Raw genomic sequence first — 66982 nt, 5'->3', positions numbered from 1 at the left:
TCCCGCGGCCGCGCTGGGAGAGGAGGCCGCCCCGCCTCCGTCGGGGGTGCCCTCCAGGCCCCTGACAGTGGGCAGCAGCGGGAGCCAGCGCCTCGCACGTCGGGGAGCCCGAGCAGGGGGCGCCGTGAGGCTGCCTTCGCCGGGCGTCCTTGCGCAGCGCTGGGGCAAGGCGCGGCGCCTCCTTCTCGGGTTCCGGCCGCGTTCCGTTATACCTGAGGGTTGGGGGCCTTCCCTGCAACAGAAAGTTAACATCGCTTTTCCTGCCGGGGAGACCCTAGCTCATTTCTTCCTCAAAACCTGGCGCTCCAGAGCCAGTCTCCCAACGCGCCTTTAAAAACAAGCACATGTTCCGCCCTCCTTCCGACGCCCTTCAAGGCCACCCCACTCCGCTCCAACTCGGGCAGTGAAGCTGGAGAGATGGGGAGCTGGCCTCTTCAGCCAGCTTTTATGATTAGGCATTCGGCGCTGCCCTGGAGAAATCCCTTCGGTGAAGTTCCCCCTGGGCTGAGTGGGACGAGCCCCGCAAGGTGCAGAGGTCCGCAAACATTCACTCAGTCCACCGACCCCTAAACACCTGAGGCGGCCAGGTGTTATGCTTAAACACTGTAGCCCACCACACTGAGACCAACCGGAAGCCCGCCCACTGTAACTGGACAGACAGCAAACGCCAGCCCTGCTGCGGAAATGACAGAGGCAAAGCCGGGGCAAAAGAGCCTAGAGGAAATGAACGTCACATGTGCCAGCGCCGTCCTCGTTTGTATCCAGGATGGGTTCGTCCCTGAGCGTGCTATAGAAGGCCATTTCTCGGAATTCACCCACTCAATCATAATATCCAAACTTACTGAGTATGAAAAAAAACAAAAACAGAAGTAGGAAAAACAATTACCTTGGAGCTTAGTATTCCAGAAAGGTAAAATCTCCAAAGTTAAAACTTTTAGAGATTTTTTTGAAGGGATTTTAGGACAGATTTTCAGTTTTAATTGGTAAAGAGCAAAAGGCAAAACATTTTTTTAAATGAGCAACACACAGGTCTGAAGCTAGAGAAAGGAAGGAGTTCCCAAGGAGGGCATGTCTTCCTAGGCTGAGACAGCCACAGGTCTCAGCAGAAAAACTCAAGGCTGGGCGGGTGGGGCAGAGGAGGGTCAGGCTGGGAGCAAGAAGGGAACCGCTTGCAGGCCCAGGCCCCGGCAGCAGTGGCTGGGGGATCCTCACACAGCATCAGGACTGGGGCAGATCGTCCGCTTTGATGCTCAAGAACTCGGAAGCTCGATTCGGTGGAGGCATTGGGGCAAAACTGGGCCTTGTAGAGGACCACGACGGCATTTCAGGGTTAGAGGAAGCTCTTGCCTCACCAGACGCTCCAAACCCCAGAGAGTTGGGCCATTTAGCCCAATAACCCAAAGACTTCAAGACCAAAATAACCCCAAAACTTTCATTTCTAAGTAGGGAAGAAATGAAGGCCCGGGAAAATTAAGTGGCATATTTAAGGTGTCACCTAGGGTTCCCTCCTACCTCAATGCGTACTAAAAAGACAGAGCTGCTTCTAGTCCTTTAAATAATGAGGTAGTAGAAGAAAATAGAGATTTAAAGTTAATCAGAAGGGAAGTGAAGTGTAGGACTTTAAAAGGGTAGAAAAGTCAAAAGGTGGAAGACAGCCACCATAAACTACTGGTGAGATGCCGAAGCCTCCCGGTGCTAGACGGGCACCCTGGCGAGCGCAGAGAGAACTGGGAGCGGGAAGCCCCATGGGGAAGAAGAGCACGACCCGCGCTCCCGTCACGCGGAGACGGCCCCTGCTAGTGTCTGCTCCGCGGGCCGGCTTCAGGTCGTCGTGTCAGACGTCCGATGTAACTATCGGCAAATCATGTGATCTCGTCGGCTGTTCGCTGTTTGCCTTAAATTCCACAGGTTCTTAAGCTTCTTTTAGTGTACGTCATGGTTTACAGAATGGCTGAATAATGAGAAGGAAGAAGTGATTCTCATTCCCTGCTGAAAATCAAGTTTTCTTGATAAAATGTAGGAGGACGCTTTAAAGCAAGCATCTTTACTTAACAGCGTAGCGACCTCATTGGGACGCAACAACTGAGAAACGTCACATGGCTCGGTCCCGAAGTCCTGGCATCGAGCGACCCCAGCCACCCCGTGACTCTGTCTCTCACGCAGTGCCAGTGCTCCCAGAGCGTCTCCGTTCTAGTCTGCAAGGCCTTCGGAGACTGGCAGCGGCGGGTGTTCCGGGCATCGGAAGCCAGACCTGCCCTGTGGGAATAGGCAACTCAGGAGGCCGAGGCTGTCTCGTCTCTCCCTGTAGATCTGAGTGGCGATTCCTCATCACCTGCTAGCGATGCTGCAGCCCTTCCCTCGGCTTTCACTTTCCTTTCTGTCCCTCTTTATCCAGCATCTTTTTCCCACACAGGGGACCGTTTCAGCTCCACAGTGTGCAGAGCCCTATACTCGCTCACCCTTGGGCCGCCCTTCACACCTTCGCTGAACATGAGCTTAGTCCTTGCTGTCTCAGTGCCTTCCCTGCACAAGCTCGCGCTGCAGGGAGACCCATCGACCAGGACGGAGAAGGACTGTGTCTCCACGCCTCACCAGCTGCGTGGGCGCCCCGCTCCGCCCCAAGGCCTGCTGCGTTTCTGACGCCCGTCCTCTCCCCTCCTTCTGCCCTCGCTGCAAGGGCTGTTCAAACCGTTCCCACTCTCTCAAAACTCCCAGCTACTCCTCTGTGCTCCTCCACTTGATCCGCGCAGGACTCCAACTTTTCAAAGAAAACCCAGCCGGTTTAGTGGGAACCATTTCTACCCAGTCTGCTTTTTCTTCCACTCTCTTCTTTCTGAGGGTGGTCTGTTACAGCGTTCTCCAGCTAATCCCCCGGCCGCGAGCTAGTAAAGAAAGGTGCTACAAACCCTCCCTTCCTTACACAGTATGTTCAGTAACCTCCTCTAAACTGCACCGTACCTCTTGCTAGGCAACTACGCTCCTGCTTCTCTCATGTATAAACAATGAGATGAACCTTCTTTCAGTAATCCGTGTCTTTTGTCCTTCACAGTTACAATCCTTGAAGCTTTTGTGTATATCACCTATTGCCTCCCTCCCTTGCTACCTAGCCTCAATGTACTCCAGTTGGAGTTTGCTCACCAGCACTCTGCAGACATAAATAGAACCTTCTCCAGTCACCAGTGACTGCCAGGTTTTCCCGTCAACAACGTGATACAGTCCGCTCACCCCCGTACAACCACATGGCATGCTTGACTAGTTGATTGTACTGCTTTTCCTTATTCTTTTTCTTTTGTGGTATCCAGTGTGAACTTAGGGCCCTCACACTGAACCACACCCCAGCTCCTGTTAATTTTTCTTTTTCTGAGACAGAACCTCTCTAGATCAGTTAATTGCCTGACCTGGACTTAAACATGTGATCTTCCTGCTTCAGCCTCCCAGAGTTTTGGGATTATAGGCCTGTGCCAGCTCCTTAGCTATTGTTTTCCTCTTCAAATATTGTCCTCTCTTGGCCGTTCAGACATTAGCAAGCAGCCTCCAGGAACACAGCTTGAGGGTGGTGTCCACTTCCCGGCTGACCGCCTGGCCTCATTAACTCGTTCTCAATCCCCTCCCAAATCCAGGTTGGATTTTTGCACATGCATTAGTACATACACACCCATTTTCTTCAGAAAATGTACTCTAACTTGCCACTGTACTTTTATGTTTTACCTAAACAGAATGTGCCCCTCCCCTATCTCACTAGGCTGTAAATTCTGAGAACACTTCACCATCGTGTTCCCAATGCCTACCCCGGTCAAATTCTACTGCATTTGACAAAATTGACATTCGTTGAACTAGTAAGTGGCTGAATTAGTATTTCACACCTTTCAGAGGACCGACCTGGAAATTAGTAAGAGACAGACAGCAAGCTCATGGAGGACAGGTATTACGTACCACTGTCTTTTATCTCAGCACCTATATCAGCGCTAGGAACATAATAGACACAAAAAAGTGAACAGAATCTACTAACAAAGTAGGAGACTATCTAATCATGTAAATCCCAAGCAGACTCCTAATAAAATCATTGGGTCTGCATGTAGTTATTAAGCAGTTAATAAAATATACCAACAACCATTCCTTCTTCTAAAAAACATTATGAAGTTTGAAGTTTGTTATATACCCAATTCTATTTCTCAGTATCATCTCAGTGCTTCCAATAAGAAAAAAATGAGAAATAATGTAAACTATGTGTCCAAAAAGTCCACCAAAATGCAAATTATCCTTTTTACTAGCTACTTAGAAGCACAGGCAGAGAGAAGATCTACATTCTGTCACTCAGAGTTAAGATTTCCCTTAACTCTGAGTTAAGATTTATTCCTAATGAGTAGGTCATGTATATTATAAAATGTTTAGCAAAAAAGGAATTTTCTCATCACCAGCTCAAATCCTGCTTTGTTCCCTTCTTGGTCTTTAACTAGAAATGCCCTCCTTGTCAGCCTTTATTTGCCTCAGTAGACAAGTAAAACACGGAGCAAAGCGGTTCAGTCAAGCAAAATATTCACTTTTGACAAGATGAATGTCCCACACTCTGTTCAAAGAAAATATACTTACCTGAATTATGTAGTTAAAAGACTCCTCCCTTGAGTGAGGCTATTTTAGCAATATACCAGTCCGCAGAGACATGTGGCTTCAACCATTACAAACTGTTAAATTATGTGCATAATAAAAATGATAGGAAATATAAAATAGTAGTTTCTATCTCAGAGAAATGATCCAAAACCATATTTCAAGAAAATAAACCCTGGAAACCAAATGTTTTGCTTACTTTCTACCCAAATTTAATCTCTGCTCTCACTCTGTCTTTTGTACAAACTTACAGATATTTCTTTAGTCTTAGCTACTGCATTTTGGGATTTTTACATTGTAAACATGCAGATTAGCAGATAGATAAAGGTAGTTATATGAATTAACATTCAGATCGAAATATTTACAGTTACCTCTGCTTCTTTCTAAGGGGAAACTGCAGTGTCTCCTGAGGCTTGTGACTTACTGGCAGACTTATCTTTCTATCCGTGACACTGAGCTACTGAGGCGTGTTTGAGCTCACAGTGATTTCCTGGCATCCATCTCATGGCATTGATGGTGCTGTGTTAGTAATGCACATACTTAATCTCCTGAAGTTGGCTTACAGGAGTCTCAAGTATAAAATGTGACAGCATTTGTTTTTCTTACTGCATAGAAAATGACATCACAAACTGTTAAGAAGTTAAACCATATATTATGGCTTCATTTCAGAGTCACTGTTTGCATCATATGACTGCTCAGCAGGGACCAAATCTAACACACTTAACATTCCTGAGTCTAACACCATATATAAACTCCTCTGGGTGAGGCCCATGGGGTGTGGTTTTATCACACAGAAAATCATGTATAATAATGACCTTTTCAAAAATTTGTCATTCTTTCTCCATGTGTTGAGGATTTGTGCAAATGATACAGCAGAGAAAAGCAGAACTGATAAAGGAATAAAAAATTTCATTTAGAACAGACATATTAATTCTGTTCATCTTCTGTGGAGATCTGAGAAACTGTTTACCTGAACTTGCCAACAATTTTTCCATTTAGTCTGTCAGTAACAGTCAGTTTCCATTTTCTGTTAGCCATTATGAAAATATATAAAAGAAGTCAAAGATATTACCCAGTTCTTTCAAAATGCTCCATCAAGTTTCACAACATACATTTATGAAAGAAATTTAGATCTCCAAAATACTTGTTCTCTATCGTTTTACATGCCTGGAACATAAGACATCCTACTGCAATCATTTTTGTTCCCCCCACCACCACCACCGTGTGGAGGACACCCAATAAACATTTGGTGAACCACACTGGTTATTTGCTGTAGCGCAAACAACATTGATGTGCTCTGTGAGAAGGACATGCGGATTCGATACATACACCCAGCTTCCTAAAACCCCTATGGGGACATTTCCATGATCCAAAGCTTTACTCCTCTAAAGTGTAGCGGTGATAGGCTCTAACATGTTGTACAGAAGGTACTAATTGTTTAGTAGGTAGATCTAAGTCAGGTAATTCAACATTTTATGGGCTTGTTCTCATACAAAAGAATTTTGAAATTAAAACAATTGTGTTTTGCTTAATTATATCATACGGTATAGTAGCAGCTTTCACTCTCTGTGTTTCCTGGATCCCTAGGAAGCTAAAGAGCGAGGGGCACTATTTCCTCCTAGTGCAGCACCTGAAGTTCCCTGACTATATTTCAAAGCCTCCAAAGTAACACCTGGCCTTGTGATTGGATTTTCATGTCTTGGAAAATCACTACTACAGCAAAAACAAATTACTGTCTGTCTTCTAAGGAACACCCACTTTTCAGCTGTCACCTGTGAGAGGATGTGAAGAGTTTCTGCATATTACAATCAGCTTTTGTTTTTTTATTTGAAATCAGTGTGCAACCAAAAGAGAAACAGACTTCTTTGAACTAAGGCTCAGCTGCTCTAGAAAATCTATGGAAGGCAGTGGCATACATTATACCACATTTATTCTAAAAGAAATATCAGCTTGTATATGTGGACAATTCTGCTAGAAAAATCAGAACTTTAACACTGAGTCTCAAGACTGCACTGGAAAACATGCCATGAAGATTTGGTTGGCTTGATTTATCCCTCATGAACAACTCGGTGAGACAATTCTTCGTATAATTATGATATGAAATAATTATAATATGAAACAGTTTGAAAGCAGTGATTACTTATGATCCTCAATTAATGGGTGGTATATTTTTTTACCTATTCTACTGCTCTATGTACCCGTATATATTGTCCTTTGTATTCAGAGATGCAACTACTGATGCTCTCAAGTCCAACGAGAAGCATGCAAAATAAAGTTTGAAGCATGGCACCAGATTTCCCTAACTACATATTCCAAAAAATTGAGGAGAGACCGAGAGAGGAAGGCAGGGAACAAGGAGGGAGGGAGGGAGAGAGGGAGGGAGGAAGCAAAGAAAGAGAAGGAAATAAATTCTACCAAATCAACAAAATGTTTGGCAATAATGAAAATAACTATTTTCAGAAGATTCTGTTGATCTTTGCCTTGAATATGAAATGAAAACATGAAAAGTGCATTGTAAATTGTAAAGCTCTATTAAAAACACTTTTATTCATTATTTAGTGATACATGAATTCAAGGCAGCTTATTAAGATATGTTTTAAAAAATACATCAAGATATCTAGTTTTTTGTTTGTTTGTTTGTTTTTCTGGTACCGGGAACCTATCTCACGACCTTGTGCTTGCCAGGTAGGCGCTGTGCCACTGAGCTAAATCCCCAGCCCCAAGATACCTAGTTAAAAGTAGGTGGAACATTAACATTCTCTATGAATAGGGGTCATGTGGCATTATTGCTATATTTCAAATCCTTTGCATTTTAATATTATTTAATAGTATTATGTGGAATGTGAATTGATCTCATAACTGAATAAACCAATAAAATACTTCCATTTTGAAAAAAGTTGGATGAGAAAGAAAACAAGGGTACAACTTTAAAATATAAGTCAGCGGTGAATTTAGTGTGAGTGCATTTATAATAAGGAACTACAGCTATAGCTTTGGCTCTTAATTTTCAAAAAGTGATGAAATCTGATAAATAACACTGCTCATACTGGGAGAAAGCTAAGACTAGTTGCATGCATGGAGTATTACAGGTCTTGACAACATGTAGAAGTTTTATAGCTGTCTTTTTTCTTGCCTCATATACATGTTATCATATAAGCACTTGAAATTTATTAGCATATAATAGTTGTTACCAGAAAATGCTATGATAAAATAATTGATAAAGAAAACCATTATCACCATGTGTAGTTGATAGGTCTTGTAGCAGAATTTCTTGAACAGGTACTTTCCTCTTTAAATAGCACATTTAGCTAGGTGTGTTGGTGCATTCCTGTAATCTCAGCACTCTGGGAGGGTGAGGCAGGAGGATCTCAAAATCCAGCCCAGGCTGGGCAGTTTAACAGCTTGGCAAAACCATCTCAAATATAAAGTGCAGAGGGCTGAGGATGTAGCTCAGTGTGAAATCCCTGTGTTCAACACCCAGTTCCACTAAATAGGCAAACAAACAAACTTTTCAAAGGGAAGACGAGGTGTGCAAGGGAACACTGGAAGGAAGTCAGAACAGAATTTGAGAGAAATGTATGTAAACAGGAGATGCAAATTTTTACCTAAAGAAGGTCAAGGCAACATCAGAATGCTGACGGCTTCTATAAAGAACAAAGTGGATTAAAGGATGGAAATGGTCATAAATTAGCAAGAACCCAAGATAGACTCTCCAGCTAACCTCATTTGATCTCTCCTTCCCCTAGGAAGCTGGGTTGGGCATCTCCCCAGGGCCCCCACTAAAGTACTACCCCCCACCTTCTTAAACTACCCCTAAAACAGCAGACTTCACCCACTTGTACGTCACCCACTGTGACATAATGGTTTACCTCTTTGTATTGCTGACTAGGCTAAAAGCCTCCATGAGAGCAAGAACTGCATCTTCTCACCCTTGTATCCCAAAACTCAAAACGGTGCCTCCTGCAAAATATATTGTTTATACTGGTTGAAGCTGGTTGGGTAGGGAAGGAAGAAAGGAAAAAAAGGACAAAGAAAAGTACAAGAAGTCCATTGTTAAACATTAGCTAATAAATAAATACTGGCTATAGTCTTAGTTGTGTAAGAAAGTACATTAACTAGGAAATAAATAGCAAAAGAAGTGATAAACGTACATTTTAAATGACTTTGTGCAAGGAAGAAAAACAGAAAGGGGAAGGAAAAGACACAGCCTGAAGTTAAGCTTTCATTTTATGGGCTATTATGTGGAAATAAATTTAAAACCTATGGAAACAATACAGAATTAACCTACCAATCTCCATTTATTTAGCTATAATATGTAAGTCTTTTGGATTAAATGTTATTTGCACCTGATTCTATGCTCTTTCAGAAGGATAAAAAAAAGATATTTGTGAGCAAATACAGAGCGCAAACAGAGCCTCCTGAAATCATTGTGCCCAAGGTACTGCTCCTTAGAGCACAGGAATATTGTCAGTGACCTGTGTAAATCCTGGTGCTGCCTGTGCAAACAGGGTGTATTACTTCAGTCGTTGGTGGACCCACGCTTGGAATCTTTTCCAAGTCTGAGGCAGTCTTATCAGAAATTAAATTGAAGCTCCTTACTCACATCATCTTAAGAGCATTCTAGACTTACTTAAGAAAACAAGGTATGAGGCTTATAGAAATACTTTACCAAAATGTAAAAGTTGTGAATTATTTCAGGAATTTGCTCATTTATGCAACATTTGCACTTTCTTAATTTTTCCATATACATTGTATTTTAACAGGAGCCAACTGCCATTTTAATACCAGGCCTTAAAATCTCAAGCAAAATCAATACACAGACAGCAAATTCTCTAAAGAAATCCTTATTCACTATAACCTACAGCATGGTAACATCATCTAGCTTCAACCCTCCCGTCTTAACTGAGCTTGCCCATTTGGTGACTGAGTATTTACACTTTTATAGGTGATTTCACGTAATACCCTTTCCCTCCAGTCTCACTATAGGTAGCATGTTGTGCTGTTGTTCTTGTAATTTTATAACAAATAAGCTCACATTCCCAATTATTTTCTTGTATTCTTTTTCCATGAGGAAGTTCCAAACTAAGTCACATTTTGATAAACTTACTCTTCTCTTGTGAGATTTTGTCCCTTTGAAGCTTTGAGACCCAAAGATCAGTTCTAATTTGATCTCAGCTGTGTACTTCACTGAATCATCCAGCTGATGTTCCGGGTTTTGGTTTTGTTTTTAACAACGGCACTTGCTTCCCTTTGGTGAAGAGTCCCTTCTGCTAGAGCACAGCGACCTGAGAAAATACTGAATTAAGTCTGAAGTGAGAGTTCTTCATTGTTATAAGGCCTTTATTACCAGATTCCCTCACAAAGAAGAATAACTGAAACTTCACGTGAAAAGTCTGCTGATAGATTTTCGGTGTAAATAAAATTTTATCATTTGTCAAACTGGCAACCTTAGGCCAGGAATTATCTAGCCTATTTGTAAAAAGTACATATTCCCAGCTCCTAGCGAAATTATTTTTTTAAAATCCCACTATTTTTTTAACACTGAAGCACTTCTCTGTTTTAAACAAAAGAGATCAACATTCTGACCAATTAGACTATGTGATCGATGTAGATCATAGATTCTTCTTTGTCTCCTAAGGCATTGCAGACTAACAAGAATTCTCTCAAGAGAGGCAGCTGGGTTTTCTGTCTCTGGATTCTGCTGAACGATAGGAAGGTTGAGGTCATTCCTAACGTCATCTGTAATCCCCTTGCTATGAGGAAAGAATCTGGAATGGGCTTCCCAGGAAGAGGGTGTGGAATCTGAAATCTTGTTTCTTTCTGACATCAGGGTGGCTGCTCAGAGGAAATCCCTCACTTTGGGGAATTAAATTCTAATTTCTCAAGGGTTGGAAGACATCAGAGCTGACTGGCAAGATGGAGAGTTAAGGAGCAAAGGGAGAGAATCTGGACCATGCAGGATTCGGCTAGGATTTGGGCCCAGTGCCTGGCTGGGAAGGTGACTATTTTATTACTTGGCAAGATTCCTACTACATGTCACTCAATATAGCTGGCACTTTCTAGAAATTTTACACATGGTTCCTGTAAGGCTTCGTATTCCTTCCTCCCATTCAAGGACTAAAGGCAGAGCTCACAGACACAGGAGAAGTTCTCTCCTTGTATCTGGGAATGAATGGAAGATTCTAGGATCCATTAAGAGTTCCTCTATGAATTTATTATTGGCTCCTACTGGTTTCTAATTCAGAGATATTAAGGCCAGGGATATAGCTCAGTGGCACAAGCGCCTGACTGGCAAGCACAAGGTCCTGAGTTCGATTCCTGGTATCAGAAAAAAGTAATTTGGAGACATTAAAATTTTTTTCCACTTTTGTTCTGCCTATAAATCAGATGGTAAATAGTGATAGCTTCAATGACCATACAGATAAATAGGTAAATAGTTCATACACTAATCAGTAGGAAAGTGGTAGAGACTGTGGCAAAGTGGAGAGTCAATGTCCAACCTGAAGGAATACTGCAAAATTGTATAAGCCAACAAAATAATAGATTTTTAATGCTGCTGAACTGATTCTCTGAAAAAGACTCAATTCCCCAACTTTATTCTAAAGTACCTATAGTGATTTGTAAGGAAAAAGATGAAAACCAACAAGGATGGTGAGTTGATATTACCAATCAAGTTATTGCCAGAATTTGAAAGCAAAACTTGCACTAACTACGAGCTTGTTAGAGCCTCGTGGAAGAGCCCCTTGCCCTGCCTGCCTGGGATCCCGTGAAAGAAGTGCTCTGCTGTTCCTCACTGCACACCGGGAGCGGCCCCTACAGCCTGTTCCAGACACAAACTGAGGACCAGCGGCATTCCGAGCAGCTGCTATTTTCCTAGGAGGGAGAACAGTGATTGTCTGACCCCCTTAACTAGGTCTCCACCAACTAAAGGCTAAAACTGCCAGAAAGTGGCTGAGCAGGAAATAGGAAGCGTCAATGTGAAGAGCTCTACCATGCCAAGCACACTCCGGGACAACTACCTTCAGACGCTCCGTGTGTTGCGTCTGGTGGGAACCAGACAGCGGCAGCGGAAGACAATCCTATCTCACTCCTACAGAGCTGTAAAGTGGCCGGGAACAACAGGAACATAACTACTTAACGTATTTCCTATTCTAGGGTAGTTATTGCCAATACTTTTTCCTTATTATGATAAAGAAGCCCCACCATGAGTAGCCCTAAGCTAAATCTTTTTCCAAGTCCTTTGCTTTTCAATATTGCACATATCTTTCAAAATACTTCTCTACTTCACTTATTGTTCCCCTTTATTATGTGTTAATTATACCCTCCCGGATGTGTTAATTATACCCCATGCATTATTTCCTTTCTTTTACATGTGTCTCCCTTTACTAAAGCCTTGGGGGATGAGAGAGGAGAATTCACAGGACTTTGAGTACAGTAGGCTAACACAGTGCCTGATGTACATAGGGAACCTATGAGTAGCTGTGGAATGAATGAATGAAGGAATAATGAATGGAATGAAAAAGAGGAGAGAGTCCTGATTGGCAGCTTCATCGGTTAAGGTTTGGCATTTTACAACAAAACAACAACTGATGGTCTTAAGCTCAAAAATGCTTTAAAAGAGGTATTAGAGGAGCTGCTAGTGCTCTGTGCGGTAAGCCAGTGAAACTAATCACCAAGGGTGAGGAGAAGGGCCTGATAATCACAGCACTACACAGTGAGCAAGGCGTGGTCTACACGTGCGAAACCCAAGCTCTCTGTGAGGCGGAGGCAGAAGGGTAACACATCTGAGCCTGGCTCCCTCACTTCAGTGGCTTAGTGAGGCCTTGTCTCAAAAAAAACCTCCATAAAGTAAAGGCTGAGGATGGAGCTGTAAAGGCCCTGGGTTCAATCCCCATACCACACACACACAGAAAAATGCACAGTGGGAGTTTGTCAACCAAAGTTGTCCGCCGACTTACCCAGTTGTGCAAATTTTAGTCCTAAAATGGAACACTTTTACATAACTAAAAAATAAATTCCTGTAGGAGACCTTCACCTGCTAAAAAATGGGGAAACTTACTTCTCATAAAAGAGGGCAACATCAGCCCAGGGTGCCTGTTCTGTTCCACTCGGGCAAAGCATTTTCTTCAAAACACCAAGTTCAGTGGATTGTTCCTTCATGAACCCAGCAATACTCAAGGGTTCTACTAACCTGTTGCCATTTTCCTCCCTACACTGTTTGTGCAAAATGTTAAGTCTCCAACTTTTTTCCTTTCATCCATCTTTATGAATAAAGTGAAAATCACAGATTTTCCTCACTGTGATACAGAGACTCTTTTTTAAAATTATGAACCACAGAGATTCTAAAACATTTGAATTCAGTTGTCCCATTTGGGTGTTGACGATTACTATTGCTGTATCTCAGTGCATCTGAACTATTTTATCTTATTGTCAGCTTATAAGGTAATCTGTACCCTAAATAAGAGGAACAGAGTATACCGTGTTACAAAGACTAGCTCTGTATTCATCCATGAAATCTGCGGGAGCAGGAAAGTGATAGGTACTTGCAAGTTCTGGTAATATCTTATTGGTCTGTTTGTGAACACTTCATTGGAACTCATTGGCTCCTGAAAGTCTATATTGCTTTCATCTCTCTAAGAATAGCTCCTGTTGTACAGCATGAGTACAATCTAGAAAGTTATTAGAAAGTTATTAGACACATAGTACTTCAATCACTTCATTAACTACAGCTTTGATTATTTGAGCTGAGTCTATTTTTGGTCAACATAAATTTTTTTTATTTAAAAATTACCTTTTCTCTCTGTCTAAATACAATCTAGGAATGTTTTTAGTTTACAGTCACAACACTGACTTTCACTAAAGATAAGTAATTAACTTAGAATATTCGTTCAACTAAAACTAAACCCACTTTCATGAGAAATAGGTCATGGATTTTACCTACATGTACAGTGGAGGAAACCAGAATTCAGTCAGAGCAGAGACCTGCAATATAATAGTCATATAACGATGGCATTCTAAAAGGAATAAAAATCAGTTACTGAGTAATTCCATCAGGACTAACATTAACAGTAATCTGGGCAGAAGTTTTTAATACCCAAATAGTTGGCTCTCTGAAAGTTGTCAAACAAAAGGGGATTTTGTATTGCAGGCAGATTTACAGCCATGTCCTGGGCATTAGAACCAAAATTCCTGCTAAAATATTTATGTGTCATTTTATCAGATCTGATTTTTTAATTCACAGTATATTTCCATACTTGACTGGAGTTCAAAATAGGCTCTTTTGAGTAATCAGTAAACATTTTCATATCTAAAGGTTTAAAACTTTATTACATTGTGTTTCTTTTCTTCTAAGGATAATTTAGGAATTGAATTTTATTTGCTTGATTAAATCATTCAGATTAGAGTAAATATTTCTTTCAGAAATTAAGTGATATTTATATTTCTAAAGAGTCTCAGGTTGGGAAGGAGATGACCTCTTAAGGAAAAAGAAATAAGTACATTATTTGAGAGAGATGATAGCTTTGAAAATCTGAGATACCAGGTGGAAAAGAGCACACCCAGCGTACCCACTGTTCCATATGACTGCACTGTGATTAGGTTTTAACATACAAATTGGTGGACCCACAAATACTTAGACTGCAGCAGGCCTCTTTCTTGGTTTGCAGAGGGTTGACTTCTAGCTTGTCTTCACTTGGACTCCTGTTCACACAGACAGAGAAACCCACTGGCATGCTTTTGTTTGGTTTTGCTTTGCTTTTGTTGTTTTTTATAAGGATGCCAGTTCTCATCCTGTAGGATGACCTAAAAATGACCCTTAAAGATGAATTCATTTAATCTTTATACCTTCCAAAAGCCTCTGTCTCTAAATATGGTGCACAGAGGGTTAAGATTAACACATGAATTTTCAGGGTGTACGCAACTCAGTCCATGACACTCTTTTACCATGAGAATTTTCCTCACAGGGAGAAAAGGAAAAGAAAGAAAAGTGAGCTCCTATGTAGGAACCTTAGAGAAAAATACCAAGACGGACTTACAATTCTCCTATAGTATCAAAGAACATGGTTCATTAAAATAATTGTGCCATTAAAGTTATAAAAATTTCACTAATTGGCAATAAATGGAGCATTGTGAAATGGCCAAATTATTTAGTTTGATCAAATTATTAATTTTTTATTTTAAATCAAATGAGTTTATCTATATTTGTTTATATATGCTCATGCAGTCATTAAATATATTTATTTTCTATTATATAATCACGATCACTAGCTTTGGGAACATAGGGCTTCCATGCTCATGGCACTTCTAAGTGACGAACTCTCCCCCTCGGCGCTGTAGATGACCGATTGTAAGGCACGTAAGCCTAACACGGCCACAGCTGGGTGACCTAGAGAGCTGTGGACAAGCGATCTAAAAGTATATGTGAGAGCCTGGATTCAATGCCTAACCATCTCCCCCCCCGCCCAAAAGAAAAGCGCAAGCTGGTAAAGCTGGTAAGGGATACAAGAGGAGGTCTGTACAGAACGGGTGAGTTGGACCAACAGGGCTTCCTCTTGCACAAATCCGAAATGAGCCATGGTAACCGGAACTGAAAGAAGCAAAGGAACTGTGACGCACACACGAGGGTGGCAGGGCTTATACCGAGCTGTTGTGAGAGATTATAAATATGTCGAATCTATAGTTTAGAGAAACTACCTAGAAGAGAGAGTGAGTAGGCAAAGGCAGAGGCACAGAAAAAAACAAAGCGGTTCAGTGGGAAACAGACATGCAGGTCACAAAAGGACAGTTACTTTGCCAGGCGTATTGGTACGACCCACGTGTAGTGCCACTTTACTAGAGTATGAAGGGCAAAAAAAAATAAAATAAAATGGATGGAGGGAAGAGCGCACTTTAATGCCTCTCTTTACATACCTGACTCAGGGAAGTTAGGCCTCCAACCTGACTAGCGGGAGGAATGCATTACCGTCCATTGTGTTTGCCCTTCCCTATCCTTCTAAATGCAGAGAAGGAAAAGGCCAGATAGACACATACAAAATCCGCAATACATACTAGTGATTACTCGCGGTAGCATCAAAAAATAAAACTGAACCCATAGGAAGTTGGGAAGGTGGAGAGAAGTGAGTCCTATACTCTTAGTCTTCTTACAACATGGATGAGCCTAGTTGCAGGATTTGGGGGTATCCAATGGCCACTTTCTAAAATGCAGAGATTTTTCTTGGACCCTTTCCACAGCCTTAACCACTTATCTGTCCCGCAGAGCACACACTTGTGAGCTCTAGTTTCTGTTCACCTTTGTGTTCCACTTCCAATGCTAAATGGAAATAGTTGTATTCCTAGAATGGAGAGAAGATGAAAGCCACTCCATTCTCTGGATAAGATACCTAAAGAAAACTAGAACATTAGGTAGAATGGGGGAATCTTCCTCTAAGGTTTTTACATCTTATTGTTCCAAAATGCCTTCTTTCCCTCTTAAACTTGAACTAAGTAACAGAAAGCTTTCTTAAGCATGTGGACACCAGATTTAGATTCTGATAGCTTTCCAATTCATTCTGCATCCTTCTTCTGTTGAGGTTAATGATGAATATCTGTGTTCTCTGAAACTCAAAGAGCCCTAATAAACCAAAGTGTTTGACAACTTTTTAAAAATAAATGAATAAAAATATTATACTGTTAGATGGTGACTCAATATGGTTAACAAATTTACAGAATTTCTATACAGACTAACATTTTTCTGTGAAATGTTAGCTATTAATAATTTTCTTGGTGAAATCTTTATAACTAATAAGAAGTAAATATTCAAATTATCATTATTATTGGGTATAGTAGAGTCTGAATGATTGAAGTTTTATTGTATTCGCAAATGTCATTCAACTTCTACTGATTTACCCACTCCATATTAAAAGATAATTGGTCACTTAGATATCCACATGCAAGAATGAAGTTGGGCTACCAAAAACTTGTTCTTACACTAACTAGAAGAAATAACTCAAATGGAGGTGAAAGACAAAAATTTAAAAGCTAAAACTGCAACTCTTAGGAGAAAATATAGCTAAAAATATTTGTGCTCTTGGATCAGGTAATTATTTTTCAAATATGACAACTAAGCCAAAACAACTAAAGGAAAAACTACATAAACTGACTTTGATTGACATTAGAAACTTGTATGTATCAAAAGACACAAGAAAGTGAAAATGTAACCCACAAATTGGGAAAACATGTTTAAAAACCATATATCTGATAAGAAACTTATTTCTAAAATATAGAAAGAATTCTGAAAACCAAACCATAAAACACAGATAAGCCAATTTAAAATGAACAAGAGTATAATAAGAATTTTTCCAAAAAGGATTTACAAGTAGTCAATGAGTTCATGAAAAGGGTTCGGCACCGTTAGTAATAATGCAAGTCAAAAACACAATGAGATAGATACTACTTCATACACACATTAGAACTTCTATAATGAAAAAAAAACACAAGTCTTGAGGCTGTGTAAAAATGTAAACTCTCATTGAAAGAACTTAAAATGGCACAGCTAGTAGCTTTGGGAAACATCTGTCAGTTCCCCAAAAAAGTTAGAATTATCATTTGACCCAGTGGTTTATTATTTCAAAAGGAAATCTCACACCCATTGGCATTCACACTCCATACGGACCTCTTCCCATGTTCTAGCAAACACTAGCGCTCTTTGTTTCTATGGATTTGCCTAACCTGGACATTTCACATTATTCAGCTCATACAGTGTATGGTCTTTTATGTCAGTATAAAGTCATAGGTTTATACCCAAGGGAATTGAAAACATATCCAAGAAAAACTTGTATATGATGTATATAGCAGCATTATTCACAATAATCACAAAGTGGAAACATCCAAAATGTCTATAAATTGATGAATGGATATACATTGTATGGTATATCCATGCAATGATATATTATCATAAAAAGAAATTGATTCATAGTACAATGTGGATAAACGTTGAAAACAGTCTACATCAAAGGAACCAGGCTGAGTGTGGTGGCTCACACCTGTAGTCCCAGCTCTCGGGAGGCAGAGGCAAGAGGACTGCCCAGAGTTTGAGGACAGCCTGGGCTACATAGTAAGACCCTGTCTCAAACAAAACAAAACAAAACATAAAATGAAGAAGAAGAAGAAGGAGGAGGAGGAGGAGGAGGAGGTGAATGAGGAGGAGGAGGAGAATGAGGAGGAGGAGGAGGAGAAGGAGGAGAAGGACAAGAAGGATGAGAAGGAGGAGGAGAATGAGGAGGAGGAGGAGAAGGAAGAGGAAGAGGAGAAGGAGAAGGACAAGAAGGACGAGAAGGAGGAGGAGAAGGAGGAGGAGAAGGAGGAGGAGAATGAGGAGGAGGAGGAGAAGGAGGAGAAGGAGAAGGAGAAGGAGAAGGAGAAGGAGAAGGAGAAGGAGAAGGAGAAGAAAGGAACCAGGGGACAAAAGACCACCTATGTAATTCAAATAGTTTGAAATGCCCAGAATAGGCAAATCCATGGAGACAAAGTAGCTCAGCATTTGCTAGGGCCTAGGAGGAGGTGAGTATGGAGAATAACTACTAATGAGTGTGGAGTTTCCTTTTGAAATGATAAAAATATTCTAACGTTCTCCCAACCTAGGGAGTGGTGATAATTATATAACATTACTAATAGCTAAAAACAATGTATGGTATAAATTGAAATACTGACAGTTATGATATATAAGTTCTATCTCAATAAAGCTGTTCTTTAGGGGAGAAAAGAACATATTTTGACTTAGTAATTTTACCAAGCTGTATTTTAACCTTATACTTACCTTTTATTATTTATTTAGCTGTTTAATAAACATTACTTAAGAGGCTAGTACTTATTGGCAATATGTTAATTATTGATTATGGTTCTCAAGAGGAATACAATCAATTATATGTAATATGTATATATAATATATAATTGTATATATATGTGTGTATGAATATATACAATTGCAAAAGGGATACATTAGATTGACTTAAAACTCAGAGATGGCTGATAGTCCACAGTGGCCGTCTACATGGCAGAATTCCATAACTGCTCAGCCCAAGAAGCTTGAGGCCTCAGAACAAGAACAACCATAGGAGATGGAAGACCCAGAATCTCCCTGGAGTGGCTGGCATGAGTCCACATTGAGAGGCTGAAGAAGCTGGAGCCTCGTGTCCACAGGCAAGGAAACAGCAAAAGATAAACTCACTTAAGCAGAACTGAGCTCTGAAGTGCAGGTCAGCTTCCTCGCTTATTGCCTGGGCTCAAGCCTAGTAGAAGGAGCCACTCAACATCAGCACAGGTATTTACCCGCTCAGTTTGATGGTCTACGTGCCAATCACCTTTGGAAACACCCCCGCAAACACACCCAGCAGTGTTGCTTTACTAATCTCCTAGGCATCTCTTAACCCAGGCAAGCTGAACTAAGATCACCTATCATGGGCACATACCAAAATAGTTCAACATGAACGAGTGATGCTATGGAATTAATAGACTAGTGGGACTCATAGGAATGTTAATATGGTTATAATAAGATATGATAATATGTGATGATACAGTTATATGATTGTCCCAGTTTATTCTAGTTTATTCCATAGCCTAGAATAATGACATGTTCAACAGTACCAGCTAAGAATCTGACCTATAACGAAAGAGTACCTTGAGTACAAACTTCCATTTTTAGGCTAAATAGGCCTGTTGGTTACTTCTGCCTCAGAGGACGGTGCTGCTTTTCAAGTAATTTTAACCAGTGAGTTTTTCTTTCTGTGTCAATCTGAATTTAGATTTTGTCGTTAAAATTAACACCCCATGATATCCTGGTAGTCATCATATCTGAACAGTTGGCAAAACAGACATAAAATTTCCTCCAAAGTAGCTTAGACATACATGTTTGTTGGGCCTATTGAAGGCAATGGTAGAATTTTGCAACCCCCCTGAAATCTCACTTGTTTGTCCTCACCTAACGATTCACCCCACTTCCACCTTCAGAGCAGTCAGATATGTTGAACTCAGGGACTACTATTCTCAGAAAGCTGCCTAAGACCAAGCTGAGTCTGAAAACATTCACCCACCTTTGTCAAAAGCAAGCTCTGTACCCAGAGCACAGGCTCCTTGGCCGTGTGAGGTTTTAAAGGCACACTGACAGTGAAAAAAATCTGCCAGTAGAAAGTGGTTGGCAACGTTATAGTCATTTCCCCATTTATTTAACCTTACAAGTATTTCCAAAGATTGAAGCTATTTCCTGTGCTTCATGGTGTGGCTTCCCACCCCGAACGCCTTTACATCATCGAAGGAAAATGCACATTGGGGAATGGTCACCATCTAACAAAGAACAGTTCTATTTCAGCACTGTTATATTGTGGCTATTTTTCTTCTGCCTATCTTTATTTTGCATTCTAAGAGATCAGCCTGTACATGGTTATGTCCCAGCAAGTTACATTTCAGACAGAACAGCAAGGCATCTAGGTAAACCTTCCCCTAGTTTATGTTTGGCTATACCATGTGTCTCCCTGCAGGCAGACTGTATTCCAGCAGCAAAAGCTGTGTATATTCGATTATATACCTCATTATATACATGGAGGTATTTCTGAATAAAAGTCTCAGAATAAATGTATATAATTGACTCATCATTTATAGAGGTTTTTGCTAATCCTTTACGACCCAAGTGCCATGACCTGAATAATTTTACTAGAACTGCTTTGCTGATTTGGCTTCTCAAAGGTAATGTTTCAGGCCATTTTGTCTGTAAGTTTCCCTGCTTCAGTTCTGATGAAAAGGAAAATAGAGCTGCATGTAGCAATCCTGGCATAACCCAGAACAAAGGATGCTGTTCAGCAAGAAAGTGGAACTGTCACCCATTCCGGTAACCACATTCAAAGGGAAACTGCTCACTCCAAAGGGAATGTCTACAGTATCCACACCAGCACATAAAATCACTTCATGCGTATAATATTAGAAACACAGAAGAAGTCTTCCTCCCCAGCACCATTTGCCGAGCACCTGTAAGCCAGCGGCCTCATGCCAAGTCACTGCAGCACATGTGGTCTTATAACGACGTTACATACATTCCCATATTCCTCCCATCCTCATGGGAAAATCAGAGTGCTTCCTCCAGGACTTTATCCTGAAACATTGACGTTCACTACAGAGTTATGTGGTACCACCTGTGTTGTGGGGACACTCTGGGACTTTTCATTTTTGGTCACTGTAGCATATCTTTTGTATATAACAGTTCATGATCAGAGTGGAAAATCATTTGAATCAGTTTTAAAAATATATTCAAGTGCTACCTGCATATTTTCTACTCCCATAGAATATTATTTTACAAATTTTATGAAGTACAGGTTCTTATCTTATAAATTGCTTCCACATTAAATACATAGTATTATGTCAAGTTATCTATAGGCAGTTAATAAAATAATTCCATTCAGCTCTATGTTCAATAAGTCTCCTAGGTTTCCACTCATACTTAGAAACAAAGTCTTCCAAACATGTATATTCTGTCTTCACTCAATGCTCATCCCATTCCTACCTTTGATTTATCAGCCATATAAACTCAAAACTTAAGTTTTAATCTCCCCACATGTCAGGAGAGGTCAAGTTTCCTATGTTAGGTCAGTTCTCCCTTCTTTCAGAGTGGATTCCTGCAATAAACCACAGATTCCCCAGCAAAACCGCTGAGGGTTTGTTGATTTGGTCCTCCAGTAGTAAAGAGATTAGTGCCTCTTCAAGCTATTAACCAGACAAATGTACAGTTTCAGAATCCATATTACAGTACTCTCTAGAACACTCTCAGCTAAAGCAAGAGTATTTCAAAGAAGACAAGAAGGTACTCTGTAACAAAAAGTCAACTCCTATGACCAAGCAATTTGTTCCTTAATAGTTTTACTATAAACATGAAAAGTTTCTAAGGATAATCTTCCATAGTCATTTTTCAGTTTAAATTGAAAATACCAGCTAGAGACGTGCGACCAGTTCAGGCATTAGGTCTACCACCTCTACCTATCCTCTGGCTGTCCCTCTGTGTTTACTGATAATATATAAAAAGATGGACTGTATACATCACATTTCCACTTCTGAAATTATTTTCCTCCACCATTTTGTATGTGATTGTTACATTTAGCGTTTAGTTCATCAGTTGCTAGTGGTTAATTTGGGCTCAGGAGCCAACATCACCAGAAAACAGTGGACTCTGAAACCTTGGTCCATGCCATGGTCTCTTCAGGCTTTAGCTGGGAGCACCTGTGGGCTGCTGCCCCCTGGGGATACAAGGAGCATATCTGGAGGCATTTACGCAAAGGCTGGCCCATGTGTGGCAGGGGCATCAGTGGCATTAAATGTGTGAGCAGGAGGCTGTGCTGACTGGACAACCGAGGGTTAGGCTGACAAGGACATCTTGGAGCATCTGTTCCAGCTCCTTGGCCTCTGGCCCTTGTGTACTGGACAAGCAATAAACATCTTACTTGAGCTAGGCCAAATAGATTCTGTCCCATGTACAAATTCAAAATGAGAAACCCAGAAATTATTGTGTGGGAGGTGAGTTCATTAATGGCAGAATTCTAAGGGAGAGCCTCATCCAAAAAAGAGGGGAGATGAGACAGAAATGAAAGGGAGGTAGAAAAGCAGTCACATGAGGAAGGGAAAGCTGCTCGGGTTTCCAGGGACTTTTCTGACACTTTTCCAGGCCTCAGTGTGGCTTCTACATGCATCTAGCTTTCCTTAAGTTTATTTGTATAGATTTCTGTTGCCCTGCATGAGGTAGCATATTCATTTTCTTCAGAATATATATGGTTGGGGCCAGGGACATAGCTCAGTGGCACAGGGCCTGCCTGGCAAGGGCAAGGTCCTGAGTTCAAGTCCTTGGTTGCTTTTCTTTTGTTGCTGAGACAAAATATCTGACATCCAAATTAAAGAAGGAAAGCTTTTATTCAGCTCACAGTCTGTGGAGTTTCAGTCCATACTCAGCTGGCTCCAAGGCAGAGTGGCACACGGCAGAGAGCAACAGTTCATGGAAGTGGAAGACAGCAAAAGCAGCAAGAGTAAAAGGAGAGGAGAGGCAGCTGGAAGGCAAGCCCCTTTCCCTCCCTTACGCTGTATGCAAGGTATCAGCCCCAGGGAGGGTGCAGCACTCACACCCGTAATCCCAGCATCGGAGCATGAATCAATCATAACTCTAGAAGCCGCCCCATGACTGCAGGAGGATTTGGAGGGGACAGCCAGACACAGACCGTAACAAATCTATGTGGTTATTCTGAGAAATAGTAAAAAATTTTTGTCACAGTTACGGAATAATCTTGACCAGTTCCGCAGACACCAGCCTACACATCGGCAGCGGACTCGGGAGTACCGTGCTTCTCCAGGCGCTGAGCCTGTATTTGCTGGTTTGGTGTCATAGCTTGTGTCTAGATTGCCCCAAAGCCTCATCTGCTCATAGGCGGCCTTTTCCAGAGGTGGCTGGACCTAGAATGCATGACGCTGGGGTGACTCATGGTGCAATGCTAGGATCAAGGGTGCTGGGACTAAGGGTGTGAGTGCTGCCTGCCCGAAGTAGCCTGGATGATAGTACAGGGGATAGAGCAAGCTGTGGCTGTCCCTTGCTTGTTTTGCTGCCTTCTGCCCACCACACTCTGCAGTGGTTACTTTTCTTTTCTTTTCTTCCATGCCGTCCTGTGCTGGAGCCAGTGAGTATGCACTGACACCCTGCAAACTGCGCTAAACAGACTTTTCCTTCCTTAATTTGTCGGTGTTGGGTGTTTTGTCACAGCAATGAGAAAAGAAACTAAGACGTATGGGTAGGAACCAGGCAGAGCTCTAGCTATAACCCTAGGCTCTTTTGTTTTTATGGACTTCACCCTCCATAAAACACATCAAAAGTTCTATTTTATGACCACATTGGTATGAAGATAAATGCCATCATGCTGGATTCATTATTTTATGTTCACTATGATGATCATTTTTCTTTCACTTTGTAAAATTGAAAACATTTTTGTGGGCTTCTGAATGTATCAAGGGCCCTGGGCACTGTGCTTGGCATGCCTGATAGATAAATCAAGCCTGGTTCCAGGAGAGCTTCAGGGTCTAGTTACCCAATGACACAGAAGTGTTTCAAAATTTCAGCTATAGGCACAGCCGTACTGTTGACTACCAGGTGAGTACCTACCCTGCAACATATCTCTGTGTCTGTCATCAGTGGAGGTGTTTAATATATACAACTGAAAGCATTTACGCATGCTACTGCATATGTACAGTTGAAAGAGAAATCACAGAAACATGTTGTATTTTCTGTTGGCAGACAGGTACATTTAAACGCAGAAGGAATGTTTAGGAAAGACATACACACAAGCTTGAGCAAAATGGCTATCCCTAAAGGACGGAGAGACAGTGGTGTCATAAAAGATATTTGAACGGCACTCTTACTTCATGTGAATGTGGTAATTACTTTGCAAGAGAATTTATTTCATGTTACACATGTAAAGGAAGCACTAAATACCCAGTTAGAAGCTAAATAGACCATCAGGCCTAAGGAAGACTGTTGCTAAGTCCAGATTTGTCCTGAAGGATTATGAGCTGCACAGCTAAGCACAGAGGCCCCGTAGCCAAACAGCATAGCCTCGCATCCCATCCATGTCGCAGACCGGATAGATACTCAGCGCCTCCATCTCTTGGTGCCCTTAGGTGTAGAGCGGAAAGGATAATAGCAACCTCTTTTAGGAGATTATTGTAAGGATCAAATGAGTCCATAGATACAAAATTCTTGGAAATGGTGCCTAAAATATGTTTAGTTCACATTATTGCAAGTGGTACCATCAATTATTTTTATTTTCAATACATCCTACATACCGCTCAGTGAGTTCTATAGAAGGCGGGGAGCCGCTGCTGTCCGCGCAGATTCAGGGAGACTTGGTGCGGACCAGGGTGTGTGAGAAGAAAAAGGCATTCCCAGGAAAGTAGCAGCGTCAAAGGGCAAGTCGCAGAGGGAGGCAGGAAGGCCCACACGAGGAGCCCCCTCTCTCAGACCAGGGGAACACAGGTGTCTTCCCGCAGCCCGTTCCAGAAAACAGCCGTGTCTCATGCTGTCCAAACCGAGCGCAGCCCAGCTGTGCGCCGGGCTACGCTTAGAGGCGAGGTGCTGGGGAAGAACAGAATGTCAGCTGCACGTATTCCCGAGAAGGCCAGTGAACGTAAGTGCAGAAGAGGTTCAAGTCTTCGTCTAAATTCGCTCCCACCACAGCGTCATGCCTTTCCCAAAAGCACCCGTGTGGTTTTTGGCAGAATGCATGTCTACTTCCCTGAGCTTTATTTTTTAATGTCTGAGAAGGAAATGCTCCCCTTCCTCGTGGAGCTTACATTTTATGGCCAACAGAAAAACTGGCTATCAAACTGACATGCAAATTAGGTATAGTTTGTCACCAGCCATAGGAAAGAAACATAAAGCATGCTGTGATAAAGAATCATTAAATAAGAAGGTGCCCTTAGATAAGGCAATTAAAGAAAGGGGTCCCGAGAAGGTGAGTTCTACACTCAGTCTTACAGGGAAACAGCAACCAGCTGTGCAAGAGGAAAAGCGTTGCAGTCAAACAAATATAAACCATAAAGACCATGATATGGAAATGATGCATATGTTTAAGGAAATATCAGAGACAAATATCAGGAATTATCAGAGTCTCTAGTTTGAAAGGTACAAGCCAATGGGAAATGAATCCGAGGAGTAGTGGTCAGATGATGTTGATTCAAAAGAAAATGTAAACACACCTGTAATCTCAGCACTGTGGGAAGTTAAAGCAGGAGGATCAAAAGTTTGAGACCAGCCTGGGCAATTTAGTGATTCAGCAAGACCTGGTCTCAAAATAATAAAAAGGGTTTGGACAGAACTGATTGTGAAGGCCCTAGGGTTTAATCCCTCGTACCCTGAGCCTGACCCCAAAAGAACTGTAAGATGGGAACAATAGGATCTGATATCTTCCACTCTTCGTAATTTGTGAAAGTAAAGGAATTACTAATTAGACGTATCTAAAGAGAGGCTAGAGGGTGATGTGGTTCATGACAACGGCGGGACAGAGAGGCAGAGCTTTCATAAGACTTTTTCCCCCCATTCATACCGTAACTTCATCTGAGCTACAAACAATTTAAATTATTATTGCTATTCTGTTAATAAAGCAAGAAAGACTTGAAAAAGTTTAGGATCTTACCTCAGTTCACAAGTAAGTATGTGGTCAAATTAGATACATAATCCAGATTTTACCAGTCCTGCCTTCTTTCTGCTAAAATAGACCAAGAGGCCCAGGACAGGGACACACGAAATCTTCCCCACTGTGGCTGCTATGCAGTGCCTTATGGAGGAAAAAGAAAGGTCTGTGTTCATGACGTGGAAAAATAAGTGAGATACCTGCAATGCAAAGATTTTCCAGGAATGTATCACTCTGTATGGAGGACAAGAGGCAGGGGGTTAGAACCCATGATCCCCCAAGTTATGCAGAATCCAGCTAGGCCTGCTCTGCTCAACTGCTTAATTGCTGAAGCTGCAATCTATGACCTCCGAAATGTTGTTCCAACTCATTCGTGCAACTGCAGAACATTTGGAGAGGATTTGCACCATGTGTTCAGTTGAGCTGGGTCTTCCTCTGTTCAACTGAGCAGGTCTCTAGTGTGTTGTTTTATTTGGGACAGGCCAGAATTTGGCAAGTTTACCTAAATCAACACCAAATTCCAGGAGTTTGAATACTGACAGAAAATCTTTTTTTTAAGTTTTTTTTCCAATGGTTTTCATTCAAGAAAAGTACTAACATGCAGTAACTGAGACAGACTGCCTATGAGAGAGTGTTTAACAGCTCAAAGCTCTGTGCTCCCATTCCAAATTACTTGTATCTGTAAGCTCTCAGGAGAGCTGATTAAGTACGGATGCTTCATAGCATCATATATCAGTGAGGAACGCAGTTTCTGGTGTCTTTTCATCACTGCTGCTATGCCGGTTAGTGGTCATGCTAGTTAATCCACACCTCATTGAGGCACACTGGAATTCCCAACACAAAGCTCCGTGATAACAAAATCCTACTACCTGCTGGGTAGAGTGTGGGCAGGTGTTCCAAAATACTAAGGTTCATCCCTGATGGTTTGTAAAGTAACTTAGGGGACATTTGGAAGAACAGTTTGGGTGAATATGGGCATCTTTTAATGCATACTCAAAAAGAATATAATAAACATTTTACATTTGTGCTTTTTTACAAACATAAAAAAACCTCAAAATTTACAGGGATAATGTCAGGTAACGTGAAGCTATCATTTTAAAAAAAAGTTATTATGATGACGTACCAATACCTGACAACCAGGAAATATGAATGGAGCTCAAAGAGCAATGAATCAGAAATGGTTAACATAGGCCCATTGGAAATGTTTAAACATTAATGCTAGAGACTATGAATTCCTTAAAATTATATTAGTTTCTTCTTGCTATTATACCAAAGACCCCAAAACTTTAGAGTCGTAAAGCAGTACAAGCTGATTTACTTACAGCTCTGGAGCTCAGAACACTGAAATGTGTCACACAGGCATGAAACCTTGCTACTGTCAAAATTGTCTTCCTAGTTGTTCTTGATAATGTTTCAAGAAGTGGACATCCTTGTCTTATTCCTAATTTAAGAGGGAAAACCTTCATATTTCCCAATTTAATATGAGGTTGGCAGTAGGTTTGTTATAAATGGCTTTTATCAGATTGAGCAAAGGTCCTGCTACATTTATTTTCTTCAGGATTTTTATCATGAAAGGACACTGGATTTTGTCAAAGGCTTGTTCTGTGTCTTTTGAGATGATCATGTGATTTTTGCCTTTGCTTCTGTTTATGTGATGGGTTATATTTATTGATTTGCATACATTGAACCGTCCTTGCATCTCTAGAATGGAGCCTACTTGGTCATAATGTATGACCTTTTTGATGATTCATTGCATTCTGTTTCCCAGTATCTTGTTGAGGACTTTTGTTGGGTTAATAACCCTTAGTCATTGTGGGCTGATCAGGCCTGCAATCTCCCAAATGAGTGGACAGGAAGGCTGAAATAAATGAGACAACTGAAATGATTTTGGAGCTCCAGGAGGATCCAACCTTCTCACAGAATTTGAGATTCTCTGGGTTAAGACAAAGAACTTCCCTAGGTGGCCCATATTTATTTAGTTTTCAAACAAAGAAGTGGGGTACTGAAGAACATGCAGGAATCTGGGCAGGAGTTGGGAATCCCTCTAAGGACTTTTCCAGGCCATACTTTGCATTAATTTAGTAGAACTATGTTATCTCAAGGAAGGCCCTCACTGCAGGAGTGAGATGCCTTCAGCTGCAGTCTCTTTTTAATTAATTGGGGTTGGAGCCAAAGGTCCTCAGCTGTGGCCTTATCTTGTCCTTTGAGGTACCTCAACTTCACAGGCTAATATAGGCCTCAGTGGGGACTAGTGACTCATGGCGTTCACTTACTATGAGTTCACTGCCCATCTCCAGACGAGGGCCTAGGCCTTGGGCAAACTCTCAAGTAAGCATGAAAAGCCAACTGGTTAATATTAAATCCTGCTCAGAGCTGCTTCACAGTGGGCTCCATCAGACTTCTGCATCTTTGTTTGTTAAAGAAATTGTTCTATAGTTCTCTTTTTGGTTGTAACCTTGTCTGGTTTTGGAATCAGTGTAATCACAGCTTTCAGCAATGACTTTGGGAATACTCCCTCCCTTTCAGTTTCATAATAAGATTGAGGATATTGGAAACATTAGCAAGAGCAATTGGGAAAGAAAAATAAATAAAAAGGATATATTCAGGAAGAGATCAAATCATTATTTGCAAAAGACATGATAGTCTACATAGAAGACCCAAAAATATCCAGCAAAAGATTATAAGAATTAATAACCAAATTCAGTCATGTGGCAGGATATAAAATCAATACACAAAAATCAATAGCTTTCTTGTACACTAATAATGAACCTACTGAGAAAGAAATTATGAAAACAATACCATTCACAATCACAATGAGAAAAATTAAGCCAGGCATAGTGGCTTATGCCTGTAATTCTAGCACTCAGGAGGCTGAGACAAGAGTATCTCTGTGAATTTAAAGTTAGTCTAGACAACATAGTGAGTTTAAGGCCCTCCTGGACTACATAGTGAGATCCTATCTCAAAAAAGAAAAAAAGAAAGAAGGAAAGAAATAAGCAAATGTAAAGATAGCCCCTGTTCTTCAATGGAGAGAACAAATATAGTTAAAATGCCATCTTTCTAAAATTGATGTAAATATTTAATTTAATCCCAATAAAAATTCCAATGGTCTTCACAGAACTGGAGCAAACAATGCTAAAATTCTATGGAACCAGAAGAGACCCAGAATAGCAAAAATAGTGCTAGGTAACAAAAGCAAGGCAGGAAGCATCACAGTCTCAGACTTGAAGTTATATTACAAAACTACAGTACCAAAAACGGCACTGCATTGGCACAAAAACGGACATGAGGATCAGTGGAACAGAGCAGAGAATACAGAAACATCCACAAGCACACTTTGATGAAAGGGCCAAGAAAACACTGGAGAAAAGTTAGCCTCTTTAGTAAATGGTGCTGGGTAAACTGGCTATCTACATGCAAGAGTGATGCTAGATCCACACCTTTTACCGGGCACTAAACTAATACCAAAACAAAAACCCTTCAAAATTGCTGGAAGATAAGACAGATAAAAATCATGAAGTCATAGATGAAAGCAAAGACTTTCTGAACAGTAAGGAACCTGGTTGCACAGAAAATAGTACCCAGAATCAACAAGTGGGATTATATCAATTTCAAAGCTTCTGTAGAGCAAAGGAAACAACTAACAGAGTGAAAAGATGACCTACAGAATGGAAAAAATATTCCTCAGAAAGAGGACTGATACCTATTACATAGAAGGAACTAAAACCTACACCTTCAAAATAAAAGACCCAATCAAAAATAGCAAGTGAAATAAATAGGTGCTTCACAAAAGAAGTACAGATGGCCAATAGATACATGAATGAATGCTCAATATCACTGGCCAATAGAGAAATGCAAATTAAAACAACACTGATGTTCCATCTACCCCAGAAAGAATGGCCATCAGCAAGTAATTAAATAAGCACTGGTGAGACTGTGGGGGAAAATAAATCCTTCAATATAGTTGGTGGGAATGTTAACTAGTACAACCACTATGGAAATCAGTATGGATATTCCTTTAAAAATTGAAAATAGAAAGTTCATTTGACCCAGCTATTTCCATTCTAGGTTTCTTCTTGAAAGAGCTAAGATCATCATATAGCAATACAACCTGTGTTTATAGCAGCACAATTCATAATAGCTAAACCTTGGAAGGTTTAGCTTGGAAGCTGGCTATATGCCCATTAACAGATGAATGGAAAAGAAACTGTGATATTTACACATAATGAAGTGCTACTCTTAAAGTGCTGCTCTTATCCCATAAAGATAAACTTGAGTCATGTGTAGAAAATTGATGCATCTTGAGGCCATACTGTTGAGTGAAATAAACATACAAGCTTAAATATCATGTTTCTCTTAGATGAGAAACCCAATGTATAAATAAAGAAAAAATAAAAATAGGTTACAGAAAGTACAAAGCTATATTTTTTTCTCAAGGGAGAAGAGGATCAGCCGATGTAAAGAGAAGCAAGGGAGGGGAGGAAAAAGAGATAAAAAGTAATTAGATGTGTTATGTACATGTACCAACTTCAGATAAGGAATGTAAACATTTTACATTGCAGGGATGTACAAAAAAAGGAAGGAATCAAGAGATTGAGGAAGGAGAACAAAAAAGGAAAAAGAGATAAAAAAGGAGGTAAAATATATTATGCATGTGTACCAGTTTCTCACAATGAACAAAAATATTATGTACTATAGACATTGGTACATAGACATGTACCAATAATAATTTTCTTAAAACTGCATTCCTCTGAAAGCTGTAAGGGAGAATTTGTTCCTCAACTTTTCCAGCTTCTAATGGCTGCAAAAATTTCTTTCCTGATGACTGGAACACTCCCATCACTGCTTCTGTCATTATGTCTCCCTCTCTTTCTCTGGCTCCTGTACCTCTCTTTTACTTATAAAGAATACATGTGATTACACTGAATCCACCTCTATCTCTTTGCATGAATAATATAATCTCTTTGCATGATGACCCTGAACTTAACCACAGCTGCAAAGTCTACTTAGAGCCACGCAGATGCAGCAAAGATTTGATTTTCCTATGCCAAATAGGTAAGTAGACAATTAAGGGGGGGAAATGAAACAGCTGTTTTCACTCATTGGCCTTTGTGCACAGCAAGATTCTGATCTCTGAGAGAAGGAAAACAAGAGAGATGATTGCTAAAATCATGCTCATTTTTTGTCTAATGGAATTTAGTGCAGGCCACAGAGGAGAGTGGGCATTCCATGCAGTGCATAAGAGACATCAGTAAGTTAAGAAGACAAAAGTATGACTTCAGGAAGACTAAGGCGGCTGCAAGTTGCAGAGAAAAGTTCTGAGATTAGGGATGTATGCAAAAAATAAAAAGCGTCAGAAATCTGTCTGTGATTCTTAACTGCGTAAAGTGGACCCCTGACTTATGGATTCAGCTCATTCAGGAGGGCTGTTTGTGACTCAATATGGTTGTAAATCGATACTATTTTTCTCATAAGAAATAATGGAAATACCCATAATGCATTCCAAACCTTCCACATCACTCCTTAACTAACCTTTTCATAATAAAAATGGTTGCATAGTGTGCATAATTTACCAGAAACACCAATAATTTTCCTACTGTATTCAACAAAAAGTTATAAAATGTGCCTATTTTACCAGAAACAATTTCATACTCACTCACCATTCGAGTTGACGTCTTTGGCTTGCAGGAAGGGAGGATGGAATGGAAGGTGGTTACCGTTTGGAAGGGGAGCCCCCTTCCAGAAGAACATCAGCACTCTGGCTCTCTGGTGTCCTTTCTCTCCTTGAGAGAGTCTGTAAGCGCACTATGACCCGCTCCTGGCTCACTAGGTCTCAACCTTTTCAGAACTAAAAACTGGTCTAAGGTTGCATATTTCTGTCTTTAACACTGTCCTGTAGAATATGACTCTGTCATTAAGCAAGTAAAGGTAACAGTTTTTTCTCTGTCTGGGCAGATGTTTGTAGCTCTCTCCATTTTTTCAGGATTTCCTTTATTTCAGAAGAACTTTGCTGCACTGATTGTTGATACTCCCTCTCCTCTTCAGAAATCTCCTTATCTACCATTCTCTGTTGCTCAGCCAGAAGCTATGGATGCTCACCTGTAGACAGTTCCTCAACATCACCACCGTCTACCTGTAAGCCTATGGACTCTGCTACAGGGACAATGTCAGCACCACTGGGCCCACTGAAGACTCGGGATCCTCTACACAGCCTTCAAAGTCTCTCTCCTGTATAATTTTAGGCCACACTTTCTTCTAGGAAGATCTCAGTGTCCTTAGAGAGATATTGGCCCAGGATTTCTCAATTAACCTCACATAGGAAAGGATGTTGCAAGGTTCCTTCCAGAACTCTTTAAGTGTAAAATCTCTATCTGAGACCATCTGGAAGTACTTCAGGAACAGGTCCTTGGTGTATAACTTCTTGACATTAGCTGTAACCTGCTGGTCCTTAGGCTGCAGTACAGGAGTTGTATTAGGTGGGAGGAACTCAACTTAGAGCTGTGGGAATTCTTCAGCCAATTCTGCCAAATCTCGTGGGTGAACAGGAGCATTGTTCATGATGAAGAGAGTCTTGAAAGGTAAACCTTTGTCCTCCACTTCTTAACAATAAAACAGAAAGCCTCCCTGATCCACTCAAGAAAAAGTACTCTTGTTACCCAGGCTTTTCTGTTAGGACTCCATTATGACTTTATGCTTTCTAAACATTATGACTTTATGTTTTCTAAACATTATGACTTTATGTTTTCTAAACATTCTAGGGTTCTCAGAGTGACAACCCAAGAGAGGCTGTATCTTGAGGTCATCACTCACATCGGCACATAGCAATAAGGTTAGATATCCTTCATGGGCTTGTGGCCTGGCATTTGTTTCTCTTCCTGGGTAACATATATTCCCCTGGGCATTTCCTTCCAGAAAAGACCAGTTTCATTATAGTTGAAAACTTGATGAGAACAAAGCCATTTCTCTGGGTCTTCATTTCAAAGTTGTATATATAATTTTCAGCAGCCCTTTTATCAGCACTGGCTGCTTCACCATGCCTAGTTACACTCTGAACCCCAGTTGTCACTTTAAAATTATGAAACCACCCCTCACTGGGATGCAATTTTTCACCTTTATCACTTGTTGATGAATTATCCTTATAAGGTCTGCATTTATAGCCCTAGCTTTTTCACAAACTACAGACTATGATAGGCTATCACCTGTCATCTGCCTTTCGTTTATCCACACTAATAATAGCCTTTCTACCCTAACACTGTTGATCATCACTCACTAATTTGAGTAACACCTTCAGCAACACTAGCTTCCTTATACAAGTCTTTCCTCTGTAAGATCGTCGAAAGGGTGGATTTCAACATGCTGTACACACTAGTGAGATCAGTCACAAAAACACCACTCTCATATTCCTCCATAATTTCTGTCTTCTTTTAAACTGTGATTATTTTCTCTACCTTCCCTCCCTTCCTTAGTTTCTTTTCTGGCTTTCTGGGGGCTATTTTGATAGCGGTAATCATAGTGGTTCTATGAAGCACTGACCAAAATCACATCCACAAACATTCTCATCTGGGCTCAAACTGATACTGAGGTATGCTTACCTGTACCTTTCTGGCATTGCAAGTCTGTTTACAGCCACATAAGTGGCTGACATTCAAGTTGTAACTCAAGACTTTGTTTATAAGTTAAGCCTAAAATTCCTCTTGTAACCCAAGTTCACTTGTGAGGCCAGTCATAACTTGAAAGTCCACTATAGTACTGAGATCTGTGTTCACAGACTGAAAATGAGGAGACTATGCAAGCAGTAACTCAGGAGCTATGGAGTGGATAGTTTACAAAGCTCACCTATGCTGACAGGTATTCTATCCCTGAGCATAAAAGATAGAGAATCTATATTGCTTTAGACATTGAGTAGAAACCTTTAAAAAGATATATTGCAGGAGGTTAAAATATCCCTAAATTATAGGACACTCTACAATCTCCCTAACAAAAGTTTTTAAATGCCTCCAGAAGATGAAAACGAACAAGACAGTGAACTGAACACCACAAGAGAGGCTAACACTTTTTAAAGGCTGACACCAACATCCCGAGAGGTAAATAATATTCACAATACCTAGGCTAGAACACACATGTACTATAAATACCAAGAGGCAGGAAAATGTGACCCATAATCAGGAAAAAAGTTTTCACCAGAAAAACTAATAAATAATAGATTACAAAAGACATTAAAACAGTTTAACCACATGCAAATACTTACAATATATTAATACCATAAAGACACAAATGAAAGACATAAAAATAAGCCAAAGTCAGTATCTAAAAAGAAATCCCATAGTATTTAAAATGAAAAGGACTAGATATTCCGAAGGACAGATAAGTGAAACTGATCACCATCTCAATCACTTCCTTGTCACTGGGACAAAATATCAGAACCCACAACCTAAAAGGGGAGAGAATTATTTTACTTGACAGCTTTTAGAGGATTCGGTCCATAAGGCAGAAACAACATAAGGCCTGGGTGGGTACAGCTGCTCACATCCTGCTGGGCAGGAAGCCGAGAGAAGGGGCAATCCTGGGAGGGAGAAACACCTTTCTAGGTGACCTTCTTCTAACCAGGATTGATCTCCTAGAAGCACACTTAGCTAGGGATTCAACACTAATGAGTAGAACACTCCCATAATCCAATCACCTTTTAAAGCCCCAACCTGAAAATATGAGGTCTTTGCAGGACATTCCAGATCTGAACCATAAGCATGACACAGCACAGTGATTCAAACTGTTCAAATGAAACAGGAACAAACAACTAAAAAGACTGGAAAATGAATGTATCTCAACTACAGCAAGTTGTCTAATATATGTATATTTGGAGTCCCAAAACAAGAGGAGAAGGTGAAAGAATAAAAATTTGGGAAGAAAAAATGGCTAACATTTTTCTGAATTTGATGATACACAAAGCACAATGAATCCAAAGAATATTTCATAAAACAAAAACTTATTTGTCCACAGCATATAATAATCCATTATTTAATGAAAAGAGTGAAAAAAATAAAGGAAAACTTTAAAAGCAAGCAGAAAAAAGTGGAAATAGGGTAACAAATATAGTTGATTTCTTGGTGGTATTTGATGCAAAGACAATGGAACATTTTTAAAGTTCTTAATGTTGAACAGAAAAATAACAGGAAAGAAAAAGAAAAGAAAGAAAGAAATGCTGTATCAACCTATAATTCTAAATCTAGCAAGAATCTTTCAAAAATAAAAAGTAGAGACATTTTTTAGATGAAAAACAATAAAAAAAATAGAAATCATCTCCAGCCACCCTGTATTGTTTGATTTGTTAAAGAAAGTCCTTAAGAACAAGGAAAATTATACCTTACAGAAATGTATATCTTCACTAAGGAGTCAAGCATAAAAGAAATGGTAGATATTTGGATAAATATTTTAAGCCACCAAGGAGTCAAGCACAATAGGAATGGTAGGTATTTGAATAAATATTTTGAACTTTTCTAATTTTATTTTACTTAAAAGATAAAGCACAACTACTAACATTTTGTATGATTTATAACATATATATATATGTCTAAAGTAAAAATAAGAAAAATGTATGATCACAATAAAGAAAACAAAAATGAAAATATACTGTTTTAAGTTTCTTTCATGACAAATGAAATGATATAATACCATTATAAAATACAAAGTGAAAAGCTTAAAAAGATTTTTAAATTTAGAGAAACTACTAAAGACTCAATCAGCAAGGTCTAACTAATAAGCTCTTAAACCAGTAGAAGACATAAAATGAAATTATGAAAAATTCTTCATCCAAAGAAGGTAGAAAATGAAGAAAAGGAGAAAGAAGGGGCATGATAACTAACAGCAAGATGGTGACTTTAATCCAGTTTGAAAGAAAACTGGCTTGTTAGGTAAAGTACAGTAAAGCAGAGGTTTTCACAAAGAATTTCTCAAAAGCAAGATTAACTATGTGCTGTCTTCAAGAAAGAAATCTTAAAGAAAAGATACAAAGTGGATAAAAGTAAAAGAATAAAAAAAATGCCATGGCAATATTAATCCTAATAGTGGCTGCAAATAGGTATTTCACTGTTATTTCTTTCCTGTTTTTTTTAATGGGATGATGTTGTGTAAGAATTCGTTGAAACCGAATGGATCTTACGAATATGCATATTAACACTCCTCAAGCAGGCTGAGGGAACACGAGACACACAAGCAGGCTTTGAGTGTTATTTGGTATGGAATTAAAGCTAACTGAAGCATTTTGATGAAATTCAGAGCAGAGGGACCACTGACTGTCCAGTTTTGTCCCCTCTGAAAGCCTTGACATTTTGTCTGTTTATGAAGCATGTGTAGATTCAGGCCTTCTCCTAAGCAACAGAGAGCCTGTCCAAAAAGCACTAACTGAAAATTAGAAAGTTCAGCCCAGGGATATTCTAAACAATGATTTCATACTTTGGGTTTATCCTAGGTTTCCCTGAGTTTCCAGGGTAACCATTGAGTGTATAGACTTGGCATCTTTGGGGTTAAGATATAGGGCAAAACTCTATGAAATTAATGGAACAAAATTCTTTTGCAGTCTCTAAATGTATCGAGCAGCCCAAGCAAGGTTTGCTCTAGGAATTGCGTCTAGCTCCTCTTCCATCCTTTCTCTGTGATTCCCTTTGGATGGAAAGACAGTAGAATAGCACAATCTTCTACTTCACCACGGGGAACTGGCTAGTCTAAAAAGAAATGAAGGAAAAACATTGCAAGTCCTGATATTATTTTTATTAACACACACTTGCAGTTCATGATGTTTATGTACACTCCTTGCGTGGAGATGGTGTGTGTACAGAACACACCTTAATTTCGTCTGTCATACCCTTCCCCTCCTTCCTCTCCCTTCCCTCCATCTCTTGACCCCTTCCCATTTGAGAAAGATCTATCTCCCTACTTCCTTTATCTAGCTTTTCTTTTGCTCGTTATTTATAATTTGGGTTTCTCATATAAGAGAAACCATGTGATATTTAAACTTGCCTGATTTATTTCACTTAACATTATGGTCTTGATATTAACATGCACTAGCAAAGATCATGTTGAGAAACTTCATCTGGGAAATCTTTTTGGAAACTCTGGGGTAAGCAGAAAGGCCACCAGAAAGTTACGTGTGTGGAGGTGTGCAGGCCTCCTGGAAAGGAGAGAACTTCAGCAGAAATCTTGGTAACGCCTAGTCTGTCTCCTCTCCTCATTCCCCACTAGGTCACAAATGACAGCACTGGGACAAAGAAAGGAAGGGTAAATTACTGCCGGCACCTGACAAGGAGATCGCTCAGAAAGAAACTAGCTGTACCTAAGTACAGGACCGAGTTCTTCTCAGAATAGCACTTGGATTAGGAATGCTAATTATGTATCACACGCTGACAGTGCACAACAACCCAGCATTCTACGGAGCCTAGCCAGAACTCCTCAGTAGCAAGACAGATACTCAGGCATCACCTGCTTACAGACTTCTAGCATGTCTAGTTTCAAAATCATCAACCAAGTTATGCCCAGAGCAAAATACTGTAAACCCTGCCGCCACCACAGCTGCTGTCATCGGTGATATTTTATTCTTAGCAGCTCCCCGGTTAGTCAGTCTGCACTGTGGTACTTCTATCTCTGTGCAGAAGTTAGTGCACTTGTAACCTAAGCACTCCGGGAAGCTGAGGCAGAGAGTCTCATGGTTGAGCCCAGCCCGGACAGCATAGCCATTTAGTGAGACCCAGTCTCAAAACAAAAAATAAAAAGGATCAGGGATGTAGCTCAGGGCAAAGGCCCTAGCTGAATCTCCAGTCGCCCCCATCTTTGAAGGTGCTATTATAAAAGGTTATTATGGCAGTAAAAACAAAAGTAAAAGTTAAAAAAAACTAAAAATGCCAAGAAGATGACAGATATTCACTAACTGCTGGGATGAGTCATTCATCATTAAGTAGAAGAAATTTTGAAAGGCAGAGTGGGTCACAAAATTTGAAATCTCTGGGCCTAAACAGTAATCATGAAGATACAAAGTGATTGTTAAAATGGAATACTTATTATCCCTGACATCAAAAGTCCAGCCTGTTTGCCTAATGTTAATTCAGAAGAGAACAAGGAGAACATCGGAGAATTTAACCAAATCAATTTCAATATGGGCAAAACTGCTTCACTTTTTTAAAAGTTTCTAATAGAGCACATTTCAGCACAAAGAAAAGTTACATGCCCGGTTTTAAAGTCCTTTACATGAAGGACTCAGGAGGAAGTGAACCTTCAAACAGCCTTTCAGAGCTCACCCTTTGTACAAACAGAAGTATTTGGGCGGGATTACAGCTACCCTCTGGGGCTCTGAGAACGGTGTCAGAGCTAAGGCCAGTCCTCTGCAGGGGGACGTCAGTTCCCAGTTTGGACGAGAGCAGCAGCAGCGCTCAGCAGAGTATTTGGCTCTGGCTTCAGAAATCGCAAGGCAGGGGGAGCAGGTGCGAGAAATCTCTCGGAACCACAAAGTGATTTTAGGAAAGAACTTGAAAAGAAGAGCCTGTGTATTCTAACTCTGTCCTTCAGTCATCCCCATTCCTCTGGAATTGGCAGAGGAGAAATCCTAGAACTGTGTGACTCCACCTTTAAGGCCGTTGTGACTCCATGAGAAACGGTCTTTGCTTTTACGTCCCCACAGAGAGAGAGAGTGAATAAGAGTCAAAAGGCCCCCAAGTTCTTGGCTTACTTAGGAGTTCAAAAAAGTACTTTTGTGGATTGAGCGATAGATGTTCACTGAAACTGGAAAACAAGAACTTATTAAGCAGAGTCGCTTTACTCTTGCTACGTAGAATCCGTCTCAGAAAAGAATCATCTCTGTTTAGGCTTACTGGGTTTATCTGGGAATGCAGTTAAAGACAAACTTAGATGGGTTTGAACTGGGACACAGAATTAGCTGAGATGATCTCCGTAGAAAATAAACAGGGGGCCCGGCAGATGGCTCACTGGCACCACGCCTGCCTGGCAAGCGCGAGGTCCTGAGTTTGATTCCCGATGTCATAAAAAGAAAAGAAGTAGGATTTGAGAAGAGGAGAATGATGGGTAAAGGAACTGAAGAGGGAAAAAACGATGCATGAGTCAGACACGGAACCGCATGGGAGCCGAAATCCCTGATTTCCGGAGTTACCGCAGTACCATAAGAAGACGGATGTCGGACTCCATTCTAGATTTTTGTGTTGTTTAATTCTGGCCCCCAGCCTTGAGTGGGGTTTCTGTAGCCAATGCACGTTGGATAAGAAGGATTAGGATTGTACCCAGTGGGATAAGAGGATACTAGAAAGGAACAAGATAAAAAACATGCTCCTCCCAGAGAATTCCTTTTAAACTCAAAGTCACGTTAAGAGAAATCCCCACCATCGCCAACCGAAACACACACTCATCCAGTCTCCATCACCAGGACCATCAAAGAGAATCTGTAGAGGTGTGAGAAAAGAAACTGGGTTTCACTATATACCTCACAGGGTTCGTACCAATTATGCTCAAATCTTAAGGAGCAAAGTAGTCCAAGCTAAGGGAGGTCTTCGAACCCATCTAAGAATTGAAATCTAAATCTGCTCCTAAACAGAGCTCTCACCGTCACACTAACCACAGCAAAACTCCAAATTCTAAGGTTTTTTCATTCATCTTAATGACTTCCAGAAAATTTCTCAGAAATAGGAAGAAACTCTCAGAAGAAAAAAAAAAAAATCAGGTAGATTGTAGGCCTGGAGGCAGCCAGGCTTCTTGCAGGGAAATCCCTGGGCAAGTTCTCAGTGTCTTGGGTAGAAAGGTTGTAGCTTTTTGTTCTTCTGGTATATCCACTGTATACGTAATTATATTTAGTTCTCATTTTCTATAGGCATAAGCTACAGAAGTTTTCAGCTATAACTGCTGATCATAGAGCTTGGTACAAATCAGGCAACTTAAAATATCAAGAAATCAATGTGAGGGTATATTGGGTGTATTAGAGATATCAAACGATAAAGAATTTGCCATTGTTAGAAGCAAATTCTTTATCAAAAGGATGCTTGTGATATTCCTTCAGAGACTGGTAATTTACTTTGATTTTGTTTCTTCCTTAAGTTTTGGTGATATGTGATATGCTTTGAATATAGAATGTTATCTATGTTAATGAACATAGATATGTTATCTAACAAAGAGACTTAAACTTAGATTTGGCGTCCTCTGAATTTTCTCCCTAGGGGAGTGACTAGATCACCTCCATGATCAAAATGTTACCACATGTACACACCAGATGTCAGATTGAGTCTGCTTCTTCAGGTTTTCTCAAGACATCCCATAATCCCCATGTCCCTCATAAACTGTGGTCAAGAACATTGTGTTTACATCTACTACTAATAGCACATCTTCTTTGGTCTCATAATTTTACAAAGTGGCTTGGTTTTCACATTAAGTTAATTCTTAAGGAGCCAACTCACTGGATATTTTCAAATCAAATACATATTGTGTATAGCCAGAAAAGTTACTCTTTATGGAAACCCCAGCAAAAAAAAAAAAAAATAGTAAAGGAATTTCTGTAAGGTGAATAGCCTTTAATTCATTTGTTCTAAAAGTTTCCATGTGAACAGTAATATGTGATAAACTTTTTTTTAAAGTATCTATTAAACTACCTGTGATATTATTTTATTTCTTCGATCTCAAATCTTATAGCAAATTTCAGCCACACTAGTGTTCTATTGGCACATCCTTTCTTTACTGAATGACTTTCTAATTGGCTTAAATATAGAACAATTGTGTCACAAAAGAAAAATGCCCATTACCGTTAAGCCCAGCATTCTGGACCATTAACATTAAGAATGAGGGAGAAGGGACTGGGGAAGACTGACCCCTCTAAACCCCCAGTAAAGGATTAAATGTGTGCTAATCTATCATTGTATCAGTCTATAAAAGCACTCTGCTCTTGCCCTGGCCTTCACACTGCATGGAGTCAGTTCATATATAGTTCCCATTTGGGGTTTTGGGCGAAGTTCCATTGAGGTCTGGTCCAGGAATCTCCTTTGGGCTTCCAGGGTCATAAGTCCTACAGGTTTATGATGGCTTGATTCTGACTTCTGACTACACTGGGCAAGATTTTACATACCTGATGATAGCAAGTCTCACTCTGAGCCAAAATCTCTGCAATTCAGTTGCTGGTAAGTCTTGCTAATTCCCCAAAGCCCAGCAAAGAAGCTGAGAAGAAGGATAAAATGCATAGAAAATAGAATTGTTGCTAGGCACATGGAATCTAGCCCTCCAAAAGTGTTACAGGATTGACGAGAATATGCATGGTAGAGAATATGTCTTGTGAATTCTCTGACATTTGGCACTTGATGATATCCCGTAAAATAATTTTGAAACTCTTGGAAATTGACAACTTACCGCTTGAAAATCATAACCTGTAAGAAGGATCTATAGGGCCAGCAAGAGCTCCTCTACTTTTGACATCATACTTGTATCTTCCACAGTTCCATAACCATTTTTATTCCTATATACCCACTAGTACTTCCAATAAGATGAAAGTTTTTAAATTTTTAAAATTTGTTTTCTAAAAGATAAGTTGGGGCTTATCATACTGGTTAACAACTGCAACCCTGTACTTGTTTTCCTTCCCAGATAAGGATGAAAAAACACCAGTAAGTTCATTTACCTTTATTTTTACTTCCATTCTTATTTTTTATTTTTCATATACTATTTGGATCCACACATCAACCCACAGTTTAGGAGAAACTGTTCTTGCAAAAACATGCTGAGAGTTCTGTTAGGACTGTGCTACACTGCAATATGCTGTCAAAATAGCACTTCTCCAACGGTCTGTCTCTCCCGGCTTCAGCCTGCGGCCACACTCCTAAAACCCTAAAATACCCCGCATCCCTTTCAGAAGATGAAACAGAGGTAGGGTTTCAGTCAGCGAGGAGACATGTCTCCACCACATCGACTGCAATATCTCACATAACATCCTGTGAGACGGCCCACAGAGGGCTGTTAGAACCGTTCAGCCAGGGCCGGAATGAGTCTGCAGACAGACTGACTGCTGTTCACAGGGCTTTTCTGCATGTTTTTGTTTTCAGTGACTTTTTCCTATATGCTTTCAGCATTGTTGTTAAATGTTTGATTTTTCTTTATTCACACCTGCCTCGTTTGGTGGTGGTAGTTTTAAAATTCTTTTTTTGGTTATTTAAACAAAATCTCTTGAATTTTACCAGGCATTCAACTTCTGCTGAGCTGTAAAAGACATCTAAGCATTGAAAGATGTGCCTGCTCCCCTCAAGAAAGTCATTAGGAGTGGGAAGCGTTAATGCCATGAAGTAATACACTGCAATAAAACGGTATATGACAAGGGTCAGGTTATGCAATTCATCTACGGTCAAGAGTGTAGAATTACTTCTAGGTCCTGTAACACTGTGAAATTCAGGCAAAGTCTGTATAATCTCTTCACAGATACATATTGTTCATACACAACATTTTACATTGACTCCAAAGGGAAATAATGAATTTCTTGAAGTCCATTCTTGAATTGCAGGCAATGGATCCCTTCCGGAAAGAATGCATGAGTCCAGAGCAGAGGGAGGAGAGCAATGAGCTCAGGAGGTGCTACAGGTGGCAAGGCAAAGCCACTGAGATGGAAGGTCACCTCGAATGGTGGAGGAAACTTAGAAGAGAGTAAGTGAAAATTTTTCTGAGTCACAGTAGATAATTTATATAGGTTATCTCATTTAATCTGCATAGCAATTCAGTAATGAAAGATCCTAAGACCCTCATGTTATATATGAAGAAATAAAAATTTAGGAATTTCAGTAGATGGCTAGAGATATCTGTATGGAAAGAAGCAATTTCCACATTTCATCCCATTGAAGAGCAACAATAAATCTTCTATCATGGAATGAACATGCTCGCTACTGAGCATACACAGTCAGATAGAGACATTGGGTGTAGGGCTGGTGAGAGAACTCTTTTCTAGTTCTCTAGGAAAATTAAATTAAACAAGGTCATTACTGACATAGGCACCTATCTGCATTTTAATGCCAATTAAATTATCTTTGAACATCTAATAAAAATAGATGTGAATTATGGTAAATCTTTGGTTTTGTGTATTATATGGTTCGCATGGTAGCACAAGATTACTGTCCCTATAACAGGAAAATACATTTTTATCCATTGTCATGTGACTTTCCCACACCTGCTAGTAGGCGGGGCATAAAAATCTCTGCTCCATGGATCTTAGGCTAGGACTTGTGGACTAACTGTTCTGTCCACTGGACCATGACTGGAAGTATCAGTGTGCCAATGTTGGGCAGAGGCTTACAAGAAGGGTGTTTTCTCCCTACCCCTGGCCGACTGGCTGTCCTCTTCCACAAGGACAGCATGCAGTAGATGCTGCTGCACAGTTGGTGGAACAGAAGAGGCAGATATGAACACAACCTACAGCCCAGAGGCAATTCTGACTGAACCCAGTCAGGCCAGCAGAACTGTAGTCGACTTATCCAACTATGGGTGAAAAATAGTGTACTTTGTGGTAAGTGACTGAGATTTTGAGGTTTGTTTTTAGCACAGAAAATTCGCACTTAAGATAATTCATCAAGCACAGCCGCAAGATTCTTAGACTAATCAAGAGCCTAAAGTGTCACCAAAGAACTCAGATGAAATCAGGAAAATTAGAAACAAGATTTGGGCCCGATTTCTCCAGCCTGTCTGCATACGGTTCTGCTCCACAACGATGGCGGGAAGCTGTATGACATGGGAGAACCTTGCTGTTGTTTGATATGGCAGCCATCAGAAGCGCACTTAGGATTTTGATCCGATTGTAGATCTTCCTTTCTCTTCCCCATCCTCAGTGTGGAGGAGGGAAGTGAGAGGGATAGAAAACAGAGAAATAGAAGAAACTGAAAAGCATTTAGCTCACCAAGTTGACAACCAGGCTAAATAACTGGGAGCATGTTGTACTTTTAGAATTTGTACACACATATGGAAACAAATATTCATATTTACTTCCTCCTACAAATAACTTCTCTAAAAACCTCACTGTGATTATGGGCCATACAGTTTCACTTCAATCCTGACAAGGTCTGAGGAGCGTTATCACTATGTATTTCTCTACTGAGAGCTGTGTAGTTGGGGGAGTATCCGCGAGCAGACAGACTGCCCTGACTTCTTACTAGATTTGCCACAATGCCTACATTATGGCATTTAAAATTCAATATACGGCCTCAGAAGAAAAGACTTTTAAAGATATTTCAAATTTTTCTTTGTTCCTGCTTCTCAGCCATACTGCTACTAAAACTGGAGCACCAGGCTCAGTCTTCAAGTTCTGGTGAAAGAGGTGAAGGACAAAAGAGTGAATACACACTTTTTATTTCACCCAACCAAACTCATCCTGAAGCCCTGCCATGAAATCAGTACCCAGGGAAGTCCTTCGAACTGAGTCTAGACTGACACACTGTTAAATTTGGGTTTTGTAAAGCAAGCTGCTAGGACTCTGCGGTTTTGGCTGCAGGACTTCGTCAGGCTTCAGCAGCTCAGCGTTGGAGCCCAAGACCTGTTCCAGTGCCAAACATTTGTCCACACGCTGTTCCCTTGCAGCAAAGACGCGGCCCTGTGAACATCCCCGCGAGCAGAGGAAGGTACTCCTCCTCCCACCCCGCATGCGGGAGGGGTCCCCTGGTAATGAAGTCATACTGGGCTGGATGCACAGGCTCGAAATGAACTGCAGCGCCAGTCCTCAGGAGAGGCAGGGGAATTGCTCAGCATCCCGCAGTAACTGACCCCTGAGCAGGGAAAATACAATCTGCTCTCAGGGTTGCATGGCTTTTTCATTCAGGTGTTTCCAAGCTCTGCTATTAGATCATTATAATTTACAGGGCCTCTCCACATAAGGTGAATGGGTTAAAAGATCAGATGGTTTCATCAATATGGTCTTTCTGTCAATTCAAGCTCTCCAGACAATGAGGAACTTTGTTGCACGAAACCTACTCCTCATTAGATGACTCTGTTCCTCACAGAACCAGTCCCAGCTGAATAGGCCTTTCTTTCGTGTCATGTACGTGATGCGTTATCTACAAGGATATCAACACAACCATATTCTGAAATGAAAGGCTCTCTACTTTTAAGAAATGAAGGCTAGGATACAGTTGGGTTTAGAATGGCATCTGGCTTAGCGTCCCTTACTCAGCCCCCAGCAATCCAATAAAACACCTTTAAAGAAACACACAGAAATGCAAACTTATACTACTACCAAAACTGGAACTGAATAACTTGTTTTCAGAATGAAGGATTGATTTCTATTAACTACAAGATGGAAAAATGGGAAGAAAATTACAACCACGCTTCTTTGTGCAATAAGCACTAGAAATAGAGCTAGGATCCCACCACTGCCACATGAAAAATGACAGGAGGGAGGTGAGAAGTCCTTGCCTCCCCTTCCAGGAAGGCGATGCACTTTGGGGAAGACTGCTGTCTTCCTGTCTGCTTTCCTTCTCTGCCCCTATTTCTTGATTCTATATCTACTCAGAAACCAGAACTTGTTGGTCTAATAGGCAGGCTTAAGATTTCTCAGCCTAGAGTGTGCAAAAGGGGTTTAGATGCTTTTCACGTTAATACACTCTTCTGCTGCTCATTTGAAGAATGAGATCAAAGACAAAGAACAAACTTTTTCTTTGAAAACGAGGGTATCTTTCCTTCCTTTAAAAATAAGAAATAAGGGAGGTGCAGATATCATTAGATAGCTTAAAATTTATATTAGAATGTCAGAACAAAAATGGGAACTCTAACACTAAAGATTTGCAGGGTTGAACTGCAGCACCTAAATCTGAGGATGATTTAGAATATTATCCCGAAGGAAATTTTAGAAAATTACCTGTTATCCTCAGTAAGAACACACATAGGAATAAAGCCTTAATGAAAAGAGGCTAAAATGATGAAACAACAAATAAAAGAAAACGAATGATTAAGTAAAACAGAGATCGATTGCTAAGAAACTAAACAGTGGATAGTAGAATTTCAGTTTATAGTATAGACCAAGAAAAATTGATACTATCCAAAAATTAAATTAGTTGAAAGACAGTATCTTGTACTAGGTGTCCAATGAAGAGATTTAAAATTTAAAATACTAGCTGCACTCCAACCTTTCCAAAACTGTGAGACTGCTCACTGTAGCTGCATGGAGGATAAGTTAATTCTTCAGTCACTGCTGAGTTGTGCTTTCCTTTTGGTGAATTTGATAGAAACAACTCAGTTTTAAGGGAAGAGAGTGTTAAGTAAAAACTTCCTATGTGAACAGGTTGCCTAAAATGGACGCGTAACTCTCCTAGGAGTGTGTCTCAGGTCCCCTAAGGGCTTGTGCTTTTCCTCACGGTCAGGTGAGATGAAGTCAGCCGCAATGGGGGCTTACTTTGCAGAGAGGCAGCGCACTTTTATCAAGGATGGCCAGCTGGCCACCTTACAATTCCCTTGGCATATCAGGTGGATAGGGCCAAAATGGTGATTCACACTTTAATTGTTCAATAGGAAGAAGAAGAAAAAAAAACTTTCAGGCTATCCATGAACATCTGGAGAGTCAGCCAGCACAAGCAGCCTTTAATTACAGGCTGGATGACTACATATCCCATGTTGTTAAGTACCTCAATAGTCCCTTGTTTCTTATTAGATGTGATTTATTCTAAATTCCTTATTATGCATCTATCTCCCACAAATCAAATCATACTTAATTGGGGTCAAAATCCTTCCAAACATTTTTGGTGCTTGCTAGCTTCCTCTTTATGTGAGGATAATCAGAAGACAGTGATGGAAATCTCCACCACCAGCCATCTCAAGGGAAACAGACCAAGTGGTAAAACAGTAACACCCAGTTTTAGGACCATAGCAAATATCATCAGTCAGGCCGCTCCCAGGCTAGCCACATCTCTAGCAGTGAGGCTTTCAGGCCTAAGAATCTTAGTAGGGCTGGACTGGAGCTCAGAGTCAAAAGTGCTGACCTCTAGAGGGCCACACCACTGACTCACTGGCTGGTCCTCTTCCTCGTCACCCAGACCCCACAACATACATGACCAGGAAGCTGGATCTGGCGGGTGGCCCCCTGGGCTGTCCTGCCTGCAGCGAGGAGGACGCAGGCTGGTGGACAGGGGGCGTTCAGGTGGGTATGGGCGTGGCAACGCGGGAATAGGAAGGGCATGGGCGGATCGTGGCCAACTGCACTTACACTCACTGTAACTGTACCCTCCTGCTCCTCCATTTCCCCGGCTCCCAAGCGAGGCCTTTAGTAGTTATCTTGAAGAGTAGATCAGAGGAGCAAGTAAAGAAAATGAGCACTTAAGGTTACAGTCGGAGTCAGATCTCCTCAAAGGGCGAGGAGCTTGTGAGTGGCGCCCTGGAGAGAAGTCCAGCAAGTAAAGAGCTAGCGGTAGAAACAGTGGGATTCAGAGAATCAGGAATCTGACACACTGGGATTCCAATCCTGGCTTTTCCACACTGAAGCTTTGTGAACACAGACACACACACACACACACACACACACACACACACACACACACGCAGCGTTAATCCATCTGAAAGCAGAAATAGTGGCATCTAACAGGAAGAACTGAAGTAAATGAATAGAGCAAATTTGCAAGTTGTTTCATGCAATACCTGACATAGAACCATAAATCAAACATAGCATTTAAGTGGTTAGTAAATGCAGCTTGTTTTCACTTACTTTTTGATGATTTTAGTACATATTTTCAGTACGTAATGCTCACATTCCTTGTGGACAGGTGGTACGTGTACATGACACATACTCCATTCCATCCCCTTTCCCTCCCACCCGTTTTCATTTCTAATTCCTGACCCTGAGCACCAGCCAGGAACCCCTCAACCCCAGCTGCAGAAATGAAGCGCTAAAGTCTGAGTTCATGGCAGAATCAGTCCTCCAAGGGAACGTGAATCCAGTCTTACCTCTGCGGTCACTTGGGTAGCCCTACGCAGTCACAGGTGATGGGCCAGTGACGTGATGCAGGGGAACGCTGAACGGCAGCCCTCGAGGATGGTCACAGTCCGATCAGCAGCAGCTGGGAACAGCAGGACAGCCACACAGGGTCTGGAATTACTTGCTTTCTCATGGCTACCTGTGAATTGTGAGGACTCTGGCCCCTTTCCACCATGTCCTAACTCGAGCTATTTATGATGCCGAAAGATGTCAATAATTCAAACATCATAGAAATAGCAAAACGCCATTATTGGGTCATCAGGCATGGTATGATCTTCTCACATATGAGAAAATATTTTTAACCTTTCTTCTCAAATTTGGATGCTCTTTTGTGTTTGTGATATTTTCATTGTACATAAATGAACTCTTGAATTTGAACATAAATGTGTCTCTAAAACACTTCCTCATTTTCTTGCTCACAAAACATTCAGAGCGGGGCTGGGGATTTAGTTCAGTGGCACAGCGCCTGCCTGGCAAGCTCGAGGTCGTGAGTTTGATTCCCGGTACCGGAAGAAAACCAAAAAAAAAAAAAAAAAAAAAAAATGAGTGTTAACAAAACATTCAGAGCCAATCATGACAAATCATTTAAGAAACTAATGTGACCTTCAAGAGGTTAGAATACTGGTAGTAAAAGTGGACGTGCCATGTGGCAAACAAGTGAACTAACCCGATGATGTCCAGAAGACTTACTTGTGCCGTGCCTTCAGTTGGGTTAAAATTTCTGGCAGAGCTGGACGCGGACTGACACAGAAGGAAACACAGAAGGAAAGTGTGGCAAAAGCAGTGAGGTAGAGGTGAGGATCGGAAGCCAGGTGCGCAACCAAGCAGAAGAAGACAGGCCAGCAGAGACTCCAGCACTGTCCTTCTCCTGCACAAACTGGAGCCCGCAGCACCCCTCCCATAGCCCCTCTCCTGGTGCCTGGCATCTTGGGAGCAACTGCCCTCCACTTCAACCAGCCAAATGAACACTCCCAATACTGTGTCCCCTCAGGCCACTTCCCCCTAGAGTGGTTCTCTTCAATTCAGCCCCTCAGTAGAAGTCCACCTCACAGCAAGGAAAAGTAGCCAAATGCATGTTAAGCCTCAGAGGTCAGCGCTCGAAAGGGAAAAGAAAGGTCAGTGCAACCAGGAGGGCAGCAAGTGTAGCAAGAGGGTCGTTTAACAAACGCCTCCTCCATGCCAAAGGTCAAATCTTGCCTACAGAGCAGGTGAGAGTCTCCGAGGCCTTAGAATTTCAGAAGACATATTCAACATTAAGCAAGGGAGCAGAACAGATCGTAGGTTCGAAATCTTTCTGCTGTCTAAGAAAAGTACTAAAGATTAGTCCATAATCAACAACTAAGACAGTTTTAAAAGGAAATGTGGTTAAACTCAGGACAGCAAAATACTAGTAAGAGAAAACCAAGGGTTGCTCTGTGGCTTGCTTTCCACCTTACCCTTATGGAAACAATACTAATGGAAGACAAGTGACAGAATTCTGTGTTTTTAGAAACACCTTCCAGTTTCAGTAAGAGCAGCCTACAGGCAATGTGGGCCAAGGAAATGGCAAGCAAGTCTTATGGAGTAGAAGTCCCGTGCACCGAACAACCCAAGCCTGAGGCAGAAAAAGCAGTGCTGCTTAGGCGCTGAGCTGACTGGAGGAACGGTCCAAAGTTATAGGAGGGGGGCATCTCTAGAGAAGCAGGGCCTCTTACAGGGCATTTAATTGACTCAGAGTAGAATTCTTGCCCTCTGATACAGATTGCATCCAGCTCCCAGTTAATCTTTTCCTTCCCACCCAAACACAGTGAAGCTAAGATATAAAAAATCTGAATCAAGCTCAATCTGCAGCTGAGTAGGAGAAATTGGCTTTAAAAAGCAAGACAGGTGGCCAGAAGTACGTGCTCATATCTGTCACAGTAAAGAGACTGGCTGCCTATGTTGTACACGAAGTAAAAACAAGAGCAAGGAGGATGGTAACTATGCAAACATACATGGAAGGAAAATAAGAAACAGGGAAATGTAGTAGGCAAAAGACAGGTGACGGACAATGACAAAGAAAACGTATGTAAAGAAACAGAATGATACTTCTTGGAAATGCTTTGAGATAGAGCATTTAAAAAATAATACCTGAAATGTATACATGAAGTTAATAAAATTACAGGGTGGGTTGAAAACTAACAGTAAGAAACTAACTGATTACCAAAACAAGGACATATCAAATAAGCAATTAATAACCCAAGCCAAAATAGATATGGCTGAATTCATTCATTTGAAAGAAAGACTTTATTTCAGTAAATATAGGTAAGAATGACAAAGTGATTATAACAAAAAAAGAAGAGATGGTGTGTATATATAAAGCATAAATCAAGAAATAATTCGCTGGATGCTTGGGTCAATAAATAATTTATTTGCTATATTAGGATGGTTATTTAACAAGCACACAGAAAACAAAGGCTGATAATAATATGCAAACATTAAAACACTTGTGTCCTGCTGTGGAGAATACAGAATGGTATGTGTGCTTTAAAGATGGCATGGCAGCTTCTCAAAAAAATTAAATCTAGAATTACCGTATTATCTAGCCGTTCCACTGGTGGGCATGTATTCCAAAGAATGGAAAGCAGAGACTCAAGCCCATACGTGTCTGTCTATGTTCACAGCCATAGTGTGCAAATGACAGGCACAATGCTGAAGCCACCCCAGTGCCCATTCGCTGACGAATGAATAGACAAAATGCTGTGTACACATGAATAGTATTCAGCCTTAAAAAGGAAGAAACTTCTGACACATGCTATAAATGGATAAACCTTGAAAACATGCTAAGTGAAGCAAGCCAGTAACAACACAATGACTATTGTATGATTCTAATAGTAAGGTTTATCTAGAGTAGTCATGTTGATAGATGTAAACTAGAATGATGATCCAAGGTGGGGTAGAGGGACAAATGGTGAATTTTTTTGTGGGTAGTTTCAATTTTGCAAGACAGAAAATGCTCAGGAGAGAAGTAGTAGACATGGTTGCACAAAATGTGAATTGCTTAACACCTCTTCAATGTACACTTAAAATGGTTAAAATAGTAAATTTTGCTGTGTTTATTTTACTAGTTGCTTAAAAAGTCAAAAAAATTTCAAATAATAAATGACCAAATATATAGATAATTTGGTTGTTTTTTAAAGTAAGTAAATAAAACAGAGAGATATTTAGCACTATAATTTTTTAAATGTCATGAAGTAAAAAAAATAGAAACGATTTTGAAAAAATTGGTATGTAAGTATTTATGGAGAGATACATTCTTGTTTCTTTATTCAACACCAAATAAACAAGAAGTTCATCATATATTCAGGCAAAAAATTATCTATAAAGAAAACAATATGGGCCTGGCCTCTGGATTTTTATATAGCATTTAATTTATTGTTCTACTTCGTTTAACATTTTTGTCAAAACTCTGTGGTAAACAAATTATGATTCAAAAACACTCCACCAACCCCAGCTGATATTCATGTACAGATGGCCACAAAAAGGTATTAATAAATTTGAAAAACTCTCAAGATATAGTACCCAACTACAAACTCTTCTGGACAAACCTACTTAATAATGAAATTTAGCTAACCCTGTCATGAATCACAATAAACAACTCAAAAATGAAAAAGCTAGAGTAGAGATTGTGCTGAACATTAAGCCCATCTAAATATAAAACTAAGACAAAGTAATCAAAGAAACTGTGCTGACAAGACAGATTAGAAGTATATGAAATTGAAGGTTATCACTGCTTTTGATGGTGCAGCAAAAAAGAATATCCTACTGGATTATAATAATAAATATTTTTATCTTACATTATATAGAACAGCGAATTAGCAGTGGTTTTAATTTCTCTTTGCTGAATCAAGTCTGAAAGAATAACCCTTCTTTAGAATATGCTATTTTCATTGTGGAAGGCTAAACCAGTTGGTCCCAAACCAAAGCACACATTCATATTAAAATCTTTTGCTTAGAGAAGGCAAATATCATGTCCAAGCATAATTAATTGGTCAGAGTAGGTAATACGATCAAGCCTACAGGCATTAAGACGGAACTATAAATTTGGGACTTGGGGAAATGGAGTGGGAGGAAGTGTAAAAAATGCATATCATCTTTTCTGAAGGGAATCAATTCTACAGTTTATAAAGTTAAAAGTTATTGTTACAAACGAAATGTAATGACTTTGGTATCTTAATATTTTTCTCCCTTAACATTCACTGGATCTTATACTGTATAAATTAGCATTTTTGTGATAAAGAAACAATTATGTGAAGCGTAGCAATTCTTTAGCTCTGCTGCAGTATTGTCTGTCCTGTATTAAATATTACATGTAAGTCACGCTAGATAAATCTTTTTATTTAAATGAAGCGGATTGTATCAGCTAAGTTACCCCTTCCCCACTCTTAGTCCGGAATACCTACAGAGACGTGTCTGCATTGAAGTTCACCACCTGTTAACAGGGTTGTGTTTGTCAGCTTTCCACCACTGCAAAAAATACCTGCGATCATCGTCTGAAGAGAGGAGGAGAGCTTTAGTTCAGCTCGTGGTTTCACAGCTTTCACTGAGATCAGAGTCCCTTGGCCCCGCTGACTGGGACCTGCATGGTACATGACGGGGTCACATGGCAGAGGAGGCCTGCTCCCCTCATGGCAGCTGGAAAGCCAGACAGGAAGGCGCCAGGGCTCCAGATCCACTTCAAAGCCACGGCCCTAGTGACCTAATTTCCTTCCAAGGAGGATCTATCTCCTAAGTGGCCCACCGCCTCCCAAAGAAGCAACCTCAGGCCCAAGCCCTTAGCAACGGATCTGTGGGGTATTTCAGATCCACACCACAGTGGCAGGGGACCTCTAAGTTGTGGGCTTTGACGTGTTGGTTTGTTGATATGATTTATTGTTTGCTTCTTTTATTATTATTATTAAGCATTTATTACTTTTACGAACATTGTTGTTGTAATACAGCAACAACATGCCAAATGTACTTCATTTCCTGCTCAGGAATTCTAAAGCTATGTCTGAAATTTTTTTGTTTAATAAAATCTAATCTCTGAAGTACCCTGAGTTTTAGAAGCAGTGCCCTCCTAAAAAGGGAGTCATCTCTGTGGGGGGAGCGGAGCATTAATCCTCAGCTCGCCTGTGCTGCTTGTCCCACCGCCACTGTGACGACGTGATGCCGCCCCCAGAAATCACGCACTGACACTTAATCAGCAGTGTGAGAGCAGTAAGAGGGGCCTCCTAAGAGATGATCGCATCCTCAAGCCCGGGGCCTCTGAACGCCGCGAAGACCATCCAAGAGGCTTCGCGGAGCATCCGCTCACTGTGCTCTTCCCCTGCTACCGCGTGAGGGCGCCACAAAGCGCCATCCTGGAAGCACAACCCGCAGCACAAACTGGATCCCAGCCGGTATCCTCATCTTAGACTTTCGAGTCTCTAGAATTGTAAAAATAAATTCTGTTTTTCAAACATTATGTGTGTGGTGGACTTTTGTCTTAGCAGCACAGACGGGCCACGACCGCAGCCTCACTCACGTCAGCACGGCGCTATGGTCAGCGGTTCCTCCTCTTCCTTCACTCCCCACGTGAGGCGCACAGACGTCGAAGTTTGACCGTGGGGTCGCAGACCTAAGGCAGGAAGGAGACATTCTCTGCCTGGGTCTGCGCAGCTCGCTCAGGCTCTGCCCCAGGGACAGGCAATCAGGCCGTGTCGGCCTCTGGAGGATGCCTAGGGCACCCCACGGAGACGCACAGCTGGCCACGAAGGAGGCGAGGCCTGGTGCCCTCTGGCTCTCAGCCCTGCGTAATCAGGAAACTCCAGATTTCAGGCACCAGCGCGCTCTCTCCAGTTGTGTTCTTACCCAAGGGCAGTTTTCTAGCCTGTGGACAGACAGAGAGGACATGACTCTGCTTCTTGAGGGAAACATCAGTAAAATTAGCTTCCAAGGCTCCCAAATTATGCTTCCTCTCTCCTGAGGTACCTTCGTCTGAGATACTGAGCATGAGTGTGTTAATGTGCTTAGGTTTCTAGAATACAGAGTCACGAGTTTAAAACCCTACTGAATCCTTTTTCTGGGGCTATCTGCTTGTTGAATGGAAGCAGCAGAAAGGAAAAAAGGATGCCAGGAGCGAGGTAGGAGGAAACCCACCGGTTGACAACTTGAAATTATCCTTTTACCATATTGATTTTGAACTAAAACCTTCTGTGAGCTCAGTCTAGAAGACAGTATACCCGCCAGCTACAAGCTATTATTTTTGTTTTTTGAAAGAAGATTCTCACAGTTGATGATGAAGAGGTTGAGAAGGAGTGAGTTGCTGGAGGACTACTCTCAGCATCCCTCCAAAACAAAGAGAAACATACTTTGTGTTCCTCTCCCACAGGCTACGTGCTCTGAAGACCGAGAGAATGCGAGGAAGCGCATGAAATACTAAAGAGGGACAAGCAGGATTTAAGGGGCCAGGAGGGTTTATGTCTAGTGGGATACTACAACCGCATACGCTCTCCTTCAGAAAGAAGGCTGCACGAAGCAAAACAAGGCAACGACAGCACAGCAAAAAATAAATACATAAGTGAGCAAACGTGTTGGTAAAGAGGTAAGAATTTTAAAAGTCTATGAAACTTGAAAAAAATATTTCTGGGCCACCAAGTATATATTATTTTTTGACAAGCATATATTAATACAGGATACATCAAATAATTTCCAGGTTTTTCTTGAGGCTTAAAGGTATATATGCATGAAGCATACAAATTACTCATCTGATGTGCATGAAATTTTGAAAATACTTTTGCTTTCTACAGGTACATTATTCACAGGGTCACTTAGAATAAAGGCAATATCTGCTCAAATAGAGCAGTATCCACAATTACCCATGAAGAACTTGTGCCCCAGGAGACACATCTTCCAGCTGAACTATTTGGGGTAATTTGTGTATGCCTCCAGAGACTCACTCCAGTATACCCTATTCCCAAACACATAGTGTCACCCTCATCGTTGTTGCTGTCGTTAGTTCAACAGACAAAGAGCTCGTGAGCAAACAAAGCCACAAGATGTAAAAATGTAGAAATGCTGGCAAAGAGAAATTGTCCTAAAGTCCACTTTACATGTTGGAAACAAAAGTCTCTGCACAATTACTCCTTAAACTTTTCTAATGCTCCATCTCATTCCAAAAGAATCCGATGCATATGATATACACAGTGTATGAAGCTGTGACGTAAATGTTGGCAATACCCCATCATATAGGACTCAATGTTTCCCTAATATTCATAACCAAAAGGTCAGGTTTCCAAAATCTCTCAGCATCCAGTATTTGAAATTATGAACTTCTGTTGTTCTCAGGGTATGGTAGGAGTCTATTGCTACAATTTGTCTTAGCACTGATTTAAATAGTTTTCGAGTATCACTATCAAATGGTTGGTGGCTCAACTATGCCTCAAGAATTAATCAGTTTAGAATGTCTTGAAAAAACTTATGCTTAGCAATTGCTTCTGCATCACTGCTGATTATTTTCTGTCCAGAATTTCCCATGAGTTCAGAGCTACACTTATAATGTAAATGACACCTTAGTTTCTCATTGTTCCTTAATTTTTCAGTAACTTTTAGGCCAAAGCATCTTATCATCACTTTGGACTACTATTTACCCAAAAGAGTTTACGTAGCACCAAATGGTAACTTGCCTAAGTTTTATTTTGAAATAGGGAGGTCCTATATTTTATTTAGTGAATTTTCACCAGAATTACCTATATTTAATTTTTTGTACTGTTGTGATTTGAATATCTGTGTCCCTCCAATATTTATGTTGCAATTTAATTCCCAATGCTATAATACAAAAAGGTGGAGTTTTTAGGAGGCAATAAGGCAGTCAGGGATCCACCCATGCGAATGGAATTAGCGCCCTTATAAAGGGCTTGCGGGAGCCCATCTTACCCTTCAGTTCCTTCAGAGGACACAGAACTCATCTCTCCCACAGTGAGCACCAGCATGATGTCATCTTGGAAGTGGAGACTGATTCCTTACCAAACACTGGCTCGAATGGCCCCTGATCTGGGACATACCAGCCTCCAGAACTGCTGGAAATAAATTTCTATTATTTATACATTTCCTAGTCTGTTTTATTTTATTATAACTACAGGAACAGACTAAGACAAGCACCATCTCTAAAAGGAGGCTTTTCCTTTCACAAACATTGCTATATAATTTTACGCTTTAAATTATTTCCCATTCTAAAAATTAAGAGTTATTGATTGGAAGCGCACTTCTTTCAAGGCCTTAGGGAATTTTAGAAAAGTTAATCCCCAAAATAAATGCATTGGGCAGAATATAAGAATACGGCTTAATAATTATATATTTTTTTATTTTTGTTGCTATGAAAATATTCCAGTTTTTCTAGAGCTCCAATGAAGAAACGATCTTTTGAGTTCATGTCAACAGTTGTACAGTATTGGTACCTGGTTAAGAACTGTGATCTTTATGAAGAGAAAACACCGCCTTTATTTTGCTATTAAGTGTCTCTGAAGCTAGCCTCTTGTGCTACAAGTAAGACACTTTCCGTTTGAAAGAGTTCATATACTATGCCGTAGAATCCCAATCTTTCTTGCCCGACCCTAAATTGTTCACTGGCTTCATACATTACATAAGAATGAGAGTACATTTCTTGGTACATAGCTCTCCAACCTCCTGAACACATTTTCTAATCAAATCCTCATGTTCCACTCATAGATGTTCTTTATATCTGGGTGGGGACAATCTCCCCGAAGTTCAAGTCTGAGGTCACAGGCCTGTGTTTCAACCTCAGGGACGGAGGGCCTGGCAGGCGCTGGGGGATGAGCGCAGCCGCAGGCATTGAGGGAGTTGAGGCCGCCTTCTTGCCCCCTGGGTTTCGTATTACATCTGATGCTACAGGGAGCTTTTTAAAGAACGAACAGCGTTCGTCCCCCACATATACATCAGCTGCTGAGAATTTGTCATGATTCCTGGTCGAGAATGAAAACATGGACCCGCAAATGTGTATAACTCAGAGTAAAATTGGTTTTCTCAGGGGCTGGAAGAAGGAACACTATAATTGGGAACATTTCAAGGGTGTATAAGATGAGCACTCTACGCTGGAAAGCATTAAGCAGGGGTTTTTTACAGTACGTGAAATTCAGCACGGTTTTTCTCATAAAGAAAGAAAGAAATTGTTACATCACTCTCCCTGGGGACAAATCATCTATTTGGGCAGAAGAGAGCCACGCCATGAATGAGAGGCAACATCAGCTTCATCAACACAGAAGTCTTTTCTGAACAAATAAGAAGGAGAAATACCTTTTTCAATCAAATTACGCTTTGAGATTTACCCTTTCCGAAGGCTACTCCTTAACTCACAACTTGCGTGACCTGAATGCCACTGAGTTCTCACACTGGGGAAGAAACACTACCAAATGCTTCCTTGGTCCTCAAGGAGATATGGGACACTGACTTTGAAACCAAACAAGTGAACAGTTTCCCTCCTGGCCCAGGGGCAAGAGAAAGGCTTGGCAACGACGCTGGCGCCATTTGCAGGCAGGTGGGAGCCAACCTCCCAATAGGAGCGTTCCACATCACAGACCTCAGCGTCGCACCTGGAACTAATAGCCTCCTTTCTGGCACGTTCAGTAACTAGGCCAAAGATTAAATAGACACTGGAGACTGTGCAACCACTTCCGTGTCTAAGTGCCGCCAATCCCAGGGCGAAGAAAGGAATGCTGGGGAGGTGGCCCAGAACAGGGGGCTGCCCCACACGCCCCACACCTGCACCAGGAGCACGCTAAACGCACTTCAGTTTCCAAAGCACCAAAGTCAGATGCCCGATACTTTCCTGCACTGTGTGCTAGAAACATTCACTGTTAAAAGGTTTTTCATTAATACTTGTTTGCCATCCATAACGACTACACACTTCGTGTGGAGCTGGCCCATGTGCACAGCGCACACGAGTCCTTTTCCATCCCTTCCCTGCCCTGCCTCCCCAGCCCCACCACCTCTCGGCCCCGCCTCAGGTGCAGAAGATCTCTCCCTGTCTCCCATCCCCCACCTTTCTTTAAACGGCAAAATGAAAGAGAGGAGCATTCACTTTTAAAGACATTTTAGGGACACAAGTACAAAACAACACTTCCAATAACACTGCATATCCTGAAGAAATTTATATGTCAAGCACTAAAATAGTTTTATTAGAGAGATGGGTTATTTTTAAATAATTTAAGTTTTGTTTTTCACTTTTAAAAGATTATTGAATTTTCTTTTCAAGCCACATAGATGAAATTAATGTGTTTGTTAAAATTACGTTTACTTGCCATCTTTTCACCCATTTCTGCCGTGCCCGCCATGTGCTAATCGCCCTTGAGATCGTTTGCAAACAAAAAACCACATGACAAGGCCCTTTCTACAGGAGCTCACAGGTTGATGGGCAAATGAGATTAATAAGCAGACAATTACACTGAAGTATCATAATGACATAAGTGGCGAAAGGAAACACAGGGTGCTGTGTGAATGCAGAAGTGGGTTTGAGCGGGAAGCAGGAAGAGCCGAGTGGTTTTTGTTACGGAGTCTGTGAAGACTGCTAGCTCAGAATGCCCTCCTCAGTCCAAGCTCCTCAGCCTGCCTGGAATTTTGTTTCATGAACCACAGAGAGGGTCTGGATGAGTAGAACTGTGGCCCAGGAGGAACGGTATTACCAATGAGGCTGCAGGCTGAAGTGCAAGCCAGATTTTAAGAGCTGGGTATGTCCTGCAAAAGAGGCTGAGTTTATCCAGGGAGAATGGGAGACTGAAGTCAGAAGTGAAGGAGCGCCTTTAGCGGTTCTGTGTGTTGGAAACGCCCTCTGGCTATAGCGGGAAGGATGACTTGGAGGGTGAGGAACTGGAACTAAAGTCAGGGAAAAGCAGCATGTGGCAGAGGCTATAACTTCATGAAATGATGTGGTTTGAATGGGGACCAAAGGCAAAGAGACAGATGAAATTCAGAGACAGTAAAATAGGTAGCTAAGTGATACTGGATGTCAGAGAGAGGAAAGAGTAGAATGAACCCAGGTTTCTTTTTTTAAACTAGTAGGTGGGAGCAGGGCATGTTTACATCCCTAGTGCAGAGCGGGCACGTGTACATAACACACCTTACTCCATCCCTTTTCCCTCCCCAACCCCTCCATCCTCCCTTCGCTTGATTCCCTTCCCATCTGAGAACCATCTCTCAGTGAACCCAAATATCTGAATAAAGTTTAAGACGTGTTGCCCTGAATTATCTCTTTTTATGGGAAATATTTCACTCACCCATTCATTCATTAATTCAACAAATTCGTGTTAAGGCAGGCCCCATCTGAGGCACTAGAGATATGGCGATCAGCAAAACAGCAAAGTTTACATTTCAAGAGACAGAAAAGGACAGCAGACACAGTGATTAAAATGTGTCACAGGTGATATTTGCTCAGAAGAAGAAGGGATCGCTAAATGGGGGGTGAGGAGTGATAGAAAAGTGCTACATAATAAAACTGCAGAGAAGAGGTCGCACGGAGCAGAGCCGTGTGTGGAATGGGGAGGGAAGGAGTGCTCTGGACCGAGAAGTTGGGAAAGGTGTTGAGGCAGAGCAAGGCGCTCTGGGGAAGAACCCGGACCCACACAGAGGCAGCCGTGACCCAGACACACACTCTCCTCCTCGGAAGGCCGACTGCGTCCCATGACAAGGGCTAACTGACGCAGAGCCTTGCCTTTCCCTGCCACAGGCAAATACTGCAATGCTTTCTCTAAAAAAAGATTGCCTGAGCCCAGTTAAAATAATTAACTGGGGCCGTTAGGCTGCAGTTGTCCCACTGTCGTAGGTTTCTACAAAAGCCAATCAAAACTCAACTCACTGTCCTGTTCTAGAGGAATGAATCCTAAGCTTAACCAATCAGAAACTGCCCATTAACCTCTAACTGGAGACTTGCTACTGGAGTCCCCAAGTAAGGCTGCTCCTCCTCTTTAACCAAGCAAATAACTTCTGTGCTGGAGTGCGTGTGGATTCTGTGAAAGCTGCCCCATGGGCCCTCTGCAGGAGCCCTGAGCCACTTAGTTGTGCATCGCCCTGTTCATGAGTCCTGTCTCCCCAGATAAACCCTAAAATTAGAGGGCCACAATCTATCCTTAAACACAGCCCAGGCAGTAAGAGATTGTTAGCTTGTGAGACAGAAGGAAAGAGCAGTCATTCCCAGCAGGAAGTACAAAGGGTCTCCACATTCACTCCTGCCAGAAACTGTGGAGTAGAAAACGTGCACTTCGCACAGAGCGGTCCCTAGAGTGCAGAGAACACCCATGCAACAGACTTTGCCAGCACCTAAGGAAAAAGAAAGGGCGAGACCTGCCCACGTGGGGAGCACCCCGCTCACCACTCTCAAGCCCTCTGTCCGTCAGAAGGTCAAAGAGGCTTGTGTCTAGAGGTTAGCTCCTAGGGAGAAGTGAGATGAAATGCTAGTCTGGAGGGCTAGCACATGCAAAAGGACCCTCTGGGTCTCTAAGTTCTTGAGAGTGGGGAAATTCACTTAGGAAGAATGCAAATAATAAAGCCGCAAGCAAACCTGGGAACCATGAGAGTGAGGTAGAGGACCTCACCAGAGAGGAGGAGAAATGGTCAGAGAAGAGGAAGGCAAGAGAGGCCTGACCAGGCAGGAGGGATTTAAGAAGCAAGGACAGCAGGAGCAAGCAAGACGCAGCTGAAGCAGGAAAGAGGTAGAGACCGCAGAGAAGGAAGGAGATGAAGGACAAGGCCAGTCTGGGCCCCAGTACAGGCCACAGGGTCGGTACGCAGATGCACGCACTGCAGGTTGCAATACTGAATAGTGGTTTGTGTCTTCCGTTTCTTTTCTTCTATCTGCCAAGCATCAGCAATAGTCCTCTCTACTCAGCATCAGTAGAAAACCTCAACTTTCAGTTTCAGAGTGAAGTTCAAGTTCCTGGTGAAGACACAGTTCAAGTGCTTTGGGTTTACAAGAGCTAGACTTAAACATCCAAGTCAGGCCTCTGCCTCCAGCACAGATCTAGAAACTCAGCCACAGTGTGGAAGGCGGTATCCATGAGAAGGAGGCAGAGATATATTTAAATAAGTTTTCCCATTGTAAAGGAAGAAGACAAAATTCCTCTGTTTTTTTTTTGTTTTTTTTCCGGTATTGGGAATTGAACTCACGACCTTACGCTTGCCAGGCAGGGACAAAATTCTTTTTGTAGCTAGGGCAAACCTTCGGGGAGGAGTAAGAGGAAGAGCCAGAGGGAGCCTTCTCCATGCCTTGCTCCTCTAGGTCCAAGCCAAGGAGGGTGGGGCAGAGCAGAAGTACCCAGGTAGGCTTGAGAAACTGCAGTAGGTCATGCGTTAGGCACCCTACAGAAGCCAAAGCAGGGAAACCGCGGCAGAGCGGTCAGTTTACATTTGATACTCAGAAACCCACTGGGTGGAGCAACAGGCATCTTGAACAGTGCTGGTTGCCATGACAGAGGACAGAGGGCTCTGAAGGATGCTCACCACGGGGTCCAGGATGCATACTTGAAGACACTTGATAATTGGCACAGATGACTACCACAGTTTCCACAGCAATGCAGAGTTAGTGTGTTAGCCAGAGCACTGGGCTGCTCAGGCAGAGGGGACAGCTTTGAGGAACTGCATGAGGGCAGACTGAGTCCCAGGTCAGCGACACTGAGCACCAAGGCAGAGCTAGGGCTGCAGGGCTGCAGGTGGAGGCTCAGAAGGAGGCCCATAGCTACAGACTCCGTTTGCAAAGCTCAGAGGCCCACAGCCACAGCCTAATGGGGAAGGAATAGCTGAGCAATAGTCAGGAAAGGACCACACACGGACAAAAGCATCTCAAGATGTTGGAGCACAAAAGTCACCAGGAATTTAATTGAAGTAAAAGAATTAAATTCAAAACTGACTATATTTAGAACTATAAGTGGCTGAGCTATCATGAAATGTCAAAAGAAGTGGGCATCTGAAGCAAAGGGAAATTTCATTTTGTTTTGTTTTGTTTTGGTACTGGGAATCGAACTCAGGACCTTGCACTTGCCAGGCAGGTGCTTGTGCCACTGAGCTATATCCCCAGTGCAGCAAAGGGAAGTTTGAAGAAATGCTAGTTCAGCTATAGAATTATAAATCATAATAATAAATAATAAATCATAGTTCAGCTATAGAATAATAAATCATAAAAATTGTAAATAAAACTTACAAATGTGGGCTTTAGGGATGGAGATCTTGGGCTCCACTCTCTGCCGTTCTCTCGACTCTCTTGGTTACTAGCTGTGTGGTCTTGGGGCAGCTCCTAGTCCTTCCTGAGCTTCACTTTCCCATCTCTACAAAGGAGGTGAGTAATACCTACTTTGTCGTATGTTTTAAAAGAGTGAATACGATAATAAAGTGCAGCCAGCTGGGTGTGGTGGCACGCACCTGTAATCCCAGCATGTAAGAGGCAGAAGCAGGAGGGTCACTTGTAACCTTGAGGCCAGTCAGAGCTACATATTGAGACCAAGGCCAGCTTGAACTGCATAGTGAGACCCTGTCTCAAAAAAGGACAGACAGACAGACAGACAGACAGACAGAGCAATGCTTTCTATTTAGATGGTGCTTGTTAAAAGTTCAATAATGGCAGGAGATATCATGTCAGGTCCTGAACCTAGATGTAGCTCAACAAATGAGAAACCCCAGAGCTCCGAAACATGAGTTAAAGAAATCCGATGAGGTATGGAATAAAAATATTCCTTGCATTATTTTAAGCTGAGAGGAAAGTGTGCTTTGATGAGGAAACTTGGTCTTGGATATGTGTTGCTACCTGCTTCAGTGTCTTTGTAGGGTGTCCCCAAAGCAAACCATGGCTGTAGCTTGTCCGGGTGAGGTCTAAGGGAGATTTTTTTTTTTTACAGTGGTCAAAGCTTCTACCTGGTCCTTGTCTTTGGCTCTGGAGAATGGGGATACTCAGATCTTAGCATGTTCTAAGTGGGTGTGTACTACGAACACAGAACACCGCTCCCATAAACTGCTGGACCTCCTGGTGACAGCTAACTATGTGCTGTGGAAATGTGTTAAAAATCAGGCATGCCAGGCAGGCTTGGATTTCATGTTGCTGAATCACCTTCTGTGCGGTCCCTAGGAGGAAGACAGTGACCCCAAATGCAGATTAGATAGTTTTCAGGCAGAATTTCAGAGTAAGAGTCTGGCTGGGAAATGTTCTTATGACATAAAAGCATCGAGAAGGACCTATTGCTTGAAAGCTTCAAAAGTACAGAAATTAGAAATCGTATACTTGCCTTTAAAAACATCTTTGTGGAGCATTGAAACTCAACTTAACGACTGGTTGAAACTGTATGGGCAGCAACAAGTTATATCTCCGTCAGTATGAATGCAGGGGACAGGGCCTCTACCCCAGTGACAAGAAAGCATCCAGAACTAATTTGAGTCCCCAGGCAGATTTAGAAAATTAGCTGCTTCTACGTGGGGTAGAGCTGAATCTATCTGCTTTTTGGCCCAATTTGGAAGATAATCTATTCCAAACACAAATAAACAGATTGTGAAAACTGCAGGCCAGGGTGCAGAGAACCTGACTAGGTCACACAGCACCACAGAGAACTTTTACTGCATGACAAGATCAAAGCTAGGTTTGGAGTGGACAGAGCTCCTTCGCGTCTTCTGCGCTCACATACGTAGTTTGACAGCTCAGTCGTGAGAGGGACACTCACAGCACTCATCGCCTTCCGCAAGGACCATGGCCCAGCGTGTGGCTCACAAGGAGGCTCTGACTCTTTTTCCTCTAAGGGAAAGGGCACTTTTAAAGGGCCAGCACAAAGCTCTGGCCAAATTTGTTTTATGGGGTTAAGCAATAAAATCATCAGCAAGCTTAAGTGGTAACAGTCATAGAGGCGAACAATTAAACTGAAATTAGATCAAGTGAGTGCAGAACATCACTTAGCAAGTATCGAAGCCTTAACTAGGTATGTAGCTGGGACTTGTGGGTCCATTTCATGTAACCACATAGAGATAAACATGGATTTTCCAAAGTAATTAAACAAATAATGTAACCACCAAAAACTAAACAAAATTTAACAACACTGAAAGTATAGACAGTAGTGAGAGGAAGGTGATGATATCGTTCTTCTGTGGTGAGTTCCAAACATCACGTTTGAGGAGGTCGTAGTGATAACAGGGCCATGCTCCAAGGTGAGAAATCGGGGCGGAAGGGAGATGCAAAGCCCTGGCACCCAGAGTACAAACACCGGGACTGCTTTGAGGGGAAGAGATCTGCTTTCCGTGTCTTTAAAGTCATTTTTAAAGGTGTGTGATGTTAAATTTGTCTGTATACAATTTTAGGGTAAGTGTTAGGCACAAACTGCAGAATCCACTCAAGTGTGGAGTGCAGCTCCTCAGCAGTAGCTCGCTCCCCGCCACGGTGGAGGTGGACGGCCCACTGACAGCAGCGTGGTCAGGGATTTGTGCACCAGAGGGAACTGGAAGTCAGGATGCAGCGGAGTGGGCGACAGAGTGGTGCCACACAAAGCGCTCGGCTATCAGCAGGACCATCGAGGGACTCGCCTGGTCATGCCGCATCACCTTGGACACTCAACTTTTCCGAGCTTCGGTTACATCATCAGGAAATGGAGATAACAGTAACTGCTTCGTAATATTTGGGGAATAAGTACATTTATGCATGCAGAGAGCCTCACATGATGCCTGGGCTATAGTGCTTACTAAATGACATCAGTTCTGACCAGTATTAGGGTTTTAGTGCCCTGGCAGTTAAATGTAAACTTTCCAAACTTAGCGGCAATATTTACATTTCTAACCCCAAGCCTGCAGACAGCTTGTCACCCTAACGCAAACTCCGGGACCCAGCGTGGAGAGAAGCAGCAGTGAGAAAGCAGCAAGCCGCGTAAAGGGAAGAGAGATGACCCTGGGTTCATGTGCGCACCGCTGGAAACCAGTCAGCGTGGGACTATCACGTCAGGCCATGGCCTGACAGCACTGCTGTGGTTTTACCCGTGCACAGTTACCCTTTTTGTTTGGCTCTACTTATAGGAATAAAATACCCGCGGAATAAATAGAAGCTTTCCTGAAAGTTGATGCTTATGGTGACTTTATAAAAAAGAGACAAGGTAAAATACGGTCAGAAAAGAGAATGTCCTTACAGTCATCCAAGGCAGATGCCAGACACCCTTGTATCAACACTCTTTCCACCCACACAGCTGCCTTCACCTTCCTGCATAAAGACATAACCTATGCTTACAAATACCTAAGAGTCTTCTCTTACAATGCACTTCTTCCAAGATCACCCCTCCAACCTCCTAGTAAAATAAATATGAAGAGACAGATCGCCCCTGGAAAGGACACTGACGTGGGCCCAGAGGAGTACATGCTAGTCCCAGCCGGATGACTAACGTACCTGTGTGGGTGTGGACAGGTCACTTGATGAATGTCTTCCCCATGTGACAAAGGAGAAAACCTCGCGCTGACTGATCTCCGAAGGTACTAGGATATTAGCGTATGCTAATAGTGCTTTACTCTCTAAAGCAGAGCGTGTCGTCTTGGAAGCTTCGCATCTACTCCTTAGGTACGTGGTACACAAGCTACCGTTCACATGAAATCCACCACAGGCACACACTGTTAGAGAAGGGACCTCGAAAAGCAAGTAGACCTGCCACATAATCTCATAGAGGAAGAAACAGAAACCCAGACAAGACAGAGACTTTACCAAGGGGAGACAGGTACTTGGAGATCGGCCAGAACTAGAGCCCAAACCTCCAGAAACTGTCATCATCCCTATACGAGTGCGTACAGATGCACACACTCCATACTCTACACAGTGTTATTTTAAGGAGCTTGTGGTTTTATTTACATACCATAAAATTCACTCATTTAATTGTATGATTCGGTATTTTTAGTACATTTGCGGAGGTTTGGAGTCATCACCAAAATCCAGATTTAGAACTACTTCATCAGCTCGTAAAACTTGACCATGGGCAGTGACTCTATTCCCGTGACAGCAAATATTAACCCACTTTTTGTCTTTATAGATTCACTTTTCGGGGCATTTTTAATAAATAAAATTACACAACATACAGTCTTTTTCCCCCGCTTTAGTGGAAAAAGCCATCAATAAATATTATGCTACCAGAAGATTTTTCACACACGTTATCAAGTTAAAATATTTTTCCATTTCAGTTTATTGAAAGGATTGTCTAATCATTAATGACTGTTAGGTTTTCTTAAATGCTTGTTTTTGTTCACCTATTGATATAACCATGTATTTTTGTCCTTAAATTCACATTACTATGTATGCAGTATCACACTGATTTTCTTAGATAAGAAACCAACCTTACATTACTGGAAGAAATCCTCCTTTGGCATAGTATATACTTCTTTTTATATGTTGCTTTCTTTGTTATGCTGATATTTCCTTGAGGACCTTTGCATCTAGGCTAATGAGAAATGCTGGTCTGTAGTTTTCTCAGGATGTCTTTGTCTGACTTTACTTTCTGAGTAATGACAGCCTTGTGGAAGATTAGGAAGTTTTCTTTCATATTTTTTGTCAGAGCTTTAAAAAAAACTGATTTGAATTGTTGTTAATTTATCTGGGCCCAGGATTTTGTATGAGGGAATCCTTTCCAGTACTAACCAAATTCTTTAATTATTATAGTACTATTCAAATTTTCTATTCTTTCTTCAGACAGTTTCATTAATTTTTATCATTCTGTAAATGTCCCTATTTGATCTAAGTTGTCTAATTTATTACCATAAATCTGTTCACAGTATGTATGCACTTTTCACCCTTTTAATTCTGTAATGACAGTAGTAATATCTCCTCTTTTGTTCCTACCTTCTGCTTGCTTTGGGTTGAGTTCATTCTTTTCTTGTCTTTTTTCTTTTTCTAATTTCTTAAAGTTGAAATTTACATTATTAATTTTGGTTACACGAGGTGAATTTAAGACCAAGTGCATTTGGGACAACTTGATTTTAAAAACCTAGCATTTTAGCTAGAATAACTATATATTAACAACCAGAATATGGGAAAATAAAAGCTTTTTGTCAGCACTCAGTTTTGCCTTCCCTAAGCAAAATACCACAAAGTGTGATCAAAACCTATGGTGAACGTTTCAACATAAAAATTACAGTAAAAGACACATTACCGTTAACCCCCTCAAAACGCCTCCCTTGCTTCAAATGAATTTACTCCACAGTTCTGGCCACTGTCTGAAGCAGCTGTAGAAGTCCTCTTTCAGGAGTGTCTTTCATGGCTCCT

The 66982-nt window shown here is 41.3% G+C and overlaps 1 long non-coding RNA gene across 1 annotated transcript; it reads right to left on the bottom strand.

Moving 5' to 3' along the window:
• Positions 1-9718: 9718 nt before the first annotated feature.
• LOC102023517 lies at positions 9719-32421 on the bottom strand. The gene is made up of 3 exons (XR_261635.1): positions 31445-32421; positions 25788-25928; positions 9719-9901 (listed from the first exon to the last, which is right to left on the bottom strand). It is a non-coding gene; the product is annotated as an uncharacterized LOC102023517 (long non-coding RNA).
• Between the last annotated feature and the right edge of the window lie 34561 nt (positions 32422-66982).

This window comes from Chinchilla lanigera, unplaced genomic scaffold (genome assembly GCF_000276665.1).
Source record: "Chinchilla lanigera isolate Chin_1 unplaced genomic scaffold, ChiLan1.0 scaffold00033, whole genome shotgun sequence".
Classification (NCBI taxonomy): Eukaryota; Metazoa; Chordata; class Mammalia; order Rodentia; family Chinchillidae; genus Chinchilla; species Chinchilla lanigera.
Note: the sequence above shows the minus strand (reverse complement) of the source record. Positions and strands in the feature narration are given on the sequence as shown.